We start from the raw sequence: 63,823 nt of genomic DNA, 5'->3' as shown, positions 1-63,823 counted from the left end.
CTTCTTGTCTTCTGTCATCCTCTTTCTCCTGCCTTTGATTTTTCTTAGCATCAGGATCTTTTCTAATGAGTTAGCTCATCACAACAGGTGGCCTAAGTATTTTGGAGTTTCAGCTTCAGCATCAGTCCTTCTAATGAATATTCAGGATTGATTTCCTTTAGGATTGACTGGTTTGATCTCCTTGCAGTCCAAGGGACTCTCAAGAGTCTTATCCAGCACCACAGTTCAAAAGCATCAATTGTTTGGTGTTCATGTGCTCTATTGTGATCCTCGATCCCAAAGATCAGGCCCTCCCACTGCAGAGAGAAGCATGGTGACCAGAACAGCAACTATACAATCATGCATTAGGAAGTGTTACAAACGTAAAATGTCAGATATGATTTTAAAAAATACTGAGAATATGAATAATTTTACATAAATTTGAAAGCTCAGATGCAACCAGTAACTTTGTATAAAAAGACACCTTATCAAAAACTCATTTCAAAAAATAGTCTGTGCATATGTCCCCTCTTATGGTTAGTTCATGTTAATGAATGGCAGAAATGAAACCAATATTGTAAAGTAATAATCTTTTAATTAAAAATAGCTTGAAAGTAGTCTGAATAAAACTTTAAACAATAATAAAAAATCAGATAAGTATTTTATTTATTTATTTAAAATATAAATTAATTTATTTTAACTGGAGGCTAGTTACTTTACAATATTGTATTGGTTTTGCCATACATCAACATGAATCCACCATGGGTGTACACGTGTTCCCCATCCTGCACCCCCCTCCCACCTCCCTCCCCATACCATCCCTCTGGGTCATCCCAGTGCAACAGCCCCAAGCATCCCGTATCATGCATTGAACCTGGACTGGTCATTCATTTCATATATGATATTATACATGTTTCAATACCATTCTCCCAAATCATCCCACCCTCTCCCTCTCCTACAGAGTCCAAAAGACTGTTCTATACATCTATGTCTCTTTTGCTGTCTAGCATACAGAGTTATTGTTACCATCTTTCTAAATTCCATATATATGCGTTAGTATACTGTATTGGTGTTTTTCTTTCTGGCTTACTTCACTCTGTATAATAGGCTCCAGTTTCAACCACCTCATTAGAACTGATTCACATGTATTTTAAAATGTTAAAATTTTGTCCTCACAAAAATTCTGTGGTGGTTTTACATAGAAATTCTAACATAACTTCAAACATAGATATCTCTAATTTATGTGAACATTTTTATGGAGAAGAACTAGAGGGATAGCTCCCTTAAATTGTTAACAATAACAGTAAGAGCTCACCAAAAGATGCTAATATAAGAAAGAACTATTAATAAGGCAACCTAGCCTGTCAAGTCTATGGTTTTTCCAGTGGTCATGTATGGATGTGAGAGTTGGACTGTGAAGAAAGCTGAGCGCCAAAGAATTGATGCTTTTAAACTGTGATGTTGGAGAAGACTCTTGAGAGTCCCTTGGACTGCAAGGAGATCCAACCAGTCCATTCTGAAGGAGATCAACCCTGGGATTTCTTTGGAAGGAATGATGCTAAAGCTGAAACTCCAGTACTTTGGCCACCTCATGCGAAGAGTTGACTCACTGGGAAAGACTCTGATGCTGGGAGGGATTGGGGGCAGGAGGAGAAGGGGACGACAGAGGATGAGATGGCTGGATGGCATCACCGACTTGATGGATGTGAGTTTGAGTGAACTCCAGGAGTTGGTGATGGACAGGGAGGCCTGGCATGCTGCAATTCATGGGGTCGCAAAGAGTCAGACACAACTGAAGGACTGAACTGAACTGAACTGAACTGAACCTGTTTGGAGGGCTTCCCTGGTGGCTCAGCTGGTAAAGAATCCACCTTCAGTGTGGGAGACTTGGGTTCAATCCCTGGGTTGCGAAGAGGCCCTTGAGAAGAGAATGGTTACCCGCTCCAGTATTCCAGCCTGGAGAATTCCATGGTCTGTATAGAGCCCATGTGTCACAAGAGTCAAACATGACTGAGTGATTTTCACCCTGTTTGGAAGCATCAGAAAATTACTTTTGCTGTTATGCTACAGAAATATGTAAATTATCTAGCATTATTCCACAGCTTAGGAAGCTGAGATTTGACCTGGTGACTCGAAGTATTTAAAATATTGAAATCATATGCTACCCAAAAGAATTAAATTTATTCCAGAAACAACTGTACTTGACACCCTATGTTCCCTTATTAATTTTATGACATAAAACAGATGGACTATTAAGAAGAAAAAATCCAAAAGCTTTCCCAGATAGCACATCTCTTTGGGGCTGTCTGAGAACAGCTAGAGTAGATTCAGACAAAAAATTTTTGCTAAGAGGAATGTTTGGTGAAACAGTTTGTAAATTCTATGGTGTTACAGAAGACAATGTATATATTATTATTGTGTTTTACTAACAGAGACCAGTCCCTTGGGTGATGAAATCTTTTTGAGATGTAATTTCTATTTTTGTTTGTTTGTTTGTTTTCATTGATTGCCTAATGCACATAGGGCCAAATCTTGAGAGATTTGTAGACATTTGGGAATTAGTTGTTGTGTATTTCTAAGCCCCATCTCAATATTTGCAAACAATATCAAGATGCAGTCTTTGAAGGAAAATAAATAAATATCTTAAGGTGAGTGTATATCAACTTAGCAGAGAAAAAGTTTAAAGTGATGTCTGGATTGGTTCTATTTAAACAGCCTAATTAATCATTTTTTCTTCATGATATTAGGCTAATAGTATGAACTAGTTGTTCAGTACTTAATATGTATCTTTTTAAAAATTAACTTCAATTAACTAAAAAAAATCTTAGGAGACAGGTTTTACACATGAAGACATTGAGTCACAAGTGATATGATTGTCCCAAATCACACAAGTCTTAAGTGGTAAAACCAACACATGGTTCTAGGTAGACTGAGGCTAGGGTGTCATTAAAGCTCTAATCAATATGTTACCCTATTCTTTATTTTTTTGAGATTATACTCATTTAATTTTTCAATGACTGAAGAAAAAGTCATACATTTCAAGACAAGCCAACTGTTCTGAAAACTTTGCCTGGAGAAAGGTAATCTTGAACTTTAAATGTACTTACTTTCTTTTAGTCAGTCTGTAAACTGGATGACAATTTTCTTGATTTAATTACCCATTATCTGCAATTCAGTTTCAATATTTCCAATCAGATGCTCCAGTGAACCAAAGGATTTTCACAGAGCCCAATGTTTTAAGTTCCTCTTGTCCTGAAATCTGTTACATTGGCTTAACTGAACACCAGATGATCTTCCTTATGTAGATGGAAATTGCTAGCAAAATGGTGCCCTATCCAAGGCAGAACTGGCAAATGCAGCTCTAAATTATCAGACTTAAGTTACTGGGCTGTTAACTGTCATTGTTAAAGTTTAAGAAATTGGTGAGAATATTTAGATATGAAAAGGTCAGAATGCTCAGCTGTATTGTTATTGTTGTTGTTCAGTCGCTAAATTGTATCAGACTCTTTGTGACCCCATGGACTACAGCACATCAGGGACTGGCGGCATTTAATGACCTCATCCTTTTGTTGCTCCCAGTGCTTTTCTGAGCAGTTTACTGCAATCTGTTCCTACGACAGCAAGAACAGAGTTGATATAGTGGCTAACACAGCTCCTTCTTAAATCTGAATCCTGACTTTCTGTTATTCATAGCCTCGAATGTGCACCAAACTCTTGGGAGTTCTCCCAAAGCCATTGTAGAAACACCTGGAATCTCCTGACTGCTTTGCTTTTTAAATTATAATTAAATTTTTTTTTTTTTTTTTTTTGCTTTTCATGGTTAAAGAGAGTGCCCTTCTTGATGAGACCCTGGAACAAACACCACTTTTCTTGGTAAATACACACCTATACTTTCATTACATGGATAAGGGTGCCTGTTACTTTGTGGAACATTGGCATACACAGTGGAGAAGGCAATGGCACCCCACTACAGTACTCTTGCCTGGAAAATCCCATGGAAGGAGGAGCCTGGTGGGCTAAATCCATGGGGTCGCACAGAGTCAGACATGACTGAGTGACTTCACTTTCCCTTTTCACTTTTATGCACTGGAGAAGGAAATGGCAACCCACTCCAGTGTTCTTGCCTGGAAAATCCCATGGATGGAGGAGCCTGGTGGGCTGCTGTCTATGGGGTCGCACAGAGTTGGACACAACTGAAGCGACTTAGCAGCGGCAGCAGCAGGCATACACAGGTAAAGTAAACTCAGAACGTGTTTTGTAAGTGTAAGAAATCACAAGTGGTATAAAGTTTTCAAATCTCAATACAAGTCTTTATCTTCTTAGCTACTCTTTCTAGTTGAAGTAACAAAGATTCAGAGAGGGTAAGTGATTTGCTTTAGTCACACAGATTCTATACAAAGTGTTCTTAGCCCCCTCTTCAGACTCTGTGTGTTATTATACAATCATAGCATTTAAAATTTGAAATTGATAAAGATTTTGCTCTAAGTCATACAGATGTTTTATAACATTTGCTTTGGATAAAGAAACAAATAGGAATATCTCCTTTCCACAGTATTTGACTTCTATGAAGAACTAAGCTTCATTCTCTACCCAAAAGATTGAATTTTATAAATTCTACCTTCTTGACAAAAATGCCCACTTCATCAGATCCTAAAGGGACAGGCATCTACTTTCCCAATAGTATTTGAGATTTGAGTATCAAGACAATTTTTTTCTTCTCTCTCAAATAAAGTTACATTGTAGAAAGAATAAGAACAGGATTTCTCCCATAACTATAACTCTGTATTCCAGATCCTGCAACAAATTAGTTTAGGAAAATGTTATTAGTGTTATGTTATCTTTCAGTGAGAGAATATAACAAATCAATATCTGCCCTAAATAGTTCTGCATTAAAAAAGTAGGCCTTTGCAAGATGAGTTTTCTTAGATTTGTGTATCTCTGTTAAATTAAAGAAATAAAACTTTAGAATTAAAAAAATTAATTAGGCATACATACACATACACCCAGACATACGCATATGCAAATGTTACGATTAATGGGAGTTTCCAAGCCAGAATACTGGAGTGGGTAGCCTTTCCCTTCTTCAGGGGATCTTCTCAACCCAGGGATGGAACCCACGTCTCCTCCATTGCAGGTTGATAATTTACCAGCTGAACCACAAGGGACACACACTTATACTGTATAGATATTTAAATTTTAATTCTGAATCTTTTATGGGTAACTTGATGAAGGATATAAGGAGCAGTATTCTTACATCCTTGAGTAGTTGATGATGCTACTTCCATTTATGATCTCCAAGGATAGGAGGTGGCATTTTCCTGCCTTCACTATTGGTTGTATTATAAAAGTTTAAAAACAGTAGCATCCTAGACCACTAGCTATGGGGAAGAAAAATTCAGAGAGAAACAATGTATTGTCTTCTCTTCTCTCCCCACAGAGAAGCATATTACCTACATATATAGTAGTTATTCACTTTCATTTCATTTGGCATAATAACATTTCACTTCCAGTAATAATCTCACATATATAAATATCTTATTATTCTTGCTTCATTTACTGAATTACTTTGATAGGAAATTTAAATATTGCATTTCATGCTTCCCTGGCATTTTGAGTTAAAGATATTAAAAATTAACTTTCTTTTGGCGATTCAGGGCAATTACTTTTATGCATATGAGCTATTTTGTGCATGTATTCTGCATTTTGATATATTCAAATGTTCTCGAGTCCTATATACCTATGCAGTTTGAGGATTTTTTCCTTTTTTTTTTTTTTAAGCACTCTTCTGGAAGCCTCCTTTTTTGCTGTTAAGCTGCTCTTCTTGATATCCTGAGCCTTCTTTCTTGTATCTCCCCTCCCCTTTTAAAATTCTGCCTTCATTCTGATCTCCTCCATGTTTGTTAGAAGTATTTCTTAAGGAAAAGAATAACAGGGCACTAAGAGAAACCTAAATGGATTGACAAATGGATAAATTTTGTTACATGATATTGTGACATTTATATTGGTGTCTTCAAGGTATTTGGGGCTTCCCTGATTGCTCAGTTGGTAAAGAATCTGCCTGCAGTGGAGACCCTGTTTGATTCCTGGGTCAGGAAGATCTGCTGGAGAAGGGAAAGGCTACACACTCCCGTATTCTGGCCTGGAGAATTCCATGGACAGTATAGTCCATGGGGTCACAAAGAGTTGGACATAATTGAATGACTTTCACTTTTCAAGGTATTTTTACTTACCTTCAGTTTCTTGGTAAATTGTAAGTTACTAGATAAACATCTCCAAATAAGTGAAGAGTTAATGCATACATATTGCTTTTCTTATTCTACTGGACTCCATCAAAGCATAATCTAATAATGGGCTTTGTTTACTTGACGAATCAGCAACTTGAGTCTCAACATCAGCAGGAATATCTGGACAAGGAAAACAATCTTTTTTGGTTCTGACCTCTGGACAACCCTTCTTACTGGTAATGATTTTAGTATTATTTGGGATTTAAAAAAGAATTTTAGTCAGTTTATGTGTGAGCCTACTAAAAAACTATAGTACTCAACCCAAAGTGAATCTCAACCCAAAATGTCCCACCTCTCTCCCTTTCATGGAATGTTGATTTGGTTTGAATAACAAAAGCCTCCGCCTTCAGTCTTAATTATATTCAGACAAATTTAGAGCATCTACCTGGAGATGTTTGAATTTCATAGTCTTTGTTAATCTGGTTACTTTGAGTTTTATCCTGGCAACTCTGATCCTCTTTTCTTAAGTTTTATCTAATTTTCTCAATTCAGAACCATGTATTTTTTTCTCATATGTTCTTTATTTTTCTTTTCCATTGTTGTTTATTACAAGATATTAAATATAATTCCCTGTGCTAAACAGTATGGCCTTGTTGTTTATCTATTTTATATTTAATAGTGTATGTCTGCTAATGCCAAACTCCTAATTTATCCCTCCCCTACCTCCATTCCCCTTTGGTAACCACAAGTTTGTTTTCTATGTCTGTGAGTGTGTTCATTTGTGTCATACTTTGGATTCCACATATAAGTGATTTCAAAAGATATTTATTCTCATGTGCTCTCAAAGATAATGACTCTGTGTAATTAAGCCTTTTAATCAACACATATATTGAGCACCCTCAGCATGTTGTGGAAGGTAGAGAGAGAAAATAAATTAAAGCAAAGTTTCATACATTTTTGTTTGTGATGAAACTATTTTTATTTTTCATGCAAAATAAAATCAAATTCTATATCACTCTATGTACAGAAAATTTTCTCCATTGATTTTTTTTTCACTCAGTGAAAAGGTATTAAGCTTGATTCCTTTAGGTAAGAAAGAGTGCATACACTGAAAGCAGGAATCTCTTTCCCCTGATTCCACTCTAGGGGAAACTAAGATAGTGAAGGAGAAATCCCCAGTTCTGATATAACAGCTGTGAGAAAGGTCAGTGCAAGTTTGGCCTCTGATTATGGACAGCAGGGAAGAGCCAGGGATAAAACACTGATTTGTTGATGGCTCAGAAAATATACCTGAAAGCTAATCTTCCTTTTTTGCTGTCGTTGAACAAGAAAGTTTTAAAATACAGACTAAGAACAGCCTTTGGCATCTTATTTCTGTTAACCACATCTGCTGACAGAGGATGAAAAGAGTTTCCTGGCTTAACTAAAGTCTTCCATCCAGAGAACAATAGAGAGATAAGTGGGAGTCTGAATTGATTAAAGACACTGATTGAATTTCTTTTTGTATAAACAATCTCTTTAATGAGTCTATTATGTTTCTAGATTCCCAGTTTTAGAAAATATCATGATAACTCATATAGATGGGTTGAGATATTGAAAAGGATGGCTTTCATTTCATTAGAGCTAGATTAGAAGCCATGTTTTAACCAAATTTGAAGGTTCTATTCATATATGTCAGAAAAAGGGATGGGCAACATTCCTTTAAGTATATTAAAGAAAAACTAATTAGGTCTTTAAAGTTTGTGCTTTTTTTCAAAGTGAGGTAGTTGTTGGCTTAAGCCAGGGAGTAAAATGAAAAGGCTATGACTTATGAGGGGGAGGGGTGCTATTTGAGTTTTGGGTGGAACCAAGGCTCTGGGTATACTTCCAGTCTTTGTCTTTGAGTGCTTGTTTGTTTTTGTTTTTTGGTAGATTCTTATTATTTTTAAATTATTATTTATTTTTAATTGGAGGATAATTGCTTTACAATGTTGTGCTGGCTTCTGCCATACAACAAATTGAATCGATGATAGTTGTATGTATATCCCATCCCTCTAGAGATTCCCTCCCACCCCAACCACTTTAGGTCATCACAGAGTGCCAGGATGGGCTATACAATGCTGGCTATACTAACTGAGAAAGTAGCATTGATGTCTATACAGTACCATGTGTGAAATGGATAGCTTCCCACTAGCTATCTATTTTACACATGGAAGTGAAAGTCGTTCAGTCATGTCTGACTCTTTGCAACCCCTTAAACTATATAGCCTATGAAATTCTCCAGGCCAGAATACTGGAGTGGGTAGCTGTTCCCGTCTCCAGGGAATCTTCCCAACACAGGGATCAAAGCCAGGTCTCCCACATTGCAGGCAGATTCTTCACCAAATGAGCCACCAGGGAAGCCCATTTTACACATGGCAGTGTATATATGTCAATGCTACTTTCTCAGTTAGTCTCACCCTCTCCTTCCCCATCTGTGTCCACAAGTCCATTTTTTATGCCTGCATCTCTATTCTTGCCCTGCAAATAGGTTCCTCAGTAGCATGTCCTTGAGCTTTTAAGAGATCACCGGAAAGGATGAAGACAAGGGACAGATGAAAGATGGACCCAATCAAGACAGGACCTGTCATGCTGTTTTGGGAATCAGAAAATAACTTGAATGCACCTATTTTGTCTCACTTCTTTCTGTAGATAATATCTTGTGAGGAATGATGACTTTAAATCATTCTTCAGTGAGTGAATTTATCCTTGAAGGGTTGACAAAATGCCCAGAGCTTCAATTGCCACTCTTCCTCCTGTTCCTTGGAATATATGTGATCACCATGGTGGGGAACCTGGGCATGATCTTCTTAATCGCTATCAGCTCTCAACTTCACTCTCCAATGTATTATTTTCTCAGCCATTTGTCATTCATTGATCTCTGCTACTCCTCTGTCATTACACCAAAGATGCTGGTGAACTTTGTGTTAGAGAAGAATGTTATTTCCTTCCTGGAATGCATGGCTCAGCTTTACTTCTTCCTTATTTTTGTAATAGCAGAAGGTTATCTTCTCACTGCCATGGCGTATGATCATTATGTTGCAATCTGCAGCCCACTGCTTTACAATATTATCATGTCCCCTAGGGTCTGTTCCATAATGATGGGTGCAGTATATTCACTGGGCTTGTTTGGGGCCACAGTTCATACTACCTGCATGTCAATGTTGTCCTTTTGTGGGTCTCATGTTATCAGTCATTATTTTTGTGATATTCTTCCCTTGTTGAGTCTCTCTTGCTCCAGCACCCATGTTAATGAGATACTGTTGTTTATTATTGGAGGAGTTAATACCTTGGCACCGATACTGGCTGTACTCATCTCTTATGCTTTCATGCTCTCTAGTATCCTCCATATCCACTCCATCAAGGGAGGGTCCAAAGCCTTTGGCACTTGTAGCTCCCATCTCATGGCCGTGGTTATCTTTTTCAGGTCTATAACATTCATGTATTTTAAGCCTCCTTCGAGCAATACTATGGAACAGGAGAAAGTGTCCTCCGTGTTCTATACCACTGTGATCCCCATGCTGAACCCTTTGATCTACAGTTTAAGGAACAAGGATGTGAAGAATGCACTGAGCAAGATGCTTAAGGGAAAGTAATCACCCCAGCAAAGGAGATTTCTACAGAGAGGAAGAAGTGAACTGGATGAAAAATTGTCATGAGCTCTGTGTTATTTCTTTTTCTCCTGTAGAGACAAAATGCACTGTTACTTATAAAATATATATTTGTACTTGAGAATGTTTGAGGCATTTTGGTCATTTTTATCAAACAATAAGATTTTCTCATAGCCAATATAATATTTGGAAATTTTACTTGTATTAGGGTTGTGTTTGAAAAGAGATGATGTTAACTGATTCAACATCTTGAAAGGCAGAAAGAGAAGTATTTTTAAACTTCCAAAGGAAGCTTTTTTTTTTCTATCCCCAAGCCATTATAGTGAAATATTGAGAATATTGATATCATGACCGAGCTGTGAGGATGCAGTACTTATATCAAAGAACCACATATAGGTGGATTGCAGTGTGTGTGTTTGAGGGGAGAATAGCTTTAGGGTGGAGAGGTGAGGGTAAGAGATGTCAAAGTTAGCCTAGTCTTATCATATTCAGTTAAGATCAATTATAACTAATCTAAAATCTCACATTGCCTTTCTTTGGAGGCTATCACTTAAGCCATAACTATCCATTAGAAGTCTAATATAGTCTTGTTCCAACTTGGGGAGTTTAACTTACTATTCTGTATTAGAATAATCAGTTTAATGAGGGCAATGCTGTTTCTTTTCTCCTGGAATTGTATATAGCTCTTTCCCACCCACCCTCTGTATGAATCATAGTGTTGTTTGCTTTGTTTGTTTGTTTATCACCTTGTGACTTTGCCTGTATCCACAATTTCTCTCTGGTGCAGGAATCCAGCCCTCTTGGAGATCAGAAACACAACCTTCTTGGTGCTTCTTTGCCCTGAGACATCATTTTGGGCATCAGTGCATAACTTCCATCTTACTCTACTCTTAAGTATGGGAGTCTTAGAGGTATATGCATGAAGTGGCTGGGGGGTCTAGCTAAATGATATTTTTTTGTCTTTCTTCAATGACTTGAATAATAATATAGGAAATGAATCACCAGTCTAGGTTCCATGCAGGATATAGGATGCTTGGGGCTGGTGCACTGGGATGACCCAGAGGGATGGTATGGGAAGGGAGGTGGGAGGGGAGTTCAGGATTGGGAATACGTGTACACCCATGGCAGATTCATGTTGATGTATGGTAAAACAAATACAATATTGTAATGTAAAAAAAAAAAGTTAATGTTACCTTAGCTGAAATAGCTGCATTTTAGCAGAGTAATAAAACTTCAAAAAAATCATGTACATTATAATGATTAGAATACTTCCATTTGAATGTAATTCATTCAGTGGATATCACTTTTCAAAAACCTTTGGCTCCTTTTGCGTTCTGAGGTCTATGGGCATGATGAATAAGGGACTTGAAATCATACATCCATTCCTATATTCATTATCTTGGTTATTCATATAGCAAATACTGCAGTATATACCTAGCCTATTCCTCATACTGGTGATAAAGAGATGAATAAAAGAACAGAAGTCTTTGTCTTCATTTCATTTAGGTTTTGGTATCAAAGAAAATAAACAAGGAGACATATATGTAATGTAACAGGTCACAAAATACTTTTTTAATAAATCAGGTAAGGCAAGACAATATGGATGGGGAGGATGCTTAGATTCAAAAAAGAAAAAAAGAAAAAAGAGCAGAAGTTTGGTTGTGAGACTTGCGGTAGTTTTTGCCACAGGACATAACTAGGCTATGAGGAAGAAAGTTGCAGAGAGTCACATTTTTCTGACAATTTAAGAAAGTCTTTTTCTCAAATTTCTCATTTCCATACCATCACCATTTGTAAGTGTGCCTCCAGCCTCTGTATGCTCATTTCCTGGCCTGAACACAGCTTTCATCTAAGAAGGTGAAATTTGGGGGTTGGGGGCATCTTTCTCTCAAGGAGCTATAGCAAATCTTTGTTTTGGGCCTTCTATTAGTTCTCTGTGGCTACTGTAATAAATTACCATGTGAAAAAGAAAGTGAAAATGTTAGTTGCTCAGTCATGTCCTACTCTTTTGTCAACCCATGGACAGTAGCCCACCAGGCTCTTCTGTCTATGAGATTTCCTAGGCAAGAGTACAGCAGCGGGGTGCCATTTCCTTCTCCCGGGGATCTTCCGGACCCAGGGAATGAACACAGGTTTCTGCGTGAGCCACCAGGGAAGCCCAATCAGTTCAGTTCAGTTGCTCAGTCATGTCCGACTCTTTGCCACCCCATGAATCGCAGCACGCCACGCCTCCCTGGTCATCACCAACTCCTGGAGTTCACTCAGACTCACGTCCATCGAGTCAGTGATGCCATCCAGCCATCTCATCCTCTGTCGTCCCTTTCTCCTTCTGCCCCCAATCCCTCCCAGCATCAGAGTCTTTTCCAATGAGTCAACTCTTCGCATGAGGTGGCCAAAGTACTGGAGTTTCAGCTTTAGGATCATTCCTTCCAAAGAAATTCTAGGGCTGATCTTCTTCAAAATGGATTGGTTGGGTCTCCTTGCAGTCCAAGGGACTCTCAAGAGTCTTCTCCAACACCACAATTCAAAAACATCAATTCTTCGGCACTCAGCCTTCTTCACAGTGCAACTCTCACATCCATACATGACCACAGGAAAAACCATAGCCTTGACTAGACGGACCTTAGTCGGCAAAGTAATGTCTCTGCTTTTGAATATGCTATCTAGGTTGGTCATAACTTTTCTTCCAAGGAGTAAGTGTCTTTTAATTTCATGGCTGCAGTCACCATCTGTGGTTATTTTGGAGCTCAAAAAAATAAAGTCTGACACTGTTTCCACTGTTTCCCTGTCTATTTCCCATGAAGTGATGGGAAGCCCAATAAATTACCATAATGGAACTTTATTCTCTCACAGTTCTGTAGGTCAGACATCCAAAAATCACATTGAGTGGACAAGAGCCTAGTCCCCCTAGAGGCTCTAGGGAGAATTTGATCCTGGCCTCTTCTGGCTTCTGGTGGAAGCCAAAAGCCTCTTTTGGCTTTTGGCTGTATCGCCACAATCTCTGCCTGATTGGTTACATTGCTGCCTCCTGTTCAGTGTGAAATCACCCTCTGCTTCCCTCTTATAAGCATGTGTTTGACTGTATTTAGGACCTTCTGGATAATCCATTGTACTCTCTCCATCTCAAGATCTTAATGTAGTCACATCTGCATAGCCTGTTGTAGCCCTAAAATGTAGCACCCATAGGTTCCAGGGTTTAGGAAGTAGATATCTTTGGGGAGATAGTTTTTCAGCTTATCACAGGTCCATGGGAAAACAAGGACCTATGAGATTAATTTAGAATTGTGTGTAACTTCTAGGCTTCTCAGACAGCTTGTCTTAGACAATAGCATAGAAAAAAAAATGACTCAAACTACAAGACATAAAGCCACAAAATATTACTGTAACTATTTCAGAACATGTATCTAGATACCTGGAGAAAGGATATTCTTTGAGTCCAAGTTATTATCAGGGTATGTGGATATAAAAAAAGCAATTTCTTTGTTTTATATTCTATACCCTGGAGGCTCACTAGAGGCATTCATAGGTTTTTCATATCTGTCTTTTAAAATAAACTCCAGTACTTTAGTCAGCCATAATGATCTCACTTATCTTTTCTGAGGGTTTGGCTCCTTGTATTGATTTGAAGTAGAGTGTCTGTCACATTATCTAATCATCTATATTTTACTCAGACAGGTTCTAAGCTGGCAGAAACAGATCCTATACATTATGCTTAGTCAACAAATCTACCTCCATCATTGCCTACATACAGAATAATTTTGCCCATCCATATAAGTGAGAAAGAAGAACAGATATGAGTGGTAGGAGAAAGTGAGTCTCAGAGAATTCTAGGAACTTCCTGAGTTCAGTTATTTTGACCAAATGGACAGTATATATGTAAAATGCTTAGTTATAAGCATCTATTAACAGTGGTTCTAATTGTAAAACTAGGAAGAGCAGTTGTAGTCAGTGATATTATTATTATTGGAACAGGTTTGGAACCAGAGAATGAAAACACACTACTGAACAAATCCAACTCTGAATCAGCTGTATTGATACATCATTCATGTGTCAAATTTGCTAGGGATCCTTGGATGCTTTAGAAATGAACTTCATTAGAGAAGGGAGTTCAGTGGTAAAACCCTGGTATTTCTGGCAAACCTAGAACAGAAAAGCTGAGGGGGCTCTTAAACACTACCATTGTCTTTGATAGTGGTGAGATGGTTGGATGGCATCATCAACTCAATGGATATGAGTTTGAGCAAACTCCAGGAGAGAGTGGAGGACAGAGAAACCTGGCATTCTGCAGTCCATGTGGTTGCAAAGAGTCAGACATGACTGAGTGATTGAAGAGCAGCAACTAAGTCACTAAGAACACATGCCACAATTATCTTAGAATAGGAAGAGCATGGGAAAGGTTTAATAAACAAAAATGGATTTAGGTTGCTCAAGCCATTTAATGATATTGACTCCTGTCACAGGAAACAGTATTGGAGCAGACACAGAACCATCATTGCATTCTGGTAATTAAAGACGAGTTCAGGGGGGAAGATTCGTGGAATATATGTCTTGGGCTCCCAGGAGATTTCTTACCTGTATAACGCTCTGAGTCCTTAGATAGGAAGGGCAGAAAAGACTTTGGTCTATATTGCCAAACTCTGTGGTTCACAGCATTTGGCCTCTAGAGGGCTGCCACATTTTTAGTTTGACAGAAGTGCTGTGCTTAGTCACTCAGTCGTGTACCACTCTTTGCAACCCATGGACTTTAGTCTGCCAGGCTCCTCTGCCATGGGATTTTTCAGGTAAGAAAACTGGAGTGGGTTGCTATTTCCTCCTTCAGGGGATCTTCCCCAACCACAGATCAAACCTGCATCTCCTGTGTCTCCTGCTTGCAGGTGGATTCTTTACCCTCTGAACCATAGTCATTCAAACAGAATGAGCAAACAAATAAGCAAATAACCAAGAAATATAACTATAATTTACTGTCAGCATCATGCCATATAATTAAACAGTACTTGGAATCCCAACCACAATAAAAATAAGATGGAAATGATAACCCCCTCCCCCCAAAAAAGAGGAATATTTGTACGCCCATGTTCATAGCAGCATTATTCACAACAGTTGAAAGTTGGAAGCAACCCAGATTCTATTATCAAATGAGTAAACAAAATGTGATATGTACATACAGTGAAAAATTATTTGGCCTTAAGAGAGAAATTATGACTCTCACCATAACATGGGTGAACCTTAAGGAGATTATGCTTAATGAAATAAGCTGAACACAGAAGGAGAAAAACATTATGATTTTGCTTATATGTAATATCTAGTGTAGTCAAATTCATAGAGACTGAAAGAAGTGTGGTTGCCAGGACCTGGGAAGAGAGAGAATGGTAAGTTATTGTTTAATGAGTATAGTTTCAGTTTCTGGGGATGATGGTGATGATGATTGAATGACAATGTGAATGTACTTAATGGCACAGAACTGTACACATTAAAATAGTAAATATGTATATTTTATTACAATTTTTAAAGAGAAAAATAAAGACAGTTTTTACATTGAATCATCTAGCTGTAAGGAAAATTATATTTTATTAGTTTCCTCCATTTTTTTCTACTGACTGATGAAATCATAGTCAAGAACCAGCTGAAATCATAGTCAAGAACCAGCAATTGCCTTTCAGCAATCACTGATCTTATTTCACTGTGTTTCAGAATCCTCATAGGTGACATGAAAATATGAAATAAGAAGCTTCTGTTGGGATCTTTACTACTCTTGGGAAATACAGCAATAGGCAGGCACAGGGGATGATAAGATTATTTTTGAAAAGGATTATTAAATACTGAGCACTCAGATAATCTCTAGGCTCAATGGGTATTGGGGGACCTGTGAGTATATTTAATGGTGTCCCTAAGTTTAACAAGCCACAAATAAAAGTGGAATAACATGCCACTCCCTTGCTTTTTAAGACCAGGAAATCAAACATCACGATGTTTTTTTTTTTTTTTTGTAAGAGTTTGTACTATTAGATCAGTTTTGATGTTTTACCTTCAGCCAATCAAATAATTCAACCATTGACATATAAATGTGCACATCAGCCAGTTGAAAGGGATTTGTTCTTTCTTGGTGATTACAAGAACCTGTTTCCTACGCAAAGTAAGCAATTTTTAAGAACTTCAGTCTCTGAGCAGTGTCAGGGTAAGTGTCCAGTTTTATTCATGGCAATTGTACCCAATCTAATAGAGGATGGTTGGTGATTAGCAATGCTGCTAACCATGTGTAATGTTTGTGCTTTATCCAGGAGACTTGACCTACTGTTCTTTCCACTTGGTTATGTCCACTCTTCTCCTCTCTTATTAATCTCATCTTGTCTCTTTCTCCTAATTTGGGTACAACCTCCTGCAGGTGTTTTTCCAAACTGAGTTCACCTACCTCTGGTGCTTAAAGCATCAATGGGATTTCCATATGGCTCTGAGCTTTCACTTCCCTGTAGTGCTTCTAGTTGATGTATTTATTACTTGTCCTTTTTGTACACCAGCCCACATAAGTCTCCACAAGATAAAAAATAAATGTAGATACAAACCCAGGTAACATATTAAATATTGGAAAGAATATTAGACAAAAAAACCCTACTTCTCTTTTGACTTGAAACATTGTTCTCAGGTCAGTGGGAGATAGAGAAGAGTCCTTTCACCTCCTTAGCCCTGCTTTGTTTCCTCTTGGTCTCAGAAGCACTTGCCAAAGGTACACCCTTTGGAATAAAGAGCCTTCAATGCCAATAATATGCAATACTTACAATGCCTCTCAAAATATACAAATCTGTAGATCAAATGTTTAAAAACCTAAGCCCCTGAAACATTTAAAATAATTTTATCACTCACACCAAGATGAAAAATCTAGAATGAATAAGAAACACACATATGCTTTTTCTTCCTATAAAGGTAATGTGTATCCATTTCCCTGTATTGTGTTCCTTTTGAAAAAAAAAAAAATACTGTAATGGGGTATAGTGACTTTGTGACTCCTTTGTCACTCAGTCGGTAAAGAATCTGCTTGCAGTCCAGGAGACCCAGGTTTGATCCCTGGGTTGGGAAGATCCCCTGGAGAAGGAAATGGCAACCCACTCCAGTATCCTTGCCTGGAAAATCTCATGGACATAGGAAACTGGTGGGTTACAGTCCATTGGGTTGCAAAGAGTCAGGCACGACTGAGCGACTAACACTAACACTATAGTGACTTTACAATGTTGTGTTAGTTTCTACTATATTATCCTCTTTCTTTTAGATTTCTTTCCCATTTAGGTCACTACAGAGCACTGAGTAGAGTTCCTTGAGCTACAGAGTAGCTCAAACTATAACACTCCTCTAAGTTTTAGAGTTTCTGGTCTTACATTTAGATCTTTAATCCATTTGAGTTTATTTTGGTGTATGGTGTTAGAAAATGTTCCAGTTTCATTCATTTACAAGTGATTGACCAGTTTTCCCAGCACCACATGTTAAAGAGATTGACTTTTGTCCATTGTATATTCTTGCCTCCTTTGTCAAAGATAAGGTGTCCATCAGTTCAGTTCAGTTGCTCAGTCGTGCCCGACTCCTCATGACCCCATGAATCGCAGCATGCCAGGCCTCCCTGTCCATCACCAACTCTCAGAGTTCACTCAGACTCATGTCCATTGAGTCAGTGGTGCCATCCAGCCATCTCATCTTCTGTAGTCCCTTTCTCCTCCTGCCCCCAATCCCTCCCAACATCAGAGTCTTTTCCAGTGAGTCAACTCTTTGAGTGAGGTAGCCAAAGTATTGGAGTTTAGCTTTAGCATCAGTCCTTCCAAAGAACACCCAGGGCTGATCTCCTTCCGAATGGATTGGTTGGATCTCCTTGCAGTCCAACGGACTCTCAAGAGTCTTCTCCAACACCACAGTTCAAAAGCATCAATTCTTTGGCGCTCAGCCTTCTTCACAGTCCAACTCTCACATCCATACATGACCACTGGAACAACCATAGCCTTGACTAGACCGACCTTTGTTGGCAAAGTAATGTCTCTGCTTTTGAATATGCTATCTAGGTTGGTCATAACTTTTAGGTGCATGGATTTATCTCTGGGCTTTCTATACTGTTCCATTGATCTATATTTCTGTCTTTGTGCCAATACCATACTGTCTTGAGGACTGTGGCTTTGTAGTAGAGCCTGAAGTTAGGTAGGTTGATTCCTCCAGTTCCATTCTTCTTTCTCAATATTGCTTTGGCTATTTGAGGTTTTTGTATTTCCATACAAACTGTGAAATTATTTGTTCTAGCTCTGTGAAAAATACTGTTGGTAGCTTGATAGGGATTGCATTGAATCTATAGATTGCTTTGGGTAGAATACTCATTTTCACTATATTGATTCTTCCAGTCCATGGACATGGTATATTTCTCCATCTATTAGTGTCCTCTTTGATTTCTTTCACAAGTGTTTTATAGTTTTCTATATATAGGTCTTTTGTTTCTTTAGGTAGATATATTTCTAAGTATTTTATTCTTTTCGTTGTAATGGTGAATGGAATTGTTTCCTTAATTTCTCTTTCTATTTTCTCATTCTTAGTGTATAGAAACACAAGGGATTTCTGTGTGTTGATTTTAATATCCTGCAACTTTACTATATTCATTGATGAGCTCTAGTAATTTTCTGGTGGAGTCTTTAGGGTTTTCTGTGTAGAGGATCATGTCATCTGCATACAGTGAGTGTTTTATTTGTTCTTTTCCAATTTGGATTCCTTTTATTTCTTTTTCTGCTCTGATTGCTGTGGCCAAAACTTCCAGAACTATGTTGAATAGGAGTGGTGAAAGTGGGCACCCTTGTCTTTTTCCTGACTTTAGAGAAAATGCTTTCAATTTTTCACCATTGAGGATAATGTTTGCTGTGGGTTTGTTATATATAGCTTTTTAAATGTTGAGATATGTTCCTTCTATTCCTGCTTTCTGGAGAGTTTTTATCATAAATGGATGTTGAATTTTGTCAAAGGCTTTCTCTGTATCTATTGAGATAATCATATGGTGTTTTTGTCTCAATTTGTTAAATTACATTGATTGATTTGTGGATATTGAAGAATCTTTGCATCCCTGGGATAAAGCCCACTTGGTCATGGTGTATGATCTTTTTAATGCATTGTTGGATTCTGATTGCTAGAATTTTGTTAAGGATTTTTGCATCTATGTTCGTCAGTGATATTGGCCTGTAATTTTCTTTTTTTTTTTTTTTTTGTGACATCTTTGTCAGGTTTTGGTATTAGGGTGATGGTGGCCTCATAGAATGAGTTTGGAAGTTTACCTTCGTCTGCAATTTTCTGGAAGAGTTTGAGTAGGATAGGTGTTAGCTCTTCTCTAAATTTTTGATAGAATTCAACTGTGAAACCATCTGGATCTGGGCTTTTGTTTGCAGGAAGATTTCTGATTACTGTTTCAATTTCCATAGTTGTGATGGGTCTGTTAAGATTTTCTATTTCTTCCTGGTTCAGTTTTGGAAACCACCTGTAAAAGAATGAAACTAGAACACTTTCTAACACCATACACAAAAATAAACTCAAAATGGATTAAAAATCTAAATGTAAGACCAGAAACTATAAAACTCCTAGAGGAGAACATAGGCAAAACACTCTCAGACGTAAATCACAGCAGGATCCTTTATGACCCACCTCCCAGAATACTGGAAATAAAAGCAAAAATAAACAAATGGGATCTAATTGAAATTAAAAGCTTCTGCATAACAAAGGAAAATATAAGCAAGGTGAAAAGACAGCCTTCTGAATGGGAGAAAATAATAGCAAATGAAGTAACTGACAAACAACTAATTTCAAAAATATACAAGCAACTCCTACAGCTCAATTCTAGAAAAATAAAGACCCAATCAAAAAATGGGCCTAAGAACTAAATAGACATTTCTCCAAAGAAGACATACGGATGACTAACAAACACATGAAAAGATGCTCAACATCACTCATTATCAGAGAAATGCAAATCAATACCACAATGAGGTACCATTTCACGCCAGTCAGAATGGCTGCTATCCAAGAGTCTACAAGCAATCAATGCTGGAGAGGGTATGGAGAAAACGGAACTATCTTACACTGTTGGTGGGAATGCAAACTAGTACAGCCACTATGGAGAACAGTGTGGAGATTCCTTAAAAACTGGAAATAGACTGCCTTATGACCCAGCAATCCCACTGCTGGGCATACACACTGGGAAACTAGAATTGAAAGAGACACGTGTACCCTGATGTTCATCACAGCACTGTTCATAATAGCCAGGACATGGAAGTAACCTAGATGTCCATCAGCAGATGAATGGATAAGAAAGCAGTGGTACATATACACAGTGGAATATTACTCAGCCATGAAAAATAATACATTTGAACCAGTTCTAACGAGGTGGATGAAACTGGAGCCTATTATACAGAGTGAAGTAAGCCAGAAAGAAAAACACCAATACAGTATACTAACACACATACTACGGAATTTAGAAAGATGGTAATGATACCCTGTATGTGAGATAGCAAAAGAGACACAGATGTATAGAACAGTCTTTGGAGTCTGTGGGAGAGGGAGAGGGTGGGATGATATGGGAGAATGGCATTGAAACATGTATAATATCATATATGAAATGAATCGCCAGTCCAGGTTTGATGCATGATACTGGATGCTTGGGGCTGGTGCATTGGGACGACCCAGAGGGATGGTACAGAGAGGGAGGAAGGAAGGGGGGGTTCAGGATGGGAACGCGTGTATACCTGTGGCAGATTCATGTTGATGTATGGAAAACCAATACAATATTGTAAAGTAATTAACCTCCAATTAAAATAAATAAATTTATATTAAAAATGCTTAAAAGGAAAAAAATCATCCCATATGAAAATGCTTTATTTAAAATAACAGCTTTTTACTATGTATTTGCAAGTGTTATGCTAATTTCTTTTATTTTAAAATTTAAGTCTCAGAAACAACCTTATTAAGTGAAAGAAGACATAAAAAGCTTGGGGAGTTTTTAGTAACCTGATCATGTAGCTAGAAAATAACTGATCTGAGATTAAAACTCAGGCCTGATTGCGGTTAAGCTTCCAACATCTCTGCTGTGAAGGCTCCCAGGAAATTTTACTTAGAGAAGCAGAGACCTGATGATCATATTCAAATAATCGGAGGGCTGCTATGTTGATGTGTTGTGTGCTTATCCATGGTGAATAACGTGTAAAAAACTGGAACTAGTAAAAATTTAGATTTTATTTCAGTATAGGAAAAAATGAATGGCTGAGTTGCCTTGTTAAGTGTTGTGTTCTCATCATGATAAGGGTTTGATTATTTGTAGGATGATATTCTTTCAAATATGAAGAACTTGCATTCCCAGTTTAAATGCAAAGTTTTCCTACCCACACCCTTAATATCCTCTGAAATTCTTTGCCTTTATTACATTGTTCATTTTCTCAAATATATCTGAAGAGGCGCACATTTAACAAATGATTCTCCTGGTGAGCAGGTGGCTTTGATTTAAATATGATATATCTATCTACCTCTATAACAATAAGAATTATGAATATAGGTATAAAAGTTACAATAACAACTTAATACCATTCTTAATGTATCTTAATAAAAGATAGACATGTGCCATGGGGAAGGCCAGAATACCACTGAGTAACAGCCCCTTAAAATGGCAGAAACTCTTTGGGATGCTTTTGTGTTTGATCTGTAGTTTTTTTTTTTTTTTTTTAAAGGAGGTAAGAATCTGTTGTGTGTGTGTGTGTGTGTATATATATATATATATATATATATATATATATATATATAGTTGATTCATGTTGTTATATTGTAGAAACTAACAACATGCTTGTAAAGTAATTATACTCCAATTTTTTTAAAGTATAAAAATTGATTAATTTAAAAAGAGACAAAACTGAAGTTACATTAATAGAAAAATGTCCAGGCACTGCTGAATGCTTCATGTACATTAACACCTTTAGTCCTTACCACAATTCTCTGAGGTAGGTAGGGTTAATTCCTGTTTACATTAGGAAACTGAGGCACAAAGAGTTAAGAAAATTGCCCAAGTTCCTACATCTGTTAGATGGTAGAGTCAGATCTCCCAGAAAGTACAGTAGGAACATCTGCTGAGTTATTGGGCTTCCCTGATAGCTCAGTTGGTAAAGAATCTGCCTGCAATGCAGGAGACCCCAGTTCAATTCCTGGGTTGGGAAGATCCCCTGGAGAAGAGATAGGCTACCCATTCCAGTATTCTGGCCTGGAGAATTCCATGGACCATACAGTCCATGGGGTTGCAGAGAGTCAGACACAACTGAGCAAGCTACTCATGACTGAGCTGAGTTACTAATTCTGCCTTTCTAACATTCATTCAAAATAATGATAATTTTAAATAAAAATATGTTTATATTGCTTATTTTTATAATGTAATTTTATTATCTCTTAATTCTCACAAAATCCTTGTGAAACAGTGATAATGAGTCCCAATTTCTAAAAAAGAACACTGACATTCAGATAGTTAGAAACTTTTCTAAAACTAAAAAGTGAAGAGCAAGTCATACTCAGATCTTCTGATTCCAAGTTTAGTGTTCTTTCCTCAAAAAAAAAAAAAAGACAATACAGATGCCAATTGTCCTTTTATGACTGAAAAACCACTTATAGATTCATTCTTAAGATTTGGAGAAGTCTTCCAGGCATCCCCACAACCATTAACTGTCTATTTATTATTCACTGAAAAATTTATGGTACTAGATTGTAGCTCCAGAGAGGGAGGTGAGTCTCTCAACAACGTATTATATTTCAATAGGTCCCACAGCTACATTACTTCTTCCCTGGTGCCTCAGATGGTAAAGCACCTGCCTACAATGTGAGAGACCTGGGTTCAATCCCTGGGTTGGGGAGAGCTCCTTGAGAAGGAAATGGCAACCCACTCCAGTACTCTTGCCTGGAAAAGCCCATGGACAGAAGAGCCTGGTAGGCTACAGTCCATGGGGTCACAAAGAGTCGGGCACAACTGAGTGACTTCACTTTCACTTTCATAGCTACAGAGAAATTTCACTTCTTGAGGACAATCCCTAAGGGGATATCTCAGATTATGGTGCAACATCAAGGAAAATTTACATCAAGAAATATCAGCCTATCTCTTTATTTCACTTCTATTTATGAGTTTCAATATTCTTCAAGTTTTGCAGATATTTCCCCCATTGAACTGGCCTGAAATAGTCTCACTCATAGAAATAAATTCTACCTCTCTAATTGGGTGTTGATTTTTACTTTTGCAAGTTTGTCCATATACATGAACACAAAAGCATTTATTTAAAGTATGTATTCTCATATTATTTGCTTTGTAAGTGCATGGGTGGGTGGTAGAAATTGGTCAAGAAAATCAGAAGAGGAAAAAGTCAAGTAGGGTTAAAAGACTGATGAACTGAATGTGAAACAGAAGGGAAGGATACTTTTTCATATGATTCATACATGTGAAAGGTTATACATATGAAAGCAATATCCAAGTTTGGAAAAGAAGATCTAGGGTTCACTCTACGTATTGTGAATGATGCTATAGATTTGTATGTTATCCTCTCCAGGGTAAAAGCTGAAACTCTGAGCAATTGCAGAATTAATACCAACTAATGCCATAGTTCTTCTTCCCTTGGTTTATAGACTTCAAGCATTCCTGAAAAGCAAAAAGAAGATAGGCTGATATGGCTAAATCATCATAAGTGATGATAGTTTCTTATGATTCTAACCAACATCATGAGAACAGTTGAGTGTAGTGTCTCTTGCACAATTCAGAAAAGGAAACTTTCACAAATATTTAAGTACAAACCTTTATTAATTATTATAATATTATCTTCCCTAAATCTCTCTCATTTTGTCATTGTAGAAACTCATTTATAATAATAAATGTCTAATTTCATCAACAAAAGAGGCTGCAGGGGCAAACACTTGCATCTGCCTTTTTAGGCCAGTTTTCTGTATTTCAAAACTATAACATCTCAAATGTTATACAACATTTCCAACAATTCCTGAGACATAATAACTTGCCTTAGTGTGCCAATGTAACAGTGTAGCATATATTATAAATCATATTATTTTCACATACCAACTAGGCAACAATCAAGTTATTTTTAAGAGTCTATAGATCTGTCTTCTAGATCTATACAGAGTACATTTTGTATAGATCTTCTTTATATTTTCTTACATGTTTTGAAGATCACAGAAGTTATATTATATAATAAAATATTTAAGGATGGGTATGACTGACCTAAAAAACCCGTCTTAGAATATGAGAAAGCTGAAGGAAAAAGACCTGCTCATCAATGCATTTCAGTCCATGTGTCAGAATATTAACTTTCATCTGGTTCTGATTAAATCTCTGAAGCCACTTTCCAGTAGTTTTGAATACAGGTAACAAAGAAAGTACAGAAATGAATGTGTCTGGTTCTCACATTCTAATAGACTTGATTGAATCCATGATTTGTGAATTATGAATATGAGAATTTATATACCCTAAATCCAGCATCAAGAAATAAATTTTGACAAATAATTTATACAAATTAACTTCCTTCATGTGTTAAAATGACCTTCAAAATCCACTTGTAATTCAGTTCTCTCTCATCGACATAAAAAACTGCTTGTGAAAAAGAAATTGAAGCTATTATTAAGTCAAATAGAATGATAAATTTGATGCTCCTCTTTTGGGATTTCACCAGTGCAGGAGCCACAGGAGATGTGAGTTGGATCTCTAGATCTGGAAGATCCCCTGGAGTAAGAAATGGCACCCCACTTCAGTATTCTTACCTGAAAAATTCCATGGGCACAGGAGCTTGGTAGGCTACCGTCCACGGGGCCTCAAAGAGTTAGACATGACTGAGCAACTGAGCAAGCGTGCGTGCGCACACACACACACACACACAGTGACAGTATCTTCAATTGTAACCCTGAGTTGCCTAGATTAGCAACCCATTGTCTTGGTAATGGTCAGCCTGACATGCCCAGTATATAAAGTAAGTATTCACATATTACTTCTTTTATAAGTGCATGGGTGGGTGGTAGAAATTGGTCAAGAAAACCAAAGAGGAAAAAGTCAAGCATGATTCTTTGAACCCTGATACCTCAAAAATGTTGAATTGAATGTAACTCAGAAGCAAAGAGTACTTTTTTCTTATGATTTGTATATATGAAAGGTTATACATATGGAAGAATTATCCGAGTTTGGAAAGGAAGATGTAGTGTTCATTCTAGGAATTGTGGCTAATGTGGCTTCTGGTATAGTGCCAGAATTATGTAATAGATTCACACTTGTTTTCTAGAGTCCAGTCACACATCAGAAACAAGGTACACTCTAGGATTCTTTAAGTATCATCTAACATTAGCAAAGAAGGATATTGTAAAAAGACTTAAAGAGAATGCGTGATACACTAAACTGGATAATGAATTATAGTAGGTCATGTGATTTTCATTTATCATAAAATAGTGCCACTTAAGAAAGCAAAATATGAAACCTGGAAATTACTGTTTATCCATCTATCTACATATATATTAGATGTAAAAATAAAAGTGTATACACTTATCTAAAACCATCTTTTATTTTCTTAACACTGTCTTTGAAAAGCAAAATATTTTAATTTTGATGAAATCCACACTATTAATTTTTATGAGTTATGATTTTGGGATCATATCTAGAAATTTTTTCCAGGCCCAAGGTTGGCTGTCAATGCAACTTAATGACTTGAGAAATCAGATATTCACAAGTTAGGGTTTGGGAAAGGTGCTTTTCCAGACTAGATGTGCAAAAGTTAGAGATTACAATCATTATACTGATAGCAGTTTTGCTGTTTTCTTTTCTTTTCTATTTTTTTGGACAGAAGAAAGAACATTAGTGATAACTGCTAGAAGATATTTCATTGACAGAAGGTTTTTATCAATTGTAGACAAGAACAGAGGGAGGAACGGTGTTGATGCCTTTAAGTGGGCCCATGTATCCAGATCATCCTATTTCTTTTAATCTGTATCTCAGTGATGTTTATGAGAGAAAAACTCAGAGACAAATGGCATCACAGGCCATACGAATATGAAATAATGTCAATAGAATGCCACTAAATGAATGGATATATATTAATAAATATATATTAACATGTGGGTTAAATTTAAATATTAACTTGCACAATAAAACAGCTAGTTAATTAGACTAAAACGTCATTCTCATATTATTTCTGATCAGAAGAATATTCTTCTCTCTAGCATTTTCTTCAGGGCAACATTGACATCCCTGTTCCGTAGACTATAAATCAGGGGGTTCAGCATGGGTACAACAATAGTGTAAAACACAGAGGACACTTTCCCTTCATCCATGGAACTGACTGATGATGGCTGCAGATACATGAATGCTGCAGACCCATAGAAAATAGCAACAGCTGAGATGTGGGAGCTGCATGTGCTGAAGGCTTTAGATCTGCCCTTCACTGAAGGAATGCGGAGGACGCTGGAAATAATGATGACGTAGGAGCTGACAATGATCAGGCTGGGGGCAAAGATGTTAAGTGCGCTAAAACATAGAACCAGTAATTCGTTGACATAGGTGCTAGAGCAGGAAAGCTTTAGGAGGGACAGGAGATCACAGAAATAATGGTTGATCACATCTAATTTGCAGAAATGAACTCTAAGTGTGCAGCCTGTGTGGGAGAAGGCACATATCAATCCCATCATATACACTCCCGAAATGAGGGAGAAACAGGCCTGATGTGACATGATAATATTATACAGCAAGGGGCTACAGATGGCAACATAGCGATCATATGCCATTGCAGCCAACATGTAACACTCAGAGATAGCAAAAAGAAGGAAGAAGTAAAGCTGAGTTATGCATTCAGGGTAGGAGATGATGCTCTTCTCTGTCATAAAGTTCACCAGCATTTTGGGGGTAATGACAGTGGACTGACAGAGGTCAATGAAAGACAAGCTGCTTAGGAAATAGTACATGGGAGTGTGCAGGCAAGAACTGAGCCCAATCAATATGATCATGCCCAGGTTCCCCACCACCGTGACCACATAGATTCCTAGGAAGAGGAGGAAAAGGGGCAGCTGGAGTCGTGGCTGTTCTGTGAGGCCAGCAAGGATGAATTCAGTCACTGATGAGTGATTTCCAGGGTCCATTTTCTTCTCGGCAGGTTCTAAGTTTGAAAACAGAAAAATGAGTGCAAGTGTGTGTGTGTGTGTATGTGTGTATGACAGAGATAGAGGCTTATGCATATATGTATGTGTGTGTGTGTGTGTTTGTGGGTGTGAGAGGCAGAGAATAATTCTGCAGAGATCATTCTTTATCCATCATCAGAGGACATACATAATAAAGGGAATTCTCTAGTATATCCTTCTACTGTAGGATAAACAATCATTCTGGTTGATTTAGAATAGAAATTATAAACTTCAAGCACTTTATAATTAAGATATTTCATAAAGTTTAAGAGAAACAATTTATAAATTTTTAAAGCCAGTCAAAAGAAATATTTCTAATATTATTTCTGAGTGTTCATCTTTCCTCCAAATTTTTATGTTTATATATTAATGTCATCAATGTCAAATGGCATAGAACTTTTCTTTCATTTATAATAAGTAATATAGTGTATGCTTTCTATAATTAATGAAGAGAGGATTCACAAGTCTTTGAAAAGTAATTATATTAGTTGGGGTTATATTCTTTAGTAACATCTCAACTGGAAATATCTGATGACCAGTATCATTTCACCTGAGATCAATGCTTTAATGGCTCAGCTTCCTTCTCCCTGGACTTTGACTCCAGAGGGCAGAAATGCAACTGCTTGGCAGACATCATGTTTATATCTCAACAGATATTCCCACCCCAGGAACCATTCAGTCTTCTTATTCTAAATAGGATAATCTTAGGGGTGAGAATATAATGGCATAAATACAAGCCATGTACTCTACCACTATGACCAGGGCATCACTGTACTGAGATTGATCTATACAGAAATGCTTAAGTGTTAGGTATGCCAATATTTTAAAAATATAATCATGTATTTTGTACATGTCCTCAAAAGAATTCAAAGATGGTAAAGATGTGGATGAGTAAAGTACATGCAAAATAAAATAAGTAATTTTAGTGTCAATTCAATACTAGTCAACAGTGATATGTTTTTTTAAAGACCAGTGTACCTTTGGTCTAGATTTGCAAAGGAAATGAGTAGGTACTAGAAAATAGAAATTCATATTCTTAACACTCAAGCAATATTTGGACTATTGTGTTCAGTTTGAAGTAAAATACTGTGTGTGATAAAGGAGAAGCTGCACAATTTCATAAATATGATCTAGAAATATGGTATTTTAAGATGGCTAAAACAATCAAAGATATTTTTTTCCAGCAAAGGAAAAATTCTTGTGACACTGGGCAGTTATCTCAACGTTCATTATATGTCAGTGAGAGGTACTGAACTTATTTTATATGTTCAAGAGATTGAGTAAAATTAACTGCTTCAAATTATGGAAAGAAATATTTGGTTTTACAGCAAAGACAAATATCCCTATCATCAGACACACCCCAAGCTGGCAATCATAAAATTTGAGCTCAGACTGAGAAACCATGTGCATAGCACGTATTCTTTAAGGACACACCTAATGAGTAGTTGGATTTAACGTACTTCTATTATCTTCATTCTAATGGAACCTGAATATGGTGGACAGTAGGAGATTGAATCCTCAGCTAAACACCACTCTTGCTGTGTGGTCTTGAGATAACATGTTTACTATCCAACACTCAGAAAAACAGAAACAATAAAATCTACCTTCCGTGTAAATTCTGATTAATGGTTCCTATGGGATGCTTAGTATGGTCCATACCTTTGGAAAGACCTTAATACTGTCAATGTTATTTTAATTTTGATCTATTGAGTTTGTTCCATTATATCTTTTGGTTCAGTGGCATTTTCATTTCTGCTATAATGGCTGGCTGCATATTGTCACTCTGGTTATTTAACTTATATGCATAGTACATCATGAGAATCGCTGGGCTGAATGAAGCACAAGCTGGAATCAATATTTCTGGGAGAAATATCAATAACCTCAGATATGCAGATGACACCACCCTTATGACAGAAAGCGAAGAAGAACTAAAGAGCCTCTTGATGAAAGTGAAAGAGGAGAGTGAAATATCTGGTTTAAAACTCAACATTGAGAAAACTAAGGTCATGGCATCTGATCCCATCACTTAATGGCAAATAGATGGGGAAACAGTGGAAAGAGTGACAGATTCTGTTTTTTTGGGCTCCAAAATCATTGCAGATGGTGACTGCAGCCATGAAATTAAGAGACACTTGCTCCTTGGAAGAAAAGATATGACCAACCTAGATAGCATATTAAAAAGCACAGACATTACTTTGCCAACAAAGGTTGGTCTGGTCAAAGCTATGGTTTTTCCAGCAGTCATGTATGGATGTGAGAGTTGGACTATAAAGAAAGCTGAGTGCTGAAGAATTGATGCTTTTGAACTGTGGTGTTGGAAAAGACTCTTGAGAGTCCCTTGAACCTCAAGGAGATCCAATAAGTCCACCCTAATGGAAACCAGTCCTGATTATTCATTGGAAGGGCTGATGTTGAATCTGAAACTCCAATAGTTGGCCACCTGATATGAAGAACTGACTCATTTGAAAAGACCCTGATGCTGGGAAGGATTGAGGGCAGGAGAAGAAGGGGATGATGGAGGATAAGATGGTTAGATGGCATCAATGATTCAATGGACATGAGTTTAGGTAAACTCTGGGAGTTGGTGATGGACTGGTAGGCCTTGTGTGCTGCAGTCCATGGGGTCACAAGTAGTTGGATACAACTGAGCCACTGAACTGAACTGAACTGATGGATGGCTGGAATTTTTTTTTTTTCTTAAGACATTTTCTTGTTCCTCCTTTCTACCTAAATACATACAATGATCCTGAAATTTGAAGTTTTTACTAAATATAAACTTCCTAAATATTAATATTTTATAAGGTATCCAAATGAAGTTTGAATAAATTTCTGTCATTCAATGATTTATTTCACCCAACAACAAAAATTTTTATTTTTATGTCTCACCAGGTGTCACATGTTTTAAGTATTATACAAAACAGCATTTGATAGAATTTCTTTTATGACCCATTATATTTCTTTATCTTCTCTCACACATTCCCAGTGTATCTGATGAAATATATTCAATAGTTAGAGTCCTTGAGTTAAAGGCTTTAATAATGGAAACCCCAGTTATAAGATCATTTTCTGTGTGCTGAGGATACCTTTCTCATGTTTACATTTAGTACGTGCTTAATTCTGTATCAATTATTATGAGTTACTTATCAGCTTTTCTTCTATCCTAGACTGTTAATACAGTGTTTGGCACAATGCCTTATATACAAGAATCAATAAATATGATTTTTAATAAAATTGTTGAAAGGAGTGTAGTGATAAGCTAACATAGACTCCAACACAAGTGAACAAAGCTCTCACACTACCTGAGTTGAAATGAGTAAACAAAGAAATACTGGCCATACTTTTATCCAGCGGACACAGAGAGATGATAAGGGAACCTTTGCTCCTCAGGGAGTCTGGATATTAGAGTGAGGAGTGATAGAGACAGAAAAATAGCTACTCACATCTTTTCATCTGAGGGCCCTAGAACAGAATATTCAACTTTCTAAAGTCCTGGACTGGGATGCAGATACATCTCTCTTTGTCCCCAAAACACCAGTGCTGTGTATTCTTCTCCTCTATTTCTCTGTAGGGAAAATGGTTCTGGTGATGCAGGTGGATAGTTCTGAGTACTAACCTTGCAGAAATTCTTGTTCTTGTAGGGTCATAACCTAGAAGACTCTGTTGTAATAATTGTGAGTCACTGGTCCTAGCTTCTGTTGAAGTCGATGGCCCCATGCAAATGTTGGTTGATGTGAATGGTGACTTATAATCTGAGTATTGATGCTACGAGTCAGATGAGGAACAGATAATGCTAATGATCTCCCATTAGGATCATATCCCACACATATCAACTCTTGGGAAGAGTTACAATTAGCAATTCCCTCTTCTCCCGTTGACTCTCTAGTGTTTAATAGTGTCATATCATTGTAATTTATCACTTTTGTTAGATTATAGGTTGGAAGAAAGTCTGGGATAGATCTTATTAGAACTCTGGTGAATTTCATGTCAAGCTATATAAGAACTCAAAATTTTAGGAAAATTTTAAGACCTGCATTAAAGGAACACTCTAAAGTGATTTCACAAAAGAGATTAAAAAAATAAAAATAAATTTGTGTGCAATATTTGAACAATTTTTTTCTCGTTGACATATATTAACTGTATACAGATGCCATGATGTATTTATAAAGCAGTAGTACTTGAAATATTTTAACATGTAGGCTGCAGGAAGGTGTCAACTGGTTACTGTCATAATCCCACGAAAAGTTCCTAACAAGTAGAATAAGTTAATGACTTTATCTAACTCTATAAAAAAAGAAATATTGAGGAATAATATAGAAATATGTCACTTAATGTGAAAAAGTTTACTAGTTGTTGTTTGCTTAATGCATAGAATAATTAAAAATCATGTTCTGGTTCAAGGTGACAACCTAGGAAGATCCACAACTCTGATTGCAGCAATATAGCAAAATGTATTGTATTTTCTCTTTATCTTAAAAACAAATTTATTGAACTGTAATTTACATGTGGTAAAATTCTACATATTAAGAATTTTCTCAATATCAATATAGGTGAAGTTCTTCTGCTTGGGTATAGGAAACCATGATAATCTAGACTGGAGTATTTGAGTTCCAGATACCAATGTATCTCCAGATTTGTTATGTTGACCCATCAGATACCAACCATACATACTATTTTTTAACACATGTAGACTGCATGCTTGAAAACCAAGAGTTTTGTTTCAAGGATATTGGCTTTTTAACTTTATTTAATGACTTAAGAAATCAGCTGTTCACAAGTTATCTTACCTGCACTGGGGCTTGATACAGAAGCTACTTACATTCATGCTTCTAAGTTTTTGTATAGAAATAATTTATGATGTCATCAGTTTTATTGCAGGTCTTTGAAGAACTCGTCAAATATAAATTTAATTGATTTTAACTTGGTGGATTCATGTTGATGTATGGCAAAACCAATACAGTATTGTAAAGTAAAATAAAGTAAAAGAAAAAAAAGAAAAATAAATAAATAAATAAATAAATAAAATATTGAGAACTAAAAAAAAATAAAGTCATATGTAGCTAATTAGAGAAAGTAATGGACAAAGACAGTATGAGATATATACAGCTTCACATAAATGTTTTTAAAAAGGAAATAAGGAAGTTATCAAAGTCTTTCTAGTGTCAAGAACTATTTTAGGTCCTGAAGATATGGAAGTAAAATACAAGCATGGGGGTAACCTTTATGAACATTACAGTAGATATATATTTTGGACAGTAAGCATGCAAGTACACACCAAAAACAATAAATGGCATAGTAGGAGGCATACTGGTTTGAGCAATGTAACAAAGCATGAAACTTTGTTCTTAACTTAGATTTTAAGCTCTGGTAAGGATTTTGAAGTAAGAGAATCATATATCCATTCAATGTAATAGGCAATGACTAGATCTAAAATATTACGCTCATGTTATGTCTGGTCACAAAAATATTCTTCTCTCAAGAATTTTCTTCAGGGCAACATTGACATCTTTATTCCTGAGGCTGTAGATTAGGGGGTTCAGCAATGGCACAACAATAGTATAAAACACAGAGGACACTTTCCCTTGGTCCATGGAACTCACAGACGATGGCTGTAGGTACATGAATGCTTCAGATCCATAGAAAATAGTGACAGCTGAGATGTGGGAGCTGCATGTGCTGAAGGCTTTGGACCTGCCCTCCATGGAACGAATGTGGAGGATGCTGGAAATGATGAAGATGTAGGAGCTGAGGATGGTCAGGATGGGGGCAAAGATGTTAAGTGCACCAAAGCATAGAACCAGTATTTCGTTGACATAGGTGCTAGAGCAGGAGAGCTTTAGGAGAGGTAGAAGATCACAGAAATAATGGTTGATCACATCTAATTTGCAGAAATGAACCCTAAGCATACAGCCTGTGTGAGAGAATGCACATACCAATCCCATCATATACACTCCCAAAATGAGGGAGAAACAGGCCTGATGTGACATGATGGAACTATACAGCAAGGGGCTACAGATGGCAACATAGCGGTCATATGCCATTGCAGCCAACAGGTAACGTTCTGCAATTATAAAAACAAGAAAGAAAAAGAGTTGGGTCATGCATTCAGGATAGGAGATGATGTTCTTCTCTGTCACAAAGTTCACCAGCATTTTTGGGGTAACGACAGTGGACTGACAGAGGTCAATGAAGGACAAACTGCTTAGGAAATAGTACATGGGGGTGTGCAGGCGAGAACTGAGCCCAATCAGTATAATCATGCCCACGTTCCCCACCACCGTGACCACATAGATTCCTAAGAAGAGGAGGAAAAGGGGCAGCTGGAGTCGTGGCTGTTCTGTGAGCCCAGCAAGGATGAACTCAGTCACTGAGGAGTGATTTTCTGCTGCCATTTCCATCTGCATAGTCTCTGGAGGGGAAAGAGTAAAACACTGTCATCGGAGGGAATTCATTCCATTCTTTTTAATTTGGAGTAGAGTGCTCCATATAAATGATTCACATTTTTGGCATCCTATCCACCTATATAATCACTTAACTGTGGGTCTATTTATGGAATGAAAGTGCATCTAAAGCCAGAAAGAAGAACACCAATACAGTATACTAACGCATACATATGGAATTTAGAAAGATGGTAACGATAACCCTGTATGTGAGACAGCAAAAGAGACACAGATGTATAGAACAGTCTTTTGGACTCTATGGGATAAGGAGAGGGTGGGATGATTTGGGAGAGTGGCATTGAAACATGTATAATATCATATAAGAAATGAATCACCAGTCCAGGTTCAATGCAGGATACAGGATGCTTGGGGCTAGTGCACTGGGATGACCCAGAGTGATGGTACAGGGAGGAAGGAGGGAGGGGGGTTCAGGATGGGGAACACGGGTACACTCGTGGCTGATTCATGCTGATGTATGGCAAAACCAATACAATGTTGTAATTAGCCTCCAATTAAAATAAATAAATTAAAAAAGAAATCTCAATAAAAAATAAATTCAATATTTATAAAGCCTCATTTTCAAATACAATAAATATATTTTCTTTTTTAAATGTAAATTTATTTATTTTAATTGGAGGTTAATTATATTACCATATTGTATTGATTTTGCTTCTATTAAAGCTTTTAGCCATGTTTATAATAATAAAAACATGCATGGCAGCTTTATGCATAACAATGCAAATTGGAAACAATTCAAATTTATGTCCATCACTGATGAATAGATGAGTGAGTCATAGTATAGTATGTACATACATAATCATATGCATATCCACATATATACATATATGTATGTGCATATATAAACATATACAGCAACATATATTGATGGTATCTATAGATTGGATTAAAAGTGTGACATTCAGAGTCTTTTAATTTATCATCAACCACAAACTGCCTCATCCATCTACCCTTTGATGCCATGTCAGTATTACCATTTTCTATTTGTGCCATAAAAATCAACCCTGAATATTCACTGGACAGGATTGTTGCTGAAGCTGAAGCTCCAATACTTTTGCCACCTGATGTGAAGAGCTGACTCATTGGAAAAGACCCTGATGCTGGAAAAGATTGAAGGCTAAAGGAGAAGCAGGCAGCAGCTGTCTGTCTTTTTTTTTTTTTTTTTTCCACATGAAATAATCCTATCATCTCTCTTTGTCTCTGTTGTGTGGTAAATATGTTCTCTTTTCTTTTCAATCTTACTTAAGTTAGAAATCATCATGAAAACATTCTCCAACACCTTGTAATTGATTTAACTTTCCCACTTTACATTCAGAAAACCGTCATTTCTAAACAGCACATTTTTAGACTTGAGATGTATTGTAAGTCAGTTGATAAACCGAATTATACTTATTCTCCTCTGTATAACAAGTAAATTGCATAGTGTTTAGGACATCGGGGGATATAAATGGGATTTTATAAATAATTCCATACAAGAATGTATGAAGACTATTTGCCTGAATTTTCATGGTATTATTTCCAGACTTAATAGTCTCAAGCCACAAACATGAGATGAATACACTCACCTTTCTTCTTGCTGGAAATCTCAATACCAAATTTTGTTTGCAACATTCTTCCTTTGACTCAGAAGATAGCTCTGTATTGGTGTCAGGAATGATAGGTACCCAGCTTTCTGCTGTCTTTAGTGTTGAGAGGGCTGGCACAGCCCCTTTTGAAGCTGGTCTACATCACAGGTCAGCATCTCTAATTCTAAGTCTTCAGTGTGTGTTTCTTCAGCTTCAAGGTAGCAAACACCTGCACCTTTCTCAGTTCTCCCTTGAGCGGTTGTGATCACTGTGCTATGAAGGTGTGTCACGGATTTCATATAAGCCAGGCAATAAATAACATGGAGTCAAATACTCTCCAAGGATTTCCGTTTCTCAGAAGACAAGCTCTTGAGAAAGAAGCAGCTGCAGTTGACATGTCCCCAGTTGTCTTATCTTTTTCCTTAAGAGGAATTCTCTGTCAATCCTGAACTCAACAATTAGTGACCAAGATTTCTTCACAGGATCACCTGGAGACTTTTTCAAAATAAAATCCTCAACCAGCATCAGATCCTTCTCAAGAGCATTTGAGATTTTGAAATTCTGCATCTCATACAAGCTCCTGGCCAGTTCTAGTTGTTCCTAGTCCACTCTGTGAGTAAAAGGTTTTAGAGGATTGGGCAACATTCTGACAAGTTATCCTAATGTTAAAATGGAAACAATTTTTAATATGATGAGGTAAATCATTTATCCTTTCAAAAATGTATTTAATCCATTTTACATGTAAATACAAAATACACATATTAATTCAAGTCAAATCTATATGTTATTGGATTTAAAGTTATGGGGTAAGAATTCAGAATATTGACAATTTTTGATCTTTTAGGTGCTCACTATTAACGATTCTAGTGCTAAGCTGCACATATAAAACATTTTATTAGGCACTTATGTTTCATGTTTCCTCTGTTCTTGTGTATTGTATTTTCACTGTTTGTTCTAAAACAGGAAAATTGGAAACATACTTAGAAATGACTGAATTAAGGTAAATTGCACACTCAAGTCAGGAGAAATCTTAAATATAAGAAGACTCAGTTTTATTTTTAACCAGTTTATACTTTTGTTACATTGAAAGTAAAAGTCACTCAGTTGTTTCTGATTCTTTGTGACCACATGGACTATGAGTGCACAGAATTCTCCAGGCCAGAATACTGGAGTGGTTAGCCTTTCCCTTCTCCCTGGGATCTTCCCAACCCAGGTCTCCTGCTTTGCAGGTGGATTCTTTACAAGCTGAGCCACAAGGGAAGTTAATGCTTCTCAATTTTAGATATTCATTTAAACTCATTTAAAAAATTATCAGGGAAGTTGTTTTTTTCTTTTAATTTCAATACCGAGGTTGAACCCTATGCCAATTAAGTCAAAATTTCAGGGTGTGAGGTCAGATATCAATATTTTTCAAAAGCTCCTCAACTTTTAATGTGTATGGGAATAAAGCAGATTCTTATAGTAAGTCTTTTTTTTTAAGGCTACTAGTTTAAATTTTATTTTTTAATATAAATTTATTTATTTTAATTGGAGGTTAATTACTTTACAATAGATTTGAGATTATACATTTTAAATAAAATCTTTCAGATTTTGCCACTATTTCTCGTCTATCAACCACTCTGAGAAACAAGGTTCTAGAGGGTCTCTTGTTTTGAATACCTTCCACTGGAGTTCTTTCAGATTCAAGAAAAATCCACCCTACCCATGCACCAAAAATCTTTTAGCTTTGTGTTTGCTATGGCTGCAGGATTCTGATATGTTTGGAGAAGAATACTGTGTGTCTGGAATGCCACTGTATAAGTGAACAGACTATGATTGAAGTTGCTTCAGTGTGCCAAATAAAAGAAGTAAAAAAGAGTTGGAATTTGGTAAAGGTCAGATATAGAAAGAATGTAAACGAGAAGTAAAGAGATCATTCCTATACTTATTCAGAAATTAAAAATATGAAGAGATCCATATAAGCTGTATGTTCATTTCTGACAGGTTATATGTTCTGATTTAGCTGATTTATATATATATATATATATATTTATATATTCTGGACTATATATAACAGACTAGGAATTATGCCTAAGGTAGAAGTTGTAATTGTAGCCATTCTACCTTCTTTTATAGTATTGATGAATAGTAGGTCAAATAATATGAAAATAATAAGACAAATAATATGAAAATTAAGTCAAATAATATGAAATAGATGAAGATGAATGTTTGCCATTGATGGATGAATGGATAATGAAATACACGTGTGGTAAATAAAATTATGTTTTTATATATATATATATAAATTATATATATATATATATATATATAGTCATCTATTTGGACACTATAGTTGAATAAGGCAGCACACTACCCAAAGAATGTTGATCTGTCAGTAATGAGTAAGATGGTTTGAACTGAGAAGAGGCTGAATACAACTGGGTATTCAGAGTTTCATGTGAATTTATAGTTACCAGATGTTAATGCCCAGAAGCTAAAAAGGAACAATATGAGGGGAGATAAGAGATGTTTCCAAGATAAAACTGACAAGAAACGGCAATTGTTTATAATTTATATGGCAAAAGGCGTGAACCTCATGAAAGTAATACAACTTACAGAATTTGGGTTTATTATGAGTAGCTGTTAACATACATTTATTGTTGTAGTTTAGTGGCAAGGTTATGTTGGATGGACGCTTTGCAACCCTGTGGACTGTAGCCTGCAGGCTCCTCTCTCCATGGGATTTCTCAGGCAAGAATACTGGAGTGGGTTACCAGTTCCTTCTCCAGGGGATCTTTCCCACCCAAGGGCTGAACCCACATCTCCTGCATTGGCAGCTGTATTCTTTACCGCTGAGCCACTGGGGAAGCACCTGTTACATAAACAGTATAGCACTAATGGTTTAAAGATAAAAATGTGTTGAGCTACTTGTGTAGAAATTGTTGGTATTGAAAATGATAATTTGAATCTCTTTGATAAGTCTTATCATAAGATTCTGCAATCACTCTGCATTTGGTGTTTTTGCTTGATCAACACAAGTTTGAAATATTTTGATTATTTTCATTAAATCAAATGAAATAAAAGTAAAAATAGCATTGGAGAGATCTAACAAAAAGCAATACAATCTCACACAAAAGGTAGATGCTTAATGTGTAGAAAGAAATTACTGGGAAGGCCTTACACCTACCCATAATTACATGGAGCCAATAGATTACTTTGAGTAAAATTACAGTTCTCGGAGCCAGACATTCTAGCCTCTGTCTTTATTATGTTTGGGACTATGGGGACATTTACTCAAAGTAAACAGGTTTCAGTTGATTCATCTCTCAAATGGAAACAATACTAAGGCTTGCCTTGAGAGAATATCATAAATATTAAAGAAAGTTGTCTAATATAAAGTGCTGGGCACATCGTTTGATATTTTATACTATCTCAGTAATAATATGTCATTACTTTATGATGATCATCATAGTTATTCTTGTTTTTATTTTTTAAATATTACACTGAAACTTTAAATCTCGAGTCTCTGACTTTATTCTTGATATTTCTCCATAGTCATATAACACAAATTCAAAGGTTTTAGCCTGAAGAGAATTTGGGAAATGTATTGTCTGAGAAAATGATCCTGAATTTCCAAAAATTTGAACAATAAAAATAAAACATTACATATCTCAGTAAAGCAAAGGTTTATTTCTGATATGGCACCAACACTGAGTCTATTCATCTACATTTTCAACTGTCCAGAATTTTCTTCAGGGCCAATTTGACATCCTTATTCTGCAGAGTGTAGGTCAGAGGGTTCAGCATGGGCACAGTGCAGGTATAAAACCCTTGTCTTTATATGAGCCCCTTGGTCCATGGGACTCACAGATGATGGCTGCAGGTACATGAATGTTGCAGATCCATAGAAAACAGCAACAGCAAAGATGTGGGAACTGCAGGTGCTAAAGGCTTTGGACCTGCCCTCCGTGGAGTGTATGTGGAAGGTTTTGTAGAGAATGAAATTGTAGGAGATAAGAATAGTTAAGACAGAAATCAGGACGTTGAAAGAACTGTAGACTAGAGCCAAAAAATTGTTGAAATAGATGCTAGAACAGGATAGCTCCAGGAGTGAAAAAAACATGGCAGAAATAATGGTTAACCACATTGGCCTTGCAGAAATAGAGTCTCAAAATAAGGCAAGTATGGAAGGTCAACTGAGTGATTCACAAGACAAAAACTGCTGCTGTGAGCTGGAAGCACCTATAATAACACATGATGGCATTATAAAGCAAGGGGTTACAGATAGCAACGTAGCAGTCATATGCCATTTCAGCCAACATATAACTCTCTGCAATAGTAAAAAGAAGAAAGAAATAGAGCTGAGTCAAGCATTCAGGGTAGGAGATGACATTTTTCTCTGTAACAAAGTTCACCAGCATTTTGGGGGTAATGACAGTGGACTGACAGAGATCAATAAAGGACAAATTGCCAAGGAAATAGTACATGTGGGTGTGCAGGTGAGAACTGACCCCCATCAGTGTGATCATGCCCTGGTTCCCCACTACCGTGACCACATAGATTCCTAGGAAGAGGAGGAAAAGGGGCAGCTGGAGTCGTGGCTGTTCTGTGAGGCAGCGGGGATGAACTCACTGAGGAGTGATTTCCAGGGTCCATGTTGTTCTAGGCAGATTCTAATTAAAAAAAAACAGAAAATGAATGTATTTCTGTGTGTGTGTGTGTGTGAGAGAGAGAGAGAGAGAGAGAGAGACACACACACACACACACACACACACACACACACACACAGACAGAGAGAGAGAGACAGGGGGAGAGAGAGAGAGAGGCAGAGAGTAATTCTGTGGAGATCATTCTTTATCCCTCATCAGAGGACATACATGATGCAGGGAATTCTCCAGTATCTCCTACTACTCGAGGACAAACAATCATTCTGGTTGAACTAGAATAGAAATTATAAACATCAAGAACTTTAAAATTAAGAAATTTCATAAAGTTTAAGAGAAACAACAATTTATAGATTTTTAAAGTCAGTCAACATGAAGATTTCTAGTATCATTTCTGAGTACTCTTCTTTCCTCCAAGTTTCTCTGTTGATATATTCATATCATGCATGTCAAATGACATAGCATTTTCCTTCCATTTATAATAAATAATAGTAGTGTGTGCTTTCTATAATTAATGCAGGAGGATTCACAAGTCTGTGGAAAGTAGTTATATTAGTTGGGGCTGTCTTTAATAACATCTCAACTGAAAATACCTGAAATGTGACCACCATACAGTATCACTTCACCTGAGATCTGATGGACTAATGTCCCAGCCTCCTTCTCCCTGGACTTTGACTCCAGAGGGCAGATATGCAACTGCTTGGCACACATCATGCCTATACCTCAATAAGTTTTTCCACCCCAGGAACCACTCTTATTTTAATTTGGATAATCTTCAGGGTGAGAGTATAATGGCCTAAATACAAGTCATGTACTCCAACACTGTAACCAGGGCATCAGTGTACCAAGGTTGATCTATGCAATTTGGACTTCATGATTTAAATCGTGGAGGTGAGAAAATGATTCTATTCTCCAAATCATAAAGTTCTTTTGAACACAAACACTAGGTGTTTGGTATGCCAACCTTTTTAAAATATAGTCATGTATTTTGCATTGTTCTCAATAGAATTCAAAGATGGACGAGATGTGGATGAGTAAAGAACATGCAAAATAAAATAAGTAATTTTAGTCTCAATTCAATACTAGTCAAAAGTGTGATGTATTTTTTAAAGACCAATGTATCTTTAGATTTGCACAGGAAATGAGTAGGTTCTAAAAAATAGAAATTCATATTCTTAACACTCAAGTGATATTTGGCTATTGTGCTCAGTTTGAAGTAAAATACTGTAGGAAAAGCTACACAGTTTCCTAAATATGATCTAGAAATCAGTTATTTTAAGATGGCCAAAATAACTGAGAATATTTTTTTTCTGGCAAAGCAAAAATTCACGTGGCACAAGACAGTTATTTCAAAATTCATCATATGGCAGTGAGAGGTACTGAACTTACTGTATACTTTCAAGAGACTGGGTAAAATGAACTGCCTCAAACCATGGGAAGAAATATTTAGTTTCACAGCAAAGACAAACATCCCTATCACCAGACACATCCTGAGCTGACAGTCATAAAGTTGGAGCACAGCCTGAATAGCCACGTAGACAGCAGATATTCTTTAAGGACACACCTAATGGGTAGTTGGATTAAATGTACTTCTATTATCTTCATTCTAATGGATCCTGAATATGGTAGATGTTAGAGGTTTGAATCCTCAATTCAACCCCATTCTTGCTGTGCGGTCTTGAGATAATATATCTACTTTCCAACTCTCCAAAAAACAGAAATACTAAAATTTACATTCTGTGTATATTCAGATAAATGATTCCTATGAGATGCTTAGCACAGTCTCATACCCTTGGTAAGAACTAAATTTTGTCTCTGTTATTTTCTTTTTACTCTACTGAGTTTCTTTCCATTATATCTTTTGTTTCAGCAGCATTTTCATTCCTGCAATGATAGCGGGGTTTTTTTTTCTTTAAGACATTTTTTTGTTCCTCCTTTCTACCTAAATATATACAGTGATACTGAAATTTGAAAGTTTTTCTAAATATTAACTCCTAAATATCAATATTTTCCAAGGTTTCCAAATAAAGTTTGAATAAATTTCTGTCATTCAATGATTTATATCACCCAACAAAAAAATCTTTTAATTTCATGTCCCATCAGGTATCACATGATTTAACAATTATGCAAAACAGCATTTGATAGAATCTCTTTCTTTGACTCATTATATTTCTTTATCTTCTCTTAAATATTCCCAGTGTGTCTGATGAAATTTATTAAATAGTTAGGTCACTAAGTTAAGGGCTTTAATAATGAAAATCCCAGTTAATAAGACCATTTTTATGTGCTGACGAATACCCTTCTTATGTTTACGTTTCAGTTCAGTTCAGTTCAGTCGCTTAGTCATGTCCAACTCTTTGCGACCCCATGAATCGCAGCACGCCAGGCCTCCCTGTCCATCACCAACTCCCGGAGTTCACTCAGAGTCGCGTCCATCGAGTCAGTGGTGCCATCCAGCCATCTCATCCTCGGTCGTTCCCTTCTCCTCCTGCACCCAATCCCTCCCAGCATCAAAGTCTTCAGCAATGAGTCAGCTCTTCGCATAAGGTGGCCAAAGTACTGGAGTTTCAGCTTTAGTATCATTCCTTCCAAAGAAATCCCAGACATGAACCCCCCTCCCTTTGGGAACGCATGTACACCCGTGGTGGATTCATGTCAATGTATGGCAAAACGAATACAGTATTGTAAAGTAAAATACAGCGAAAATAAAATTAAAAAATAAAAAATTAACAGTAATGATATTATAAAAGAATCATAAAATATTATTTTAAAAATATTTCCCTTATTGAATTCTAACTGGAGAGAAAAAGAAAACATTTCATTTGGTAAATAAAGATATTTATCTGACTGGAAAAAAAAAAAAAAAAGAAATCCCAGGTTTGATCTCCTTCGGAATGGATTGGTTGGATCTCCTTGCAGTCCAAGGGACTCTCAAGAGTCTTCTCCAACACCACGGTTCAAAATCATCTGTATCAATTATTATGAGTTATTTATTGGCTTTTCTTCTGTACTAGACTGGAAACTCAATACAGTGCTTGGTACAATGCCTTATATACAAGTATCAATAAATATGATTTTTAAATAAAATTATTGAAAGGAGTGCAGTGATAAGTTAACATAGACCCCAAAACAAGTGAGTGAAGCTCTCACACTGTGTGAGTGGAGGTGAGTAAACAAAGAAATACTGGCCATAAGTTTCTCCAGCGGGGACAGAGAGATGATAAGGGAACCTTTGCTCCTCAGGGAGTGTGAATATTAGAGTGAGGGCAGATAGAGACAGAAAAATAGCTACTCACATCTATTAGTGCACTGTGAAGGAGATGGTTGGATGGCATCACTAACTCAATGGACATGAGTTTGGGTAAACTCCAGAAGTTGGTGATGGACAGAGAGGCCTGGTATGCTGCAGTTCATGGGGTCGCAAAGAGTTGGACATGACTGAGCAACTGAACTGAACTGAACTGAACTGAACTGAAGGGAGCTAGAACAGAAGATCAAATTTTTTTAAATCTAGGACTGAGACTCAGATACATCCCTCTTGTTCCCCTTATTCTCTTTTATTTCTCTGAAGGGAAAATGGTCTGGTGATGCTGGTAGATAGTTCTGAGTACTATGCTGGCAGGACTTGTTGTAGGGTCATAAACTAGAAGACTCTGTTGTAATGATTTTGAGTCACTGGTCCTGACTTCTGTTGAAGGGGATTCAGTTCAGCCACTCAGTCGTTATCTGACTTTTGTGAACCCATGAACCACAGCACGCCAGGCCTCCCTGTCCATCACCAATGCCCAGAGTCCACCCAAACCCATGTCCATTGAGTCGGTGATGCCATCCAACCATCTCATCTTCTGCCGTCCCCTTCTACTCCTGCCCTCAATCTTTCCCAGCATCAGGGTCTTTCCCAATGAGTCAACACTTCACATAGGATGGACCAAGTGTTGGAGTTTCAGCTTTAGCATCATTCCTTCCAAAGAAATCCCAGGGCTGATCTCCTTCAGGATGGACTGGTTGGATCTCCTTGCAGTCCAAGGGACTCTCAAGAGTCTTCTCCAACACCACACTTCAAAAGCATCAACTCTTTGGTGCTCAGCTTTCTTCACAGTCCAACTCTCACATCCATACATGACCACTGGAAAAACCATAGCCTTGACTAGACAGACCTTAGTCGGCAAAGTAATGTCTCTGCTTTTAAACATGCTGTCTAGGTTGGTCATAGCTTTCCTTCCAAGGAGTAAGCGTCTTTTAATTTCATGGTTGCAGTCATCATCTGCAGTGATTTTGGAGGCCAGAAAAGTAAAGTCAGCCACTGTTTTCACTGTTTTCCCATCTATTTGCAATTAGGTGATGGAACCAGATGCTATGATCTTGGTTTTCTGAATGTTGAGCTTTAAGCCAACTTTTTCACTCTCCTCTTTCACTTTCTTGAAGAGGCTTTTTAGTTCCTCTTCACTTTCTGCCATAAGGGTGGTGTCATCTGCATATCTGAGGTGACTGATGTTTCTCCCAGCAATCTTGATTCCAGTTTGTACTTCATGCAGCCCAGCATTTCTCATGATGTACTCTGTATATAAGTTAAATAAGCAGGGTGACAATATACAGCCATGACATACTCCTTTTCCTATTTGGAACCAGTCTGTTGTTCCATGTCCAGTTCTAACTGTTGCTTCCTGACCTGTACACAGGTTTCTCAAGAGGCAAGTCAGGTGGTCTGGTATTCCCATCTCTTTCAGAATTTTCCAGTTTGTTGTGATCCACACAGTCAAAGGCTTTGGCAGAGTCAATAAAGCAGAAATAGATGTTTTTCTGGAACTCTCTTGCTTTTTCAATGATCCAGCAGATGTTGGCAATTTGATCTTTGGTTGCTCTGCCTTTTCTAAAACCAGCTTGAACATCGAAAAGTTCACGGTTCACGTATTGTTGAAGCCTGGAGAATGTTAAGCATTACTTTACTATCATGTGAGATGAGTGCTATTGTGTGGTAGTTTGAACATTCTTTTGGATTGCCTTTCTTTGGGACTGGAATGAAAACTGACATTTTCCAGTCCTGTGGCCACTGCAAGGTTTTCCAAATTTGCTGGCATATTGAGTGCAGCACTTTCACAGCATCTTCTTTCAGGATTTGAAATAGCTCAACTGGAATTCCATCACCTCCACTAGCTTTGTTCATAGTGATGCTTCCCAAGGCCCACTTGACTTGACATTCCAGGATGTCTGGCTGTAGGTGAGTGAAGTCAGTGGGCCCCTGCAAATGTTGGTTGATGTGAATGGTGACTTATAATCTGAGTATTGATGCTAAGAGTCAGATGAAGAACAGATAATGCTAATGATCTCCCATTAGGATTATATCCCACAAGTATAAACTCTTGGGAAAAGTTACAATTAGCAATACCCTTTTCTCCCATTGACTCTCACATGTTTACTTCAGTTCAGTTCAGTTGCTCAGTCTAGTATCATATTATTGTAATTTATTGTTTTTGTTAGATTATAGGTTGGAAGCAAGCCTGGGATAGATCTTATTAGAAATCTGGTGAATTTCATGTCAAGCTCTATAAGAATTCAAAATTGTAGGGGATTTTTAAGACCTGCATTAAAGGAACTCTCTAAAGTGATTTTACACAAGAGATAAATAAAAAAATCAGAAAAAATATCTTTGTGTGCAATATTTGATCAATATTTTTTCTCATTGACCTATATAAACTGTATTTAGACCCCATGATGTATTTATAGAACAGTAGTACTTAAAAAATTGTAACATATAGGCTGCAGGAAGGTTTCAACTGGTTATTGGCATAACCCCAGGAAAATTTCCTTCTAGGTACAGTAAGTTAATGACTTTATCTAACTCTATAAATAAAAGAAATATTGAGGAATAACGTAGAAATCTGTTACCTAATGTGAAAAAATTTGCTGATTTTTTTGCTTAATGTATAGAGTAATAAAGAAATCATGTTCTGGTTCAAGGTGGCAATCTAGGAAGACCCACAACTCTGAAACAATATAGGTGATCATAGTTTCTCTTTATCTTGAAATTAAATTTTTTGAACTATAATTTGCATGTGGTAAAATTCTACATACTAAGAATTTTCTCAGTGTCAATATAGGTGAAGTTCTATTTTAGTCTGGTTATGGGAAACCCTGGTAATCGAGGCTGGAGTAATCGAGTTCCAGAACCCACTGTATCTCCAGATTTGCTATGTTGACTCATCAGATAACAAATACACATATTATTTTTTTAACACATGTATGCTGCATGCTTAAAAACCAAGAGTTTTAGTTCAAGGATTTTGGGTTGTTGACTTTATTTAATGACTTTAAAAATCAGGTGTTCACAAGTTATCTTACCTGTATTGGGGCTTGATACTGAAGTTACTCAAGTTTATGCTTCTAAATTTTTGAATAGAAATAATTTAGGATGTTATCAGTTTTTTTGCAGATCTTTGAAGAACTATTCAGACATAAATTTAATTGATTTTAACTTTTGAAAGTCATATGTAGCTATTAGAGAAAGTAATGGATAATGACATTATGAGATATATATGGCTTCCTATAAATATTTTTAAAAAGGAAATGAGAAAATTATCAAGGTCTTTCTAATGCCAGGAACTATCTTAGGTCCTACAGATACAGCAGTGAAATACATGCATGGGGATAACCTTCATGAACATTACAGTACAGTGCATTTTGGACAATAAGTAGGCAAGTACACACCGAAAACAATAAATGGCATAGTAGGAGCATACAGGTTTGATCAATGTTACAAAGCATGAAGGGTTCTTAGCTCAGATATTAAGCACTGGTAAGGATTTTGACGTAAGAGAACCATACATTCATACAGTGTAACAAGCAATGGCTAGACCTAAAATATGATGCTCATGTTATGTCTGGTCGCAAAAATATTCTTCTCTCAAGAATTTTCTTCAGGGCAACATTGACATCTTTATTCCTGAGGCTGTAGATCAGGGGATTAAGCATGGGCACAAGAATAGTATAAAACACAGAGGACACTTTCCCTTGGTCCATGGAACTCACAGATGATGGTTGCAGGTACATAAATGCTGCAGATCCATAGAAAATAGTGACAGCTGAGATGTGGGAGCTGCATGTGCTGAAGGCTTTGGACCTGCCCTCCATGGAACGAATGTGGAGGATGCTGGAAATGATGAAGATGTAGGAGCTGAGGATGGTCAGGATGGGGGCAAAGATATTAAGTGCACCAAAGCATAGAACCAGTAATTCGTTGACATAGGTGCTAGAGCAGGAGAGCTTTAGGAGAGGTAGAAGATCACAGAAATAATGGTTGATCACATCTAATTTGCAGAAATGAACCCTAAGCATGCAGCCTGTGTGAGAGAATGCACATGCCAATCCCATCATATACACTCCCGAAATGAGGGAGAAACAGGCCTGATGTGACATGATGGAATTATACAGCAAGGGGCTACAGATGGCAATGTAGCGGTCATATGCCATTGCAGCCAACATGTAGCACTCAGAGGCAGCAAAAAGGAGGAAGAAGTAAAGCTGAGTTATGCATTCAGGGTAGGAGATGATGTTCTTCTCTATCACAAAGTTCACCAGCATTTTTGGGGTAATGACAGTGGAATGACAGAGGTCAATGAAGGACAAGCTACTGAGGAAATAGTACATGGGGGTGTGCAGGTGAGAACTAAGACCAATCAGTATGATCATGCCCAGGTTCCCCACCACCGTGACCACATAGATTCCTAGGAAGAGGAGGAAAAGGGGCACCTGGAGTTGCGACTGTTCTGTTAGCCCAGCAAGGATAAACTCAGTCACTGAGGAGTGATTTCCTTTTGCCATTTTATCTGGGAAGTTTCTGAAGGAGAGAGAGAGAGAAAGGGACAGCTTTGAAGACGTGTCTTTTTTATGCTTTGTTTATTAAAGTTACCTCACATAGAAGGTTAACTGTTTGAGTATTTCCTTGGTTTCTATGAAAAGTTTAAACTCCAGATAAGTTTTCTAAACAACATTTTCTTAATAAAATCTTTTTACAGTTTGACAGAAAATATATTAAACTATTTCACTTACACATTTTTCAGCCATAATAGTGATCATTTTACCTATTTGAATGGCTATTCCATAATTGAAACATTCACTTATTTTAAGCACTTCTTTTCCCAGTTGAGGACCCAAATCTTAGAGGACCTATTAAAATGACAGAAACTGGTTGAGCATCAACCTGGAGTGAGCAAATCTCATGTAAGCGCAGAACCTTTTATTAACTAGAATTTAATTTCTGTCAGAGAAGAAAAGAGACACATCAAAACAGATTTTGTAATTATTTTTTCTGATAATTATAAAACATGGGTTTCTATGTAAAAATCTTCACTTTTTAATTTTTTTTTTTAAATAAAACAGCACAAACAACATTCACTGTGAACTAGTCCACTGTTGGCATGTTTGTGGACTAAATGCTTTAAGAAAAGATATATGAATTGTGCTTGTGAGTTAAAGTGCAAGTATCTGCATTCATCTACTGACTCATCAATTACTACTTGATAATCTTTGAATAGTAAAATAATCTCATTGTCTAATTAGAAAAGATTAGCAGTCTGAAAATGGTAATAATAACAACAGCTGTTTTTATTGTTGTTATACCATGCTATTATTTGGAAAATAGAAGATAATTACACACTTCAAAATACAGAAAGAGCACGTATAATGGTTAAACTTTTTCTTTTTCATCTTTCATTAACTAAAAAGGTATTAAAACTAGTCATAAAATTAGGGGACATAGAATCAGAAATGCAGTCCCCTATTCTGTTAAGCAGTAAACAGATTATCATTACATATGGGTAGAAATAAAATAGAAAAATTGTTACTTGAATACAAATTAAAGTGAAAACAATCTAAATTGTTCTACTTCACAGCTAAATAAAAATAAAATTGAAGTGAATCCTAAATCTAGGTATGAAGATTAAACTGTTAAACTTTGTGAGAAAACACTAAAGAATATGTAACGTATTGGACTAGTCTAAGAATTTGTTAGAAAGAACACACATACATACTAACCAATATAACCAAATAATATAACCAATCTAACCAAACAATATTGATAAATTCTTTTTATTAAAATTAAAAACTATTCCTCAAAATACATTATTAAAGAACTAAAATAGACATTTCTCCAAAGAAGACATACGGATGGCTAACAAACACATGAAAAGATGCTCAACATCACTCATTATTAGAGAAAATGAGACCTAGAAAATGATAATAACAAGAAAAACCATAATGGGAAACAACTGCAAGTCTAACATGTTAATGTCTGGCCTATCTGCCTTCCTCCTTGTATCTGGGTTCATTTAAAATATACATATACTGTCAGAAAATGACTGTCTTTCTAGATTCCAACCTATCTCAAGTCAGAGGAATTTTACAGTGAGGACAATATTTTAGTTTCTCAATGTGAACATGAAAGAGACTCAACTTACCTTCACTTCACACAGCCAACTGTCGCTGGCTCTCATGATGTTATTGTGGGTAAGATGGAGTTCTGTGGGCTGGTCACTTTTCAGTGAGATACAAAACATATCTGAACACAGAGTGTCTGTTAATTCAAGGACTCCCCAATATGGTTTGATGATCAGAGTCACCTAGAGAGCTTAAAGTATCTGCAAAAATAATGACTGTAAAAATGTAAACATGATTATTATTAAGAATAAAATTTCCTGAATCATTGTCCTTAGACTCTTTTGCTCTGGGATGTTAGTATTTGCAGAAGATCAATGATAAACAATTTTTGCTTCTATTTCTTCTCCTAAAGATTACCTTTACAGCTCAAAATAATTCACAGACTCTTGGTACTTCCAGAGTTAACAACTTTCAACATTTTATTGAAATTCCATTTTCTTGCATAAGCAGTACCACTTTGTAAATTTTACTCTAATATTTGATACTTATATTTAAAAAATATCTTTTCTTCGTTTCTTTTTTATCTTTAAAAATGTTCTCAAAAGTTTTTATTCATCAGCTCTCCAAATTCTCTCAACTCATCTGGAGAAATTTTTATTACACATTTTATAACTTAACATCAGAATTAGGGATTCAGAATCTTTGAGGATTTTAAAAGATCTGAACTTTTAATAAAGTAATTTAAAACAAGCAAGCCAATAAACCTGCCAGTGTAATTCTGATGGTTAGTCAGGTTTGAGAACTACTGAATTAGAAGACACAAAGTCAGTGTAGTGGCATGTTTTAGGTGGAGAATTTGAAACATTCTGTTTTTTTTTCTTTATTTTTTCTTTTGTCTTTTCATTTTTTCCCTTTCTTCTCTTTCCTTCTTTTTATCCTTCTTCTGCTCCTTCTTTCTTCTTTCTCTTCTCAATAATTTAGCAAAAATTCATGAGACAGCATTTACCAAAAAGCAAGGTCTATTCTAGAGTGTGAAAACCACATACATACAATTAAAGATGATATTCATCATAAAGTAACATAGTATGCAAAAACTGGAGTGAAAACTCAGAGGGCCATGCAAATTTGCATAGATCTACTAATGGATTCAGAGCTAGGGAACAGAATATTTTGGAATTTTTATTTCAAAATGTCTTCTGTTATTTATTAGTCCTGACACAATGTCCATAGGATCTACCTATGAGAGTCTAAATATTTCTTTGGAAACAAGTTATTGTACCCTACTTACATAAGAATCAATTAAAGATAGAGATTTCCCTATCATATATAGATAGATTAGATATACAGAAAAATTAAGAATTGGATGTGTATAGCAATGCCAATTAAGTAGCATGGCCACTTAAGCAGGGTTAAGTCTTTTGTCAAAATGTGAGATGAGATCACTAAACATTAAAAACAACAAAATACTTTTTAATGGCCTTTCAATATTTGAATTTTAAGGGGATAGGAAGAAGTAAAGGTAGAAAAGAGCAGTTGGGGCTCAAACTCTCTCTGTGAAATTTTTCTTTTCTCAGTGAAGCTTGAGCTTGAAGATTGCCAGTCCCTTCTGGTGTAGTACACACTCTGTGGTCAACAAAACTGCTGAAGTTCCCACAACCTAGTCCCTGAGGAAGGACAATAACTGGAAACTTGAACAGAGACACTAAAAATACTTAAAGCAAATAAACTGAAATTTAGCAAAGCAAAGAGTTGTTATGTTTAAAATTTAGATTAAAAAAGCCAAATTCTTTGTATACTGGTTATAGCTTTGGGTGCAATTCACCTGAAAAGAATAAGGTGTCAATTCATTATTAACTCAATAAAACCCACAAAGTAAGTGGCTGGTTAATAAATTAGTTTCAGATTACACTTGTAGAAACATAATATCTCCAGTATGATCAGTAGTAACCCCAATAATATAGTTTTCTAACACTAGTTCCATGGAACTGCAAAGCCGCAAATCATCATATGGGTTCGAAGGTCTTGGGTTCTTAACATATCTGGAAGAGAGGATGAACTTACTTCCTTAAGTTTTAAGTTGGTCACCACTGGTCATATGCAGCCTGATCCTTAACCTGTCAATTCACGCAATATTACCACTCTCTATGTGTGCAATTAGGTTGGAAGCACTGTGCTAAACTTATATTATATCTGGAGTTTGGAGTTATAGACATTCTTTTTTTTTTTTTTTTTTTTTAGAAATTCTTTTTAAGGAGAGACATCGACAAGATAAAAAGAAAATAAAAACTGTGAAGAACTTAGAAAATATGTGAGGGTAATGGAATACATAACAGATCTATCTATCTATCTTAGCAGATATATCTCAAGGGAGATATAGCCTAAAGAAAATCAACTCTGAATATTCTTTGGAAGGACTGATGCTGAAGCCAAAACATCAGTAGTTTGACCACCTGTGAAGAAGAGATGACTCACTGGAAAAGACTCTGATACTGGGAAAGGTTGAAAGCAAAAGGAGAAAGGGGTGGAAGAGGATGAGATGGTTAGATAGCAGCACCAACTCAATGGATATGAATTGGAGCAAGCTCCAAGAGATAGTGAAAGACAGGGAAGGCTGGCATACTGCAGTCCATGGGGTCACAAAGAGTTCGACAGGACTTTTCAACTAAGCAATAACTTCTCAAGGGGATCTAAAGGGAAGAAAGACATTTTATGCATGACATTTGAAAGATCAAAGAAAATCAGTTCAGTCGCTCAGTTGTGTCCAACTCTTTGTGACCCCATGAACTGCAGCATGCCAGGCGTCCCTGTCCATCACCAAATCCCGGAGTTCACCCAAACCCATGTCCGTTGAGTTGGTGGTGCCATCCAGCCATCTCATCCTCTATTGTTCCCTTCTCCTCCTGCCCTCAATCTTTCCCAGCATCAGGGTCTTTTCAAATGAGTCAGCTCTTCGCATCAGGTGGCCAAAGTATTGGAGTTTCAGCTTCAGCATCAGTCCTTCCAATGAATATACCCTTCACTATATACAAGGGAAATTTTTCTAAAAATTGGGGTTCTTAGAAATGGCAATTCTTGATCATTGAATACACTTAACCATAAATCAGATAATGAACCACCAGGGACGTTAGGGAAAGGATTTTCTTCATGGCTTTTAAGACAAAGTATGGATATCTACACCACCTCTTGCCACTTTCCAGACTCAGTTTGTATCTGGCTCCTTTCAGTTTTAGGTTACATTCAAATTCACAATATTTTGTTTTTCTAGAATAAGTCAAATTCTCTCAACTTATCTATATTTTTATTTACTCATGCTTTCATTATTTCACATGAAAAAAAAAGTAGTATTACCAACCCCATTATCTCTATTGTCTGCTATTTTTTTTCTTTTCTATCTCATTTACAATTAATGTCATCATGAAAACCTCCAATTCCTTGAAATTGGTTAGACTTTCTTACTACATGCTCAAGAATCTTCCATTTCTAAATAGCATGTTTTCAGACTGAAGTTGGTCTATAAATCAGATGAACAAATCAGACTTATTCTCCTCCGGTCAGTAAGCAGCCTACATCTGGCACATTATAGCAAGTTAAAAATATGCTACGAATAAATTGATAATTATATGAATAACTGTATTGTGGAATATTTGCCTAAATGCCAATGGTTATTACTTTCATAATTAAAGTCTCAAAAGGAGAATGTAAAATCAACACACCTTTTTTCTTCTGGAAACCACAATGCCAAATCTCGTTGGAAACATGCTCTTAGGGAAGAATAGTACTAATGTGAGTGTTGGGAATGATAGGTATCCAGCATTCTGCTGTCTTTAGTACTGAGAGGGCAGGGACAACCCTGGTCTCAGAGCCACTTTTGAAGCTGATCTGCATTACAGGTCAGCATCTCCAATTCTAAGTCTTTAGTGTGTTTTTTCAGCTTCAAGGTAGCAAACATCTGTACCTTTCTCAGTTCTCCCCTGAGTGGTTGTGGTCACTGTGCTACGAAGGTGTGTCCTTGATTAAGCTATGCCAGCCAATAAATAACATGGAGTAAAATACTCTCCAAGGGTTTCCATTTCTCAGGAGACAAGCTCTTGAAAAAGAAGCAATTGCAGTTAACATGTCCCCAGTTGACCTGTCCCCAGATTTTTCCTTCAAGAAGGATTGTTTGCCAATCCTGAACTCATCAGTTAGTGATAAAGATTTCTTCACAGGATCACCTGGGGACTTTTTTTAATGCAGATCCTCATCCAGTGGTTTGGAGGAGTATTTGAGACTTTGAGATTCTGCATCTCTTACAAGCTCCTTGCCAATGCTACTGGTTCCCAGTCCACTTTGTGAATAAAAGGTTTTAGAGGATCATGGCTCATCTTGACAAGTTGCATGCATGAGTGCTAAGTCACTTCAGCCATGTCTGACTCTTTTGAGATTCAATGAACTGTAGCTTGCCAGGCTTCTCTGTGCCTGGGATTCCCCAGGAAATCATACTGGAGTGGGTTGCCATACCCTCCTCCAGGAGATCTTCCTGACCCAGGGATTGAACCTGCGTCACATATGTCTCCTGTATTGGCAGGCTGGTTCTTTACCACTAGCACCACCTGGAAACCCTCCTGACAAGTTATCTTAATGTTAATAAGACAATAGATTTTAAAATAATGAAGTAAACTGATTAAGCTTGTATAAGAATGCATTTAATTCATTTGATTGTAAATAGGAAATATAAATATTGATTCAAAAGTCAAACCTATATAAAATTGGAGTTAAGTTTTCAGGTAAGAATTCAGAATATTTATGTTATATTTGGTTTTTTTTGAGGTCCTCACTATTAAAAATTCTAGTTGCTATATATAAATAAACATTTTATTAGGCACCTTTGTTTCTTATTCCTTCTATTTTCATATTCCTTCTATTTTTTATTTGTTTGTATATTTTCATTTTTTGTTCCAAAATCAGAAAATGGGAAATAATATACGGTTTAACTTAATCAAAGTAAATTGGACACTCAAGTGAGGAGAAATACTATAAAATATAGTTAAATATATCAGTTCAATTATTATTACCAGTTTACGCTTGCATGCATTCGTATTTCTCAATTTCAGATACTCATTTCAAATTAACAAGGGAGTTTATTTTATTATTATTTCAATACCCATGGTACACCCTGTGTCAATAAAGTCAAAATTTTAAGAGTATAACATAAGATATCAGCATTTTTTTAAAAACTTCTAAACCTCTAATGTGCACAGGAATAACCTAAGGATCTTGATCAAGAGTGGTTTGTGATAGCAAGTCTCATAAATGGCTTGATATTATGCATTTTAAATAAAACCTCTCAGATCTTGTTACTGCTCATCTATGGACCTCTTGGAAAAATGAAAGGTAGAAGATCTGTTGTTTTGAATAACTTCCTGGAGTTCTTTCAGATTTAAGCAAGGTGCCCCCAATTAAAAAAGTTTCTTTAGCATTGGATTTGCTGTGGCTGCAGGATTCTGGGATGTTTGAAGGGCAATATGTGTGTCTGGAATGCCACCTTATAGGTGAGCAGACAATGATTTACAGTTACTTCTGTGTGCTGAATAAAAAAAGTGAGAAAGAGATTTTGGAGTTTAGTAAAGGTCAAGGCTGTCTATTATCACCCTGCTTATTTAACTTGTATGCAGAGTACATCATGCAAAATGCCTGCCTGGATGAAGCACAAGGTGGAGCCAAGGTTGCTGGGAGAAATATCAATAATCTCAGATATGCAGATGACACCACCCTTATGACAGAAAGAGAAGAGGAACTAAAGAGCCTCTTGCAAAGGTGAAAGAGGACAGTGAAAAGCTGACTTAAAACACAATGTTCAAAAAACTAAGATCATGGCATCTGGTCCCATCACTTCATGGCAAAAAAATGGGAAGAAACAGAAATAGTAGACTCCAAAATGCAGATGATGCCTTCAGCCACAAATTTAAAAGACATGTACTCCTTGGAAGAAAAGCTGTGACCAACCTAGGCAGCATATTAAAAGCAGATACATTACTTTGCTGACAAAGTCTGTCTGGTCAAAGCTTTGGCTTTTCCAGTAGTTATGTATGGATGTGAGAGCTGGACCATAAAGGATGAGTGCCGAAGAATTGATACTTTTGAACTGTGTTGTTGGAGGAGACTCTTGAGAGTCCTTTGGACTGCAAGGAGATCAAACCAGTTAATCCTAAAGGAAATAAATCCTGAATATTCATTAGAAGGATTGATGCTGAAGCTGAAGCTCCAATACTTTGGCCACCTGATGTGAAGAGCTGACTCACTAGAAAAGACCCTGATGCTGGGAAAGTTTGAAGATAGTAGAAAAGGAGGGCACAACAGAAGATGAGACGGTTGGATGGCATCACTGACTCAGTGGACATGAGTCTGAGTAAGCCCCAGGAGATGGTGAAAGACAGGGAAGTCTGGAGTGCTCCAGTTCCTGAGGTCACAGAGTCAGACATGACTGAGTGAGTGAACAACAACAACAACAAAAGGTCAGACACGGAAAAGATGTGAACAAAAATAAAACCAGATATTTTTCCTATGACTGTACATCCTGAAAAGCGTTAAGAAACCCATAGATGCCATTCTTTCAGTTCTAATAGGGTATATGTTCTGATATGTTGTTGTTGTTCAGTTGCTCAGTCGTGTCTGACTCTGTGATCCCATGGACTGCAGCACACCAGGCTTCCCTGTCCTTCCCCTCCTCTCAGAGCTTGCTCAAACTCATGTGCATTGAATTGGTGATGCCATCCAACCATCTCATCCTCTGTAGTCCCCTTCTCCTTCTGACTTCAATCTTTCCCAGCTTCAGGGTTTTTCTAATAGGTCAGCTCTTTGCATCAGGTGGCCAAAGTACTGGAGCTTCAGTTTCAGCCTCAGTCCTCCCAATGAATGTCTGGGGTTGATTTCCTTTAGGATTGATTGGTTTGATCTCATTGTAGTCCAGAGGATTCTTAGGAATCTTCTCCAACACAGCAATTCAAAAGCATCAGTTCTTAAGTTTGTGCTTCCAGGTTATGGAAACAAGATTGCACAAGCAGAAAGAATATGTGTGTATATATATATATATATATAAATTTTTTTTTTGTGTGTGTGTGTATGTATATGCATATATATTCTAGAATATATATATATATATATATATATATATATATATATATATATATAGCAGAGTAGGAATCATGCCTGAGACAGGAGGTTTTTTTAAAAATCATTTTTCTAAATTAATTTTAATTGGAAGAATAGGAGTTTTAATTGTAGCCATTTATCTTCTTTCAATATACTGATTAAGTCATAATATGAGAGCACTTGGAAAATGAATGTCTGACATCAATGAGTTAATGGATAATGGGATACAAGAGTAGTAAATAATATTATGTTATATGTGTTTCTGTTACATAATTAGACACTACAGGTGAATAAGGTTAAACACTTTCTAAAGAACATTGACCTGTTATTAATGAGTAAATGTTTTGAACTGAGAAGAGACAGAAGACAGCTGAGTATTTAGAATTTCATGAGAATTTATAGTTGTTGCTTAGTCTCTGAGTCATGTCCAGCTCTTTTTTGACACCCGTGGTCTACAGACCACCAGGCTCCTCTGTCCATGGAATTTCCCAGGTTAGAATATTGGAGTGAGTTGACATTTCTTTCTCTAAGGGATCTTCCTTACCCAGGAATTGGACTCACTTGTCCTGCATTACCAGGCAGATTCTTTGCCACTGAGGTACGAGGGAAGACCCAGATTTATAGTAACCAGATGGTAAAATGCCCAGAAGCAAATAAGGAATCATATAAGGGGAAAGAAGAAACGTTTCCGAGATAAAACTGATGTGAATGGCAATTATTTGTAAATTATGGCTTTTTTGGCTACTATGAGTAGTTTTTCCATAAATAATACAGCATTACTCATATAAAGATAAAAATGTATTGAACCACTTTTATAAAAATTGTTGGTGTTGAACATGAAAATTTGAATCTCTTTAGTGAGTTTCCATCATAAGATTCTGCAGTAACTCTCCAACTGATTTCTTTTTCCTTTGATTAAGACAGTTTTGAAATATTTTGATTATTTTCATTATATCAAAAGAAACAGAAGTGATACTAAGATTGGAAAGAGAGAAGAAAATGACACAGTCTTATAAGGAACTGTAGGTTAATGTTCAGAAGAAAATTACTGGGAAGGCCTTAGACTTACCCACAATTACTTGGGGCCAATATATCACTTTGAGTAAAATCACAGATTCTGGAGCCAGACATTCTAGACCCTTGTCATTTATTATGTTTGGGAGCTTAGACATTTACTGAAACTAAATAAGTGTCAGTTTATTCAGATTTCAAAGTAAAATAGCACTAGGGCTTGCTCTGAGAGAAACCTGTAAATATTAAATGAAGTCATCTACTTTAAAGTGCTGGGCTTTGTGCTTGATATTTTATACTATTTCAATCACGTATGTTATTATTTTATGATGATCATCATAGTTGTTGTGGTTTGTATTTTTTTTTAACCAAACTGGAACTTCTTTAATTCTTAAGACTCTCTGACTTTATTCTTGTTATTTCTCCATACATAGTCACTGTAACACAGGTTCAATGGAAGTGGCTCAGAGAGAATTTGGGAAAAGCATTATATGAGAAAATGATTCTGAATTTCCAAAAATTTGAACAATAAAACTAAAGCATTGTATATCTCAGCAAACTAAAGACATATTTCTGATATGACACTATGACATTGAGTCTATTCATCTACATTTTCCGCTGTCCAGAATTTTCTTCAGAGCAAATTTGACATCCTTATTCCGCAGACTGTAGATGAGAGGGTTTAGCATGGGTACAATGCAGGTATAAAACACAGAGGACACTTTCCCTTGGTCCATGGAGCTGACTGATGATGGCTGCAGGTACATAAATGCTACAGATCCATAGAAAACAGCAACAGCTGAGATATGGGAGCTGCAGGTGCTGAAGGCTTTGGACCTGCCTTCAGTGGAGTGGATTTGAAGGATGCTAGAGAGGATGAAGATGTAGGAAGCAAGGATGGTTAAAACAGGAATCAGGATATTAAAAGCACTAAAGACTAGAGCCAATAATTCATTCATGGAGATGCTAGAACAGGATAGCTCCAAGAGTGGCAAGAGATCACAAAAATAATGGTTAATCACATTGGCCTTGCAGAAACAGAGTCTAATCATAAAGCCTGTATGGACTGCAGATTCAATGATGCACAAAATATAAACTGTCACTGTGAGCTGGAAGCACCTATAATAAGACATGATGACATTGTAAAGCAAAGGGTTACAGATGGCAACATAGCGGTCATATGCCATTACAGCCAACATATAACATTCTGCAATAATAAAAACAATAAAGAAATAGAGCTGAGTCATACACTCCAGGTAGGAGATGATATTCTTCTCTGTCACAAAGTTCACCAGCATTTTGGGGGTAACGACAGTGGAATGACAGAAATCAATAAAGGACAAATTGGTGAGGAAATAGTACATGGGGGTGTGCAGGTGAGAACTGAGCCCTATCAGTGTGATCATGCCCAGGTTCCCCACCACTGTGACTGAGTAGATTCCTAGGAAGAAGACCAGAAGGGGAATCTGGAGCTCTGGTTTCTCTGTGAGCCCAGCGAGGATGAACTCAGTCACTGAGGAGTGATTTCCAGGGTCCATTTTCTTCTCAGCAGGTTCTAAGTTTAAAAATAAGGAAATGAGTGTATTTTTGTGTTGAGGTGTGTGTGTGTGTGTGAGAGAGAGAGAGAGAGAGGGAGGGGGAGAGAGAGAGAGAGAGAGAGAGAAATATTTATGAATATAAGCATTTGCATGTGTGTGAGGCAGAGAATAATCCTGCTGAGATCATTCTTTAATGGTCATCAGAGGACATACATAATGTGGGGATTTCTTTAGCTTCTATTGTCATTCTAGGACAAACTATGATTCTGGTTGAACTAGAATAAAAATTATAAACTTCAAGAATCTTATAATTGAGATATTTCATAAAGTTTAAGAGAAACACTGATTTCTGGACTTTTAAAGGCAGTCAAAATGAACGTTTCTACTATTATTTGAGCACTCTTCTTTCCTCCAAATTTCTGGATTCCAACCTATTTCAAGTCAAAAGAATTTTACATCAAGGCCAAGGTTTTAGTTTGTGAACATGAACGTGATATAATAACTTATCATCACTTCACATAGTCAAGTGGCACTGGCTCTCATGATATGCTCGTGGGTAAGATGGAGTTCTGCAGGCTGGTCACTGTACAGTCAGATGTAAAAGAACATATCAACATAAAGATGGCCTGTTAATTCAGGATTCCCCAATATGGTTGATCATCAGATTCACCTAGAGAGATCACAACATTTATAAAAATAATGACTGTAGAAATGTAAACATATAATTGAAAATGAAAATCTTTAATCATCTTCCTTAACTTCTTTACTCCAGGGATAGATTAATCTCTGTAGAATAGCTCTGATAAATCATGTTTTCTTTCTGTCTCTTTGAAAGATTTCCTCTACAATTTTAAATAATTCACAAATTTGGTACTTCCAGAATTCCAGAATTTTATCAAATTTCTCTTTTATTATATATGCTGTTACTTTAGTTAAATCATTACCACTGCCTCCTTTTAGTCTGATATTTGATAGTTTTATTTAAAAAATGCTTTTCCTTTTTGCTCTTTATCTTTAAAAATGTCCTCAAAAGTGTTTAGAATCTTGGAAAATTTTAAAGATCTCAACACCTGATAATCAAAATAATATAAAACAAATAAGCCAACAAAACTGCCAGTGTAATTCTGATGATCAGTGAGGTTTGGGAACTACTGTGTTAGAAGACACAAAGTTCATGTAGCAGCATGTTTTAGGTGGAGAACTTGAGAAATTTTTTTCTCCTTTCTTTTCCTTTTATCTTCTTATTTCTTTCCCCCCTTTCTTCCCTTTCCTCCTTTTCATCCTTCCTCTACCTCCTTCCTTCTTTCTTTCTTCAATAATTTGGCAAAAATTGCTGAAACAGCACTTCATTTCAAAATGAAGTTTAGAGTATCAAAATTACAAAAACACAGTTACCTACCTTATGAAATTCAAAATTTAATATTAAGAAGGCCTAATATTCATTATAAAGAAGCATAGTATGAAAATAAAATTGGAGCAAAAACTCAGAGGGGCATGAACATTTGAACAGCTCTCCTAATGGATTCAGAGCTAGAGAATAGAATATTTTGTAATTTTTGTTTCAAAATGCCTTCTGATATTTATTAGTCCTGATTCAATGCCCATCTTATACACCTAATGTAAGAATTAGGTGTATATGGGAATGAAATAAACCCTGTTTATATGGGTTTGAGTCATTTATTAGAATGTAAGATGGAATCACTGAACATTAAAAATGACAAAGTTACTACCTACTGGCCTTAGCTTATTTGACTTTTAATGGGGATAGGTAGGAATACAATTAGAAAAGAGCAGTTGGTACTCAAACTCTCTGCTGAAATTTTTCTTTTCTCAGTGAAGCTTGGGCTTGAAAATCGCCTGTGCCCCCTGATTAATGCACACTCTGTGATCAACAAAACCTTCCAAGTTTGTACGACTTAGACCCCGAGGGTGACAGCAACTGGAAAAATGAATAGAGACACTGAAAACAATTAAAACAAACAAATTGAAGTTTAGCAAAATAAGGAGTATTTATGTTTAAAATTTAGATTAAAAAAACCTAATCATTTGAATATTGGAAATAGCTTTGTGTGCCATTCACTTGAAAAGAATAAGGGGTCAATATTTATTAACTCAATAAAATTCACAAAGTAAGTGACTGGTTAATAAAGAAATTAGTTTCAGATTACACAATGTCTAGAGTATGATCAGCAGTAATTCCAGTAACATGATTTTCTAATATTAGTTCCATGGAACTACAAAGCCACAGATATGAGGAAGTGAGATAGAACCAATAAGTTAAGCTGGTCACCACCGGCCACATGCAGCCTGATTCACTTAACCTGTCACTTCACACAAATATTACCATTTTCTATGTGTGCGATTAGGTTGGGAAGCACTATACTACTCTTAAATTATAAATGAGTTTGGAGCTTAGTTATGGATATTCTTTTTAAGGAGAGATACTGACAAGATAAAAAGCAAATAAAGACTGTAAAATTTGAAAAATATTTGAGATGTTGGGATAATTAACAGATGTCATTATATATCTCAAGGGACTCTAAAGAGACAAAAGACATTTTATGTGCAGCATTTGAAAGATCTAAGAATACAAGGAAAAATATCCTAAAATTTTGAGTTCTTAGAAATGTCTGTTCTTAATCAACGAATACATTCAATCAGACTCAGTTCACATCTGATTCCTTCCAGTTTCAGAAACTTACACTCAAATTCAGAAAATATTCTTTTTCTGGAATAAGTCAAATTCTCTCAACTTATCTAGATTTTTGCTTACTCATATGAAATAATAGCCTCACCAACCCCATTCGTCTCTGTTCTCTGCTACATAGTTTTTCTTTACTAATCTCATTTAGAATTAATGTCATTATAGTAGTAGTAGTGTTAGCTGCTCAGTCATTTCTGACTCTTTGTGACCTCATGTAGCCCACCAGGCTCCTCTGTCCATGGGATACTCTAGGCAAGATTACTGGAGTGGGTCACCATTCTCTTCTCCAGGGGATCTTCTCAACCCAGATATCAAACCCAGTCTCCTGCATAGCAGGCAGATTCTTTATCACCTGAGCCACCAGGAAAGCAGAATATCATCATGAAAACTTCATATTCCTTCTAATTGATTAGACTTTCTTACTACAAGCTCAATAATCCTCCATTTCTAAACAGCACATTTTCAGACTCCAGCTGTACTATAGATTATATGATGAACAAGTCTGACTTAGTTTCCTCTGTATCCAAGAAAATATCCCACATTTGGCACATCACAGAAAGTTTAAAAACATGGTTTATGAATAAACTGACAATTTTATGAATGAAGATGTTGTGGAATATTTGCCTGAATGCCAACGGTTATTACTTTCATAATTGAAGTCTCAAATACTAAGTATAGAATCAACACACTCACCTTTCTTTGTTCCTGGAAATCTCAATGCCAAATCTATTTCACAATATGCTCTCAAAGAAGAATAGCACTAGTGTTAGTGTGGGGAGTGATAGGTACCCAGCATTCAGCTGTCTTTAGTGCTGGGAGGGCAGGCCTGACAGCCCTTGTCTCAGGAGTCACTTTTGAAGCCGTTGTGCATCACAGATCAGCATCTTCAATTCTAAGTCTTCAGTGTGTGTTTCTTCAGCTTCAAGGTAGCAAACATCTGCACCTTTTTAGTTCTCCGTTGAGCAGTTGTGATCACTGTGCTATGAAGGTACATCCTGGATTTAGCTATATCAGGCAATAAGTAACATGGATTCAAATACTCTCCAAGGATTTGCATTTCTCAGGAGACTGGCTCTTGAGAAAAGAGGCAATTGCAGGTGAAGTGTCCCCAGTTGTCAAACATTTTCCTTCAAAAGGTATTATTTGTCAATCCTGAACTTATCAACTAGCAATAAATATTTGTTCACAGGCTTCTGCTAAGGATTTTGTTAAACTGCAGATCCTGATCCGGCCAGTCTAAGCTGGATCTGAGATTCTGCACTTCTGACAAGCTCCTACCAATGCTGTGGCTTCACCATCTAGACTGTGAATAGCAGATTTAGAGGATCAGGACATATTTTGAAAATTTATCCTACTGTTAATAAAGCCAGACATTTTAAATAATGAATTAAAATCATTTTTCATGTAGTATATATATATTTAATTTTTATAATAATAGATAATATAAATAATTGATTCAAAAATTATATATATATATATAATTGAATTTTAGAGTTTTATGGGCAAGAATACAGAATATTGATGTAATGTTTTTTGAAGTGGTCACTAATAATAATTTTACTTGTTAAATTGCATATTTAATGAAACAGTTTATTTTAAGGCAAATATGTTTCATAATCCTTCTTTTTTATATACTTTGACTTTTTTTATTTCCCAAAGCTGGAACAACTGGAAGCAGTCTTAGATTGTAGCATGACGTAACATACATTGGAAACTCACAGCAGGGAGCACTTATAAGATATGATTAAATGAATCAGGCTCAATTATTTTTAAAAGACTTTACAGTTGACCAACACAGTGCTTCTCAATCAATTTCCACATTAAAATTGTGGAGAAACTCAGTCATTTACTCAAGTGAAATAAGCTTCAATTATACTAGAGCTTGCCTTAAGGGAATACAATAAATAGTTACCCATTTGAAAATAGGGCATAGTATTTATATTTCATAAAATCTTTTATTATTTGTTATATTTATTGGAATATAATTGCTTTACAATGTTGTGTCAGTTTTTCCTTTACAACAAATGATATTTGTTTTTCTCTTTCTGCCTTCAGTTCAGTTCAGTCGCTCAGTTGTTTCTGACTCTTTGTTACCCCAAGAATTGCAGCATGCCAGGCCTCCCTGTCCATCACCATCTTTCGGAGTTCACTCAAACTGCCTCCCATTGCCTCGGTGATGCCATCCAGCCATCTCACCCTCTGTCGTCCCCTTCTCCTCCTGCCCCCAATCCCTCCCAGCATCAGGGTCTTTTCCAATGAGTCAACTCTTCACATGAGGTGGCCAAAGTGCTGGAGTTTGAGCTTTAGCATCATTCCTTCCTAAGAACACCCAGGACTGATCTGTTTCAGGAAGGACTGGTTGGATCTCCTTGCAGTCCAAGGGAATCTGAAGAGTCT

The 63,823-nt window shown here is 36.5% G+C and overlaps 4 protein-coding genes and 2 pseudogenes across 4 annotated transcripts; 1 reads left to right on the top strand and 5 right to left on the bottom strand.

Annotated features, from left to right (window-relative positions):
* Positions 1-8,884: 8,884 nt before the first annotated feature.
* On the top strand, positions 8,885-9,817 carry LOC101104189 (olfactory receptor 8D2-like). The gene has a single exon (XM_004019492.3). It carries the CDS (start codon positions 8,891-8,893, stop codon positions 9,815-9,817), a length of 927 nt encoding a protein of 308 aa, XP_004019541.2. The 5' UTR covers positions 8,885-8,890.
* A 16,200-nt stretch (positions 9,818-26,017) lies between these two features.
* Positions 26,018-27,004, bottom strand: LOC101112863 (olfactory receptor 8G1-like; annotated as a pseudogene).
* A 5,456-nt stretch (positions 27,005-32,460) lies between these two features.
* On the bottom strand, positions 32,461-33,420 carry LOC101112611 (olfactory receptor 8G1-like). The gene has a single exon (XM_015103040.3). The coding sequence runs from the start codon at positions 33,406-33,408 to the stop codon at positions 32,461-32,463; it is 948 nt and encodes a 315-aa protein (XP_014958526.3). The 5' UTR covers positions 33,409-33,420.
* A 5,318-nt stretch (positions 33,421-38,738) lies between these two features.
* Positions 38,739-39,662, bottom strand: LOC101112361 (putative olfactory receptor 8G3; annotated as a pseudogene).
* A 6,875-nt stretch (positions 39,663-46,537) lies between these two features.
* On the bottom strand, positions 46,538-47,488 carry LOC101112097 (olfactory receptor 8G1-like). Its single transcript, XM_004019811.3, has one exon. It carries the CDS (start codon positions 47,486-47,488, stop codon positions 46,538-46,540), a length of 951 nt encoding a protein of 316 aa, XP_004019860.3.
* Positions 47,489-57,786: 10,298 nt separating this feature from the next.
* LOC101111842 (putative olfactory receptor 8G3) lies at positions 57,787-58,749 on the bottom strand. Its single transcript, XM_004019810.3, has one exon. It carries the CDS (start codon positions 58,720-58,722, stop codon positions 57,787-57,789), a length of 936 nt encoding a protein of 311 aa, XP_004019859.2. The 5' UTR covers positions 58,723-58,749.
* Positions 58,750-63,823: the final 5,074 nt, after the last annotated feature.

This window comes from Ovis aries, chromosome 21, assembly GCF_016772045.2.
Source record: "Ovis aries strain OAR_USU_Benz2616 breed Rambouillet chromosome 21, ARS-UI_Ramb_v3.0, whole genome shotgun sequence".
Lineage (NCBI taxonomy): Eukaryota > Metazoa > Chordata > Mammalia > Artiodactyla > Bovidae > Ovis > Ovis aries.
This window is presented reverse-complemented; position numbering and strand designations above follow the sequence as displayed.

What these genes read in the sequence shown, in the direction of transcription:
- LOC101104189 (XM_004019492.3), top strand. Translation starts at nt 8,891, where the DNA reads ATGATGACTTTAAATCATTCTTCAGTGAGTGAATTTATCCTTGAAGGG.
- LOC101112097 (XM_004019811.3), bottom strand. Translation starts at nt 47,488, where the DNA reads ATGGCAAAAGGAAATCACTCCTCAGTGACTGAGTTTATCCTTGCTGGG.
- LOC101111842 (XM_004019810.3), bottom strand. Translation starts at nt 58,722, where the DNA reads ATGGACCCTGGAAATCACTCCTCAGTGACTGAGTTCATCCTCGCTGGG.
- LOC101112611 (XM_015103040.3), bottom strand. Translation starts at nt 33,408, where the DNA reads ATGCAGATGGAAATGGCAGCAGAAAATCACTCCTCAGTGACTGAGTTC.